The 61,681-nt window shown below is 36.2% G+C and overlaps 1 protein-coding gene across 1 annotated transcript; it reads left to right on the top strand.

The window, feature by feature from the left end:
* The first annotated feature begins 2,102 nt into the window (after positions 1 to 2,102).
* Positions 2,103 to 42,507, top strand: LOC149563775 (AP-1 complex subunit sigma-2). Its single transcript, XM_089826904.1, has 7 exons — positions 2,103 to 2,239; positions 38,473 to 38,559; positions 38,724 to 38,815; positions 41,545 to 41,653; positions 41,799 to 41,834; positions 41,996 to 42,082; positions 42,185 to 42,507. The coding sequence occupies exons 1-7, from the start codon at positions 2,237 to 2,239 to the stop codon at positions 42,254 to 42,256; spliced, it is 486 nt and encodes a 161-aa protein (XP_089683030.1). The 5' UTR covers positions 2,103 to 2,236; the 3' UTR covers positions 42,257 to 42,507.
* The last annotated feature ends 19,174 nt before the right edge of the window (positions 42,508 to 61,681 follow it).

Here is a 61,681-nt window from a genome sequence, read left to right as displayed (position 1 = left end):
TTGGGTATTTCCCATGAAGTCCCAAAAATATTCAGGAGGCACTTCAATAGAAGTTGGGAAATCAAAGTCCCCAAGAGTATTGACTAAATAAAAACACATCTCAATGGAGAGCTCAAGATAGATAAAAAATACAAAACTATGGACTGATGTAGAGGTTATTCTTGTATGACATTTAATTTCTCAAAAGTATTGTCAAAAATATAGGGCACTGGTGAACAATATTGCTAGAAGGTGAACAATGATTTATCAATGATGCAAGAATTATGACTAATTGCAAGAGGCATGACTAAACCTGCAACCCCCTCTTATTTTCTCCAAAAAGAAAAATAAACAAATTGTTTATACCAGATGTTAACTCATACCATCCATTGAGGTCTAGAACTAATGCCTTGAATGATAAAAAGGCTAACCGTACATGTAACATAATTTAGGCAATCAATTCTAATAAGATTTGAACACAATCCAAATGGCAGAATTAAGTACTGCAAGTTGTGCATTAAAGAGATGATGTTGAATAAAGAAAAAAAAGGGTCCCCATCAAACTTGGAATGAAGGTAAGGTATATGAATAAACATCCAGACAAGACTTCTGCTGTGTGTAAGAATTCCATAGAAGGAAATATATTAGGATTCGAGTTACCCACTTAGTTTTATAAGCTTTAAGATGTTCACGCACATGAGTTTCAACATTGTAGGGTAGGGCTAAGGAGATAGCTACCGATATAAGGTAAAATTGTTTGTGTTTAAAGAGAGGAAAGTGGGAACATAACTAATTTGTAAGGACAATTGCAAGTTTATGAGTATTCATTAGTGTCTAGGTGGCCTATGGGATTTGCAGAGTGGGAAGAATAATTGAATTTGAGAAGTACAATGATAGGTTATATGCAGACCATGATAGAAAACTTATTTCAGGCATGGGGCTTGCGGCGAGTTTACATTTTCAAGCCATGGATTGGGTACCCATTCACACAGGCACCTTTGATTGGACTTGTGTTTATTCATTTTCTCACAAATTCTTTGAAAATCAAATACACAAGGCTTGATAATGCATTTTTTGAATGAGTTTTCCAAAGTCAAACATAGATATGCCTACCTAATTAAATTTCAAAACATCATACTTTAATCTAATTTTCTCTCCCTTCGTACACTTGATATTAGACGAAACATTGGGTATTAATGGGCCTCCAAGCATCACAATATCTTGCTTGTGATTCTTATCTTTGTAAATCAAACAATTCCTCGCTTTGTGCTTGCAAAATTTAAGCCTAAAATCACTATTGAAATCAAACCCTTGTCCAAGAGCCTCCAATGCTCAGAATGCATTTTTATGTGATTAAGGAATTAAATGCCCCATGATGATTTTTTTTTGCCTACTCAATGCCCTCTATGAATCTTCTTGGCCCAAAAATAAAAAAACATCCAACCATTTACCCATTTAAAACATTTTATTAGAGTTGAAAATGAATTCGAGTTATAGCAAAAATAGATTCTCATAAAACCCTATGCTTTTCTTACATACCTTTGACAGATGAGTGGAAGAGATGCAATCACGAAATAGAAGAAGGCAATGAAGCATATGCTTGTGAAGACAATCACATACACAAACGTTCTCACACTAATGGAAGAGAAGGAAGGAAACACTACTCACCGATCACAACAAAAACAAGTACGAGTAGGAGTTTTTCATCAAGGGGGTAAAACACAACAAAAATAAGTATGAGCGAGAGTTTTTCCAAGCACGGACCCGACAAATTATAAATTTTGGATAAGTCAGATTGGGAATGGAAATGACCCATTTTGATAACAAGTATTTTTTGGAATGAACAAAAGCTCATTTTAGGGCTAAAATAGGAATACGTAATCCTATTCTCCATTCCTATTCCACGCACCAAAAAAAGAATAAAAGTCATATTATAATTATCGATTACTATTCTGATTACATTAGAATCAAATTCTTAAAATAATAATAGTAAAATTAATAAAATTCACTATTACATTTGAATAATTCTATGAAAAGAGGTCCAAAGATTTATAAGAAGACCCAAATGGAATTTTTTCATAGATATTAATTTGTTATATATGCAGTTTAATTATAAATGCTTTGAGTAAATAAAAAAGGTCGAGAGATTAAAAAGGAACTTTTGTTACGTTGTCATGCTGTTGCTTAGATCTCTCTGTTGATCTTTGAGTGGCGAAATATCTAATTGTATAGAGAAGTTGGCCGAGTACAAGAAACAATGGTGAGTTGTTTCGTGCCTGCCGTTTCATTTTTTTCCCACTGATTCGAATCCAGAAGTAATGTGGTCAGTATTTTTGTCATCTTTGCTATTCCCACTTCGTCTCTGTTTTGATCTGGAAAATCAATTATGCGTTGAAGTGACATTCGGCAACATATTCTAAAATAACAGATTTGATGAGTTTGTACTTATTGGTGTAGAATTTTGTGGGGTTTGCATACTTTCAGCTCGGTAATAGAGCATAATATTGCAATTTACCCTTATGCCCATAGTGTTGTAGTGCAGATTGCAAACATCTTGATGAATCGAATAAGTTACCAAATTCATAAAAAAATGGGCTATCGTGAAGATTAAGAGTCAAAACAAAATTGCTCTTTGACCTGAAACTGCCATAGATTTATGTATTTTTCTAGTTAAGGACAAATCGATATTGATTTACGGATTGATGTTTTTATTTGATCAAATTCTTTTTGTGTGGATTTTTAGTTTAGGTGTGTAGTTTTCAGTATCTCCTCTCTTGAAGTAAGTTTCATCGAGAGTCGGAAACAGTATCTTATCCTTTATGATACATAACTTGTTTTCTAAAGAATTGAGGTCAGGTCTCTGTATTGAAAACCCCTACGATTTACAACAAATTTTCCCAATCAAGAAATCTAGGGCATTTGTTGTGTGCAGTATGGGCGTTTAAGTTTGCAAAGTTTGCCATTTTAGGTAGTTTATGTAATATTATTTTGCCTTTAACGTTTTTTTTCAAACGCTCTGAAGAGTTAATGTTGTCACATACTTTCGAATAATAATTTCTTTCTCATGGGAAATCTTCTGAAGATCCCTTGTTACTAAAACTCTGAGGAGATTTTGTTGGGGCCAGTGGTCTGTTGAGTTTTTTTTCTTGTTAAGTAACCTTTTTTTATCATTAAAATTTGAAAGTAAAACCTATAAAGAAATGTTAAAAAGGTGGGAGTTCAAAATATATGTTTTATAATCATAATGATCAAATGAACTTTTTTCTCCTCTGTTACACTTTACATTCGTACACTGGTTTCTGGTCTATTTTAGCGTCTGACAAGGATTTTGCACTGTCATACACATCCTTTCACTATCCACGCACGGATTCTTTGGTTGGCCATATTGGCTCATGTGGGTAATTTGTGGGTTAAGTTAGTCGAATATTCAACATATAAATTGGAGTTTACGGTTACACAGCTTTTTAATTATCTAACCAAAGGTTATGTGTAGAAGTCTCATAGCATTGCGTAAGGCGAGGCATGAAAATATTAATATTGGAGATAAGAGTAAAATACCTGATTTGGCCCTCATATCAACAGACGTTCCTGATTTGGCAATATTGAGTTAACATATTACACTTCTTTCTGTGATTGGTGTTAAACAAATTAATGTCGTGCTTAAAATTAGAAGCGCTCTGAGGCTGAGACAAAATTCATAGGGCCAACTTTTGTATATTTGGGGTATTTCCACCCCACTATTTTCACTAAGAACCTGCAATTAAAATTCAAGAGTTTCGAATCAAGAATTTTTTTTAACTTAGTTTTTATTTGTGTAACTTGTAAGATATACTTTATGGTGTATCAAGGCTTAGGCTGTTTATGTATCAAAAAAGAAAAAGAAAAAACACTTGTAAGATATGGGACTTCAATATTTGGTACCTAGTAATTGAGTGGATCTTTCTTGGATCGCTAGTGGCAAGGATTAAAAAAGCTTTCCCCTAGATTGCTTATAATTGTACAACTCCAAAATAATGAGGTCTCTAACCTCAATCATGGGCATCATCCTCTCAATGTAGTTTAGAGGTCTTCCATAACCTTGCCATTAGGATTTGTGAAGCTAGCAGAGAAGAAAAACTTGGGATTGAGGTAGTGCCCATTGCATGAATGGGTTGGTGGAATCGAGATTGTTTCTTCTTTGATCAATAGTTTTCAAGATGGGATCGATTTTATCTCTATCCCTGTATAATGTATATTTGTATGATCTCTTCAGCCTTATCCATGACCGCATAAATGTATCCCATTGGGTTTTTATCTGTATCCAGTGAGCCAAAACTATCACCAAGGGCCTCAGTGCTTATAAGTACAAACAAATCAAATGTAGAAATTTATGATGAAATTAGACGCTTATAAATTTAAAAATAGATAATTCATTTTGAAGTTTAAATTGATGTTTTGAGGTTACATTGATGATCTTCACAACTCTCTTCATTGAGACTGCATAAAAAAATGTCTTTGCAGTCCCCTGCCCATCAACTTTCTTTGAATATGGCAAGTCTAACCATACATGATTCACAAACATCTATTTCAATTATGTCAACAAACTATTTTCCCTTTGGTATGATCTCTCATCAACCCAGGAACCCAAGGGTCATTATTATCATATTTTGTAATGTTCATTGCATCCTTTACAACTGATCTCCCCTAATCAATTTTGTTTCCGTCCTCCAAAGATGGTCAAGGCAGTGTGCTGCTTGAGTGGTTCAAACAAGCAACAAATGCCTTTCTTGAAGCAACGGCCTTGTTAGTGAAAATTTGCATCTATACCCACCTTTAAGACAACTTACTCCAATATCAGACTCTACAATTGATCTCACCCATTCAATTTTGCTTATGTTCTCCAAAAGATGGTCATGGTAATTTGCTACACAAGGGGTTCAAAAGAGTGATGGATGCCTCTCTTGGAGCAAGCCCCTTGTGTTTGCATTGTTACTGTAAATTTGCACCACATTCTCGATGTACACCTTTAAGATAACTTGCTTCAACATTAGGCTCAAAGTTCATACATTTTTTACTTTGTTAGAGGCATCAATTGACTTCGCTAAAACATCTTACGTTTTGAAGCTGCAAAAATTTTCATAAGGGTACAGTTCTTACAATCCATCAACTCGTCTTAAAGAATTGTGCATTTAAACTTTCATCCCTGCCTCTTTTGTTTTTCTAGAAATAACTTTGCATCTTTTATATCATTGTGGAGTATCTTTCTATTTGAATATTTTGGAGAGTCCAGCTTATACCCTTTCCTTGCAATTGTCAACGGTGTCACCAAATTCTCCTAGTACAGGTTCTTTGCCACATTCAAGAAAGTTGTAAAATTATAATCTTGCAAATCTCTAATTTGCTTCTTGGTGCACTTCCTTATTTCAATCTACTCCTCACTACGACGTTGTGCTGCAAGTATGTTTCTAGATACAAAAAGGCCTTGTGTTCACACTTTGTTTGAATTGTTTGAGGTGGATGTTAGTGTGGACCGAGCCCACAATGCCTGCCATATCTTTGGCTGTATGCTTGCATGTAGAAATAATGGCTACTTTTCTGCTTGTCCTCTCTTGTCTATTCTCATCCAACAATGCAAGGAATGCTTGGATCTCCTGTGTTTTTTCTTGTTTAGCATTTTTACATGGCTTGGTGTTATGATTAACAATGCTTGCAATATGGAGTTTGAGGCGATTGATGCCTGTATTAAGCTTTTTAATATATATGGTATTAATCACACTCCCTACTGTTGGGCTCATTATGACGTATTTCCAAGTGGGGTCTTTGCTTCACATGAGATGACTTCTGGTAACTGAAGTTGAGTGTAATGTGGAGCCAGGTTGTATCTAACATACAACATGTTTGGACATTAAAGAAAAAAACAAGAGTTTGAATAGAAAATAAATAAATATATATATATATATATAATTGAATAGCAATGCAGCATACCATTAATTAAGTTATCCAAAAAACCATTTTTGTAACTCAAAAGTGTGAAATCTTTTGTTTAAGACAAAGAACAGTGATTTCTTTTAAAAAACCAGTGTTAACGAGAAATTAAATCTTCCATAAATAATGTTTACAGTTTAATTATTTACATGCTAGAAGTCACTAATCTGGAAACCACGATTCCTGAATTCTGCCTGTGAAATCCACCCAAGATCTTCTCACGCTGCTCTCAAGGGTGTATAAGTGCTATTTCGAGGTTTAGCTATAAATTGTAGGGTTAACTAGTATTAAAAAGGTTTTTAGTTTTTTGACAGACTTGCCTAAACTTAATGTGTACGCATCAATATTCCCTGTCCACTAGTCACTGTAAACTCAGCCACCTCAGACCAGTGAGTTTACCTTGGCAGACTTAGTTGGAAACACTGAGTACTCTTTGCACTGAATAATTGTAAAGTTGCAAACTATAGTTTGTTGTATGGTGTAACAGTACATCAATATTGTTCGGGAGTCTATTAATGCTGAGGTATTTTGGTATCCATGGTAGAACTTTTTGTTGTACATTTGTGTTGTATTTCTGTTATGACTCAATACTATTACTGCTGGACATTTGGATTATTACATTGTTTATTTGATCCCCCATTTTTGACTTGAATCTCAGCCAGGTTGTGTACTCACTATTCCTGGTGTTAGTCATTAGTAAGTAGAATATGGATGTTACTCTGTTCCCATTGGCCTGCTTAGATGTGAGAAGATTTTCTGTCCTATGAAAGACACCCATTCATAGACTATTATGATATTAGATAGTTTCTATTTTTTCTCTCCTCCGTCTTTTCTAATGGCCACTCTTTTTGTAATGTTTCCATAAACTCCTATTCATTATGGAAACTTTCTTTTTCACTTTACAAGAATGTTTCTATTTCCTCTCTCTTGTTCGTTATAGAAACAATCTCTTGTATCTTGTATACATAGATCATTCATGATCTTTGTTTAATAACACATTCATTATTTTACCATAATATGATATCATAGCAAATTCCTGGCCTCTTCGAAAATTTTTAATTTCATTTTGAAATATTTGCTAGTGTTCAAAATTTGATCTTTTTTTTCCTCCAAACCCGACTAGAGATTCGGCATCCAATCTTTTTTTGCAATTTTCTTTGTGCTGCATGGTTTAAAATCTGCCTTTTTTTTTTCAAATCTACCCTCTGTTCAAGAACTCTGCAATTTTTTTCAAGTTTTTTAATCCAACTACGTTTTTTTGAAAACCCTTGATTTCTGTGTCAGATTAACATTTTTTTTTTTTGCATATTCTTGTTGGGTTTTTTGGAGATCTCAACTGGGTTAGTCTCACTTTTTTCTGGCTGCATTGTTTTTCGTGCCTCAATTTTTGAGCCAGCAGATTCAAAATCTAATTTCAGATTCTTTGTAGGTTTTTTGAGCTCTTATCCGGGTGTTTGTTCAAATTTTCTAGGTCTTCTGTTAATCCATCTTGAAATTCGTGCCATCTCTAAGATTTTTGTGTGTTTTCATTGGAAAACGTGCAATGACATCTCTCACCAGTCTTGTGCTAGAAGGTAGTCAACATTTCAATGGGAAGAACTACAACACCTGGAAGCAGAGAATGATGACGATCTTTGAGTCCCATCACCTTGAGGCGCTTGTTCTGGGTACTAAGATTCGTTCTACCACAGTTGATGCTACTCAAGAGAAGTTTGATGAGCATAATCGTGAAGCGGTTATGCTTATTAAGCTTTCAGTTACTGATGATCAACTGCCTCAATTGCCGTCTGGCAAGACAACTGCAAAGATCTGGACAACACTGAAGGATCTCCATGAGACATTAGATAAAAGTAGAGCCTTCTTTTTGAAGAATCAACTATTATTTATTATTATGGATGAGCACATGTCCTTACAGGAACATCTTCTAAAGATTAAGGACATTAGAGATCAACTTGAGGCCATTGGTTGTACTATGTAGGAAGAGTATATGGTGTTCATTACTTTGAAAAGCCTAACACCGTCCTATGAGCACTTTTTTGAGATGCTCAACATTACTGCAACTAACGTTGACTCTAAGTTCTCAAATCTGTGCACCAAACTTCTACAGCAAGATCGTTGGAGACAACAGTTTGGTAGTAGTGCTCCTTCTTCCTCCTCTAAACAAGTGTTTTCAGCCCAATCCTTTAACAAGGATAAAAGCCCACCTTAGTCATCTACTCAGTCTCAGAATAGCTTCAAGAAGAAGCAAATCCGGTGCAACTATTGCCACAAATTTGGTCTTGCGAATCAAGAGTGCAGGACTCTCATTGCTTCTGACCAGTGGAAGTAGGGAGGGTCTCAGCCATAGGCCAACATTGTAGAACATGCAGACCTCTTTGATCAACCCGAGGCTGCCTTTTACGCTTTTTGAGGACATGCAAATTTCTGTTTTTTGAAGATAGATTGACTATTAAGGGAGGGTATTACGATATTAGATAGTTTCTATTTTCTCTCTCTTCCTTCTTTTTCTAATGGTCACTCTTTTTGTAATGTTTCCCTAAACTCCTTTTGTTTGTTATGGAAACTTTCTTTGTCACTCTACAAGAATGTTTCAATTTCCTCTCTTTTGTTCGTTATAGAAACATTCTCTTGTATCTTGTATATATAGGTCATTCATGATCTTTGTTTAATAATACATTCATTATTTTACCATAATATAAACAAAACAAAGTTCACCAATATAAATAGAGATATGGTATCTAATATTAATAGAATGGAAAAATCACAGTGGAAAGCATACAGTAATTCTTAACATCTTAGAACATATTTAGAAACCAGAAAATACTGCTGTTGCTCTTTTATTAAATTTACTAGTGATTGGAGTAGTGAAATCCACTGTAGGGTCAAATACAAGCATACCGTTTATAACATTAATGCATTCATGTAGGTGTAGCTTGACCTTTCTTAGCAGCAACCATAAAAGCTAAGAATCTGAATGGAATTACTCCTCAACTTGCCCCAAATTATTGAAGCCATTGCTTTATCTTGACCTTTGATGGAGTCTTTGCTTTCAAACAGTGCTTTTGTTTTCACCCTTGGTTTATCCAATGCAACTCAAGTTCTCCAAGGATATCTCCCAGCAACCTTACGATCATGCTTGGTAATATTTTCCACTCTGGCTTTAACTTGCCAATTCAAAACCTTGGAAATATTAATTCCATATCAATATTGATTTTTTCACCCCATTACCATATATGCCAATTAATTAAATCGAAACAATTCTCCTTTTATGAAGTGTTGAATAACACCTGATAGGAATTATATCCAAACTAGCCACGAGGACTTAATATATCCAAAGTGTAGATGTACTTCAGAAATGTTTGTGCGAAGCCTTTATTTTATATCTTAATGTAATCAGCTCCTTTAATCTATTTGGCAAATATTAATGCTTAGCCTTAATATTCTCACACTGCTACTCATGAAAGAACCCAAATAGTGAAATGGGACCCACCAAATATCACACAGCTATAATACTTAAGAATATAAATATCTCTATTTTGAATTGGTTCTTTATAATATTAACATCGACCAGTTTCAGTTGGTGACCTCAAGGGTATAGTCAAATAACTTTGCTAAATTTATGTGGGTCTGGGTGCGTTAGGTGGTCTCTCAATAGAGAGATCTTTTTATTGCAATTTGTTACTTCCCACCAGCCTTCTCCCCATACACTATGCACAATGGGTCTGAGGGGGACCCATTCACAGACTTGTTCGACAGTATCACTAAACTCTTCGATTTAGGGGATGTTCTTGTTATTGGCGATTTCAACGCATGAACTAGGGACAAGCAGATTCCCCTAGATGACTGGGTGTGTGATCTAACTTGTACTTCTATGTCTTATTTGGCTCCCTCGAGGTCACAGAGGTCCTTTGATGATTCCTTGGGGCCCCTTACGAGATATGGCTACCACTTTCTTCAATTGCATGAGTCCTCAAACCTATTGATCTTGAACAGTATGTCGAGCCTCCCCGGCTCCAGTTTGTTCACTTGTTGGCCTCATGGTGGGGGTGTGAGTGTGGTGGATTACGCCCTTGCTGGCTCCTCTATCATTCCCATTTCTAGTCGCTTCACCATCACCTGCCTTCCCCTCGTTGACCATGCCCTCCTTTGCCTCATCTCTTGTGCTTCCCCTCCCTCACCCCCACCCTTACCCCCATGGTCTCCTCCCCTTTCCATTCCCCTTTCCCACCCCTCCTTCCTGCACCTCCATTAGCTTTGACAATGGGGACAAGGACCTTTTCCACACACACCTTAGGCGAATCCTTCCCTCTCCATTCGATCACCTCTTATTCATTCGATCACCTCACCTCTTCCATTTGGGAGGCTGCCCTCCTCTCTTTCCTTGATTGCACCAACCTTTGGACCCTCTCCCCTGTTTATAGGAGCACTTGCCCCATGAACTAATGGTACGATAATGACTATAAGACCTTTCCACTGCCAGTTGTGCCTGACCTCCATCCGATCTCCTCTGGACAATTTAAGAACTCTTATTGCCACTTCCTCCACTACAGGAAGCGTGCTTCCATCTCTCGCCACGACTGTTCCCTTCAAATCTCCCTCCTTTAGTCACCCGAGTCTTTTTGATGCATTGTCTTCCCTTGCAGATCCTCCCTCCCCCCTTCCCTTGACCACATCTCTTTGGTCTCCCACACCACCACCCTCTATAATATCCTTGACTAGATCCCCTTTTATGTTACCCTCCCACCCCATTGCCACCTTTTCACCTTTAACAACATTAGTAAGGTGGTTAGGTCCCTGAATAGCAACAAAGCTATAGATGAGAAGAGTTTGAAGTGGAACTCTTCAAGCTGGGCATCACGATTTAGACCCTTTTCTCATAGAGTTACTTAAATAGTGGTTCGGATAGGGTTCCCCCCTCTTGGTCACATCACATCATCCATTTGATCCACAAAGCCGAGCTTGAATCTGATCCCAACAATTACAAGATCATAATGGTGGAGCACACTTTCTCTAAATTATATACTACAATCCTTCATTATATTCTTTCTCGGGAGCTTGACCAAAGGCATATTCATGCTAGAGAGAAGGTGAATTTCCGCCCAGATTTCTAGACCATGGACCACATCTTGACTCTCAGTGTTATTATTGAGGCAACACATCCTCGCTCTTCAAAGTATTATAGTTGCTTTGTGGGCTTCTGCAAGGCATTATGAGACTTTACAAGATGGTGGTTGGCCATATTAGGACCCCTCATGGGATGTCACATTTCATTCACAACACCATTGGGGTGAAGCAGGGATGTCCCCTGTCTCCCATTTTATTTGGGCTCTACATCAATGAGTTGGAGGTGTTCCTCTAGACACACTCCCTTCCCAGGGATGGTTTTTACTTACACCAGGTTTTCGTGGGTGACATTTTGATCTCTATCCTGCTTTTCATGGGTGACATGGTTCTCATGGCCTCCTCTTCGAAGGAATTCAAAGACTTTTAGATGCCCTTGCTTGCTGACAATAAATTTGAGTAAGACCAAGGTGATCGTCTTTAATTGTCTCAAGACCTCCCATCTTCCCTTCTTATTTCAAGGTGAGAAGATTGAGATTGCCTCCACATACACTTATTTGGTGGTTAAGTTTTCAGGCCCACATTTTAGCTTGCAAACAATGGCCCAACGTCGCATCAACAAAGGCTACAACTCTTTGCCCCTTGTTGAGAGACAATATTTTATGCATCACTTTCAGGACACTAGGTCTGAGTTGACTCTCTTCGACACTTTGATTAGATTGGCTATACTCTACGACTCAGTTGCTTGGGGGCCGACTTTACCGGAGTCTGATTGGGATTCTATGGAGAGAATCCAACCCTTCTTCTCCACAAATTATCAGACATAGATAACATAACCCTCATAGTATTGTTCTTTTCAAGTTTGGGGTCCATCCCTTCAGACTTCGTACTTTTTTTGATCAAATCTGGTTGTTAAATTGCTTGCGGGGCTTTGTGGACTAATCGGAGGGGTGACTCAAATATTTTTACTTGGCTTATTGTTTTTCAAAGTCTATCACATGCTTGAACCCCACTGGTTGGGCTTGTTGCTAGTTTGCCCAGGCCCTGACCCTATTGGGCTCTATTGGGATTGACATTGACCGTCTCCCCCCCCTCCAATATTCATTTGATGCCCCTTCTCATCTTTTGCCCTCCCTGACAAGAGCTGAATATGCACATCAAGATAGACATCTACAAATAGTATATTCATACTACTTGGATTGGCTCCCTCGGGGGACTTCATCCTGAGATGGCATTCTATGTGGAACACTTCCTCAAGCTATAGGATGGGGTCATTGTGCGCCCCTCATACCTTTCCCATGGTTGGTCTCATGCTCTTTGCATCTCTCTTGGATCTTTTAGAGTGGGTTCTCATCGGCTTCACATCCAAACCAACCACCATTTGGATAGGAAGGATAGGATCTGCCAACTTTGTGATTTCAGGGAGGCTGAGATGGAGTCTCACTTCATCTTTCGTTCCCCCATCTACTACGTGATCAAAGGAGATTCTACTGCCTATTTAGGGAGTACCAGTGTCTTGCAGCCTTCTTCACGTACATTGACCAGGGGTGCCTTTATCTCTAGGAGACACGGTGCCTCCTGGACTACACCCTCAGAGATCACGTTCCGTTCAGCTCATCACATCTTTCTTTATGCTTGTTCCTCCCAGGTTTTTAATGAGGAAATTAATATTGGTGTCCCCTACAGATTAAAATAATTTAACAAGACTAGACTTGTAACAATGAAAAATATAACAAAGTGAGTGGCTCTAACAAAGAACAAATGGTTTGCAATAGAGTGAGATAAAATCCTAACGTGCAATATAGAAATGTTATAAATATGGTAGATAATTAGTAAGACTCAGACAAAATAGGGAGAGGGGAGAGATTTCTAGATTTAAAGCATGTAGATTCTAAAAAAGGAAACAACAAAAACCTTCTAGTGCTATTCCTCTAGTATCAATATTCAATAGTAAATTTGCAATGATGCTATTAAGGACTTGCCAGAGGCAGTCATCTAGAGGGGGACTTTCGCAAAAGAGCAGAAGGGACCTGCTGTTTGTTGATCTTTGGTGGAAGAAAATAATCTGCAATGCAATGTTCCTTGTACTTCTTTGAACTTTTCATTCTCCTGGCTAATGAAACCTTGAGAGATACTTGATCTCCGCCTTAATTCTTCAGTAGGAACTATAACACTTACTAAAGTGCCCTTTTCTCTGGTTTGTAATGATTCCTTTCTTGGACGTAGAACTGTCCTCCTTCCAGAGAAGTTTTGATCCTCTGCCTAAATTCCTTTTGAACTCAGAGGATTCTATTATGAATTACTCTGTCCTTTCTTACCCATGTTTGATGTTATAGTTTTTTACTTGGCAGTACTATATTAATTCTGGGCCCAAATATCTTGTAATTAAATCTGTGTTGTATTATGTTTTCTAGGAATGGAGGGTGTTATTTGACTAGATATCTGGAGTTTTGGTGGTTTGTGTGAGTTCAGATGTATGCTAACATACTGGCCCACTTTCGAGTAAACTCTTTGTGGTAATTTGTCACCTGCGCTGTATAATCTATGCTTAGTATATACTGTAATGCATCAAAGATGTAAATGTCCCAATTGTGTTTTTTTTTCCGGCCAAGCAATATGAGTATGTGTTCTTTGGATGTCTTCCTTTGGACTGGCCGCTGAGTTTTGTCTGTGTGTGGGACAGTGATCCTATATTTGTGTTCCTTTCTGGAGACTATTTTTCAAATCTTCCCTTCCTTGCTAGTCTCGTTGGATGTGTGGGAGGCTCAATCTCTACCAATTTGCAGAAGTACGATAGTAAAAATTGATAGTTTATTTTATATACTTAGTCTTGTCTGTGGCAAGCACTGATTGACTTTTCTTCAACTGCGGATGATACTTTCTGGCTCACTCTTTTTCCATTATCGCTCCTCTATTGCCTCTGTGCTAGATGTATGTGTTGGAAACAGTATGCCAACTTCCCAATAATTGCTGACGAAGATCGTTTTTGCTGCTTCTTGAGTTTGGACGACTATATCTAACCTGGGTGATTCCAAATTCTTTATCTCTACTTATGCTTGCGATTTCTGTTTGTAAATTGCTTACCGATATTCCAAGATTGAATTCCTTCCCATGTTCCTTTTTTGGAGTTTTTGATTAAAGAGCTTTCCTAAAGTCTGAATTACTATCGAATGATTGATCCCCCTCCTTTATCGATGGTCTATCTTATTTTTTATTCCTGAATGCATAAGTCATGTCTCTTCCGGTATATAAGTACTAACCCAGGTTGGTACTCGTAGCATACTTGCCAAAGATTCACTAAAGTTTGGCTCCCATTTGACAAATTTAACACTAAAGCCTTTGTAAAAGCAAAGAGAACCAGAAAGAAAATTATCTCTAATAGTTTTATTTTTATAATGTAGATAAAGCAAATGATTAGAGTAGGAGGAAATACTTAACTGTTCGCCGCAGAAATCTTGCAACCATTTTATCAGATTAGGGTTCTTTGTTTCTGGACCATTGTAGTAGGCAAAAAGCCCCAGGTCTTGACATTCCAGCCACCGGTTCTCACTCTACTTGTCACTAATTATTAAAATACTATCCGAACTATTATTGTTGTTGGCTTTGGGGCACCTTAAAGAATCTTTGACCCCGTTGATTGCTCTCTGATCAACTGTATTACCTTCTTGCAGCCCATTGTTTATAATCTCTTCCCTAGATCCTTTGTTAAATTTGCTGCTTCTTTGTCTTGGCATAGGGTTGGACCATTATTGAGAGGAATCTCCCCATTCTTGTTTGAGGAAGTGTTTGCTGCTTGCTTGTGAGGCGAGATGTATACGTTGGTGGTTGCATTCTTATACAAGGGTTTTGGCTTGATCACCTGATGAGATTGTAATGGATAGCTATTTGTATTTACCCTTGAGTTTCCTTTGATGGTACCTCCTAGTGGAACCCTGTTAGATCCCGAAATTATTCTTGGGCGCAAGCTACTGGTGATTGGTGACACTATTTTTAACCCAACCTAGAAACAAGGACATCTTGGAAACTCGAAATCTTCCAAAAACCTGACCCTTGGCTATCCATAAAATCGATGCTTGAATTTTGATAATTTGTTTGACTTCTAGTCTCATGTGAACTCTTAATTTAAATTATTCAACACAAATGTTATATGTTAAGGTTCTATAATGTATATAAGCATGCTTTATCCATGTTTTCATGAAATATTTCCCTATTTTAGTTTAATGTAGTTGTCCCCATTGTCGTCTCCTGCTGTCCCTTGTTCTGTGAAAAAAGTTCCATCCCAAAAGCTCATCCCCTCTTCCCCCCATCCCCCCGTTTGAAGACTAGGGGTAACATAGGAAAGGAGTTGTGAAAAGAGAACTAAACTTCACCAAGTCACAAGGCAAAGCAAACTTGTCCATGAGGAATGGACATGAAAGGGTTGCAATCTAACCCCCTTATGTCCAAGCTTGGCAAGGAGGGGTCGGATTCCAAGCCCCTTGTTGTCCACTTATGAACGAAGTCAAGATCTCTGACACCAAATTGACACGATTTTCAATTCTATGGACTTGTATGCATCAAAACATGTGGAATTAATGGCATATCCTCATAAGACTGTACAATTAAAGCTCTACATTGAGAAAAAATATTTAATAATGAATAATAAAAGATAAATAATATCTCAATTTGAATATTAATAATATAGTATTAAAAAATGATATCAAAGTATTCTTTGTGAAGATCAATCCTTTCTCAATCAATACTATAATAAAGGTAATTACATATGATGATAATTAAACATTGTATCCATATTAGTTAAACATCATTTAATAGTAATAGCCTATATTCAAAACTAAAAATAAAATAATATAATAAATAATGTTTAATATTAACATGGGCCACATTAAAAAAGTCTTAACATTATCCATTTAAACTGAACGAAATTCAATAAAAAACTTATATTAAAATAAAGGGCACGCAATAAAAGGGTCACCGCCAAAATGAGCGGGCATAAAGACATGCTGCTCGGTGTTCCATAAAGCTTAGTAAACATAACACATATATAAAGACCACCGATGACTAAAAACTAATGTCATGGGGAAAGAGATAAAAAACATCTCTTATTATTAGAGCAAAAAAATTCAAGGGAATAAAGACTATATACCCATCAACTAATAAAGGAAGAGACTAAGAAAGACACATATTTTAAAAAGGAGTGTATTATAATAAAGACAAATTCATAAAAGATATAAATAAGGTAAAGTATAAAGAGATGAGTTTATGATTATATATCATTTTTATATTTATGTTATTTATATAGATTTATTTATATTATTTTATATCTCTCTTTGTTTACTATAATGTGCTATTTAATATACAATTAATATATATAGAGAGAGTATATATATTTTGTAATAAATAGTTATTTATGACTTTTAGAAATGTATAATGGAATAAATGATTGAATGAATATAATCTTTACGATCCAAGTTATACATGGTGGACATTTCTAATGAATGTCATAATGTGATCCAAACTATGTTTGGTGGAGGACATTTTGTACGGAAGTCATAACATGATCCAAGCATGCTTGGTGAAGGGCATTCTATATGAATGTCATAGTACAATCCAAACTATGTTTGGTGGAGGACAATGTCGTAATACGATCCAAGTGCACTTGGTGGAGAATGATCCAAGTATAACTTGGTGTAGAGCATTCATTGTGAATGTCATAGTATGATCCAAAAACCTAGGTGGAGAACATTCATTATGAATGTTAATAATTTCAAATTAGACAACTCATTAAATATATGAAATATTCAATTAGATTTATTATGAACTTACCAATTTTTTGTAGTCATCATGGTCCCAAACTAACCATATAATAGTGGGGACATTAGAATTGTTGGTGTAATTAAATATTCACTAATTACACTTACTTAAGCTTACTTAGGATAATGCATTGCATAGTAGTTTGTGATTGAAACGCTTAGGAGTTTGCACCTCAATTAAACACACGGTGTAGGAGAATTCCACTCTAGGTGGTCATAGTTGTTATCACATTCCACCTTTAATGCACATATCACATTATCATCCTCAGCATCGCACATACTTCATTGCATAATGGAGGATGATCCATCTTTTGTGGACATGTGATTGCACCTTGTGTGGGTGATAGCTTATCTTCTCCTTATCATTGTCTCTTATCGCCTCTCCTATATAAGGAGGCCTATTATGTACATTTCAAATCAATCCATTGGATGTCAATCAAGCCCATTATCAATAATAGCATTCTTGCATCTTCATGCAATTATCTTGCCATTCTCTTGTGGAAGTTATCTTGGTCTTTCATTTGATCCTGGGGGTGTTGTAGAGTCACTTAAAATTCTAACATGGTATCAGAGCTCTCATGGTGTGAAGACTTCTTCTCGATAAGTGCAATCTTGGCTTGACTTATTGTTGGTGCAACATTTGGCAATTTGGACATCACAATTTGGAGTAGATTTCGGGAGTCCTATTTTATGACCTTCTATTGCAGGTGAAAATTGGAGCTTGCTAGTGCAAATCAGAGGCTGGCATCATATAGAGGAGGTCCAAAAACTCCTAAATCAAATTTTGTTTCATCCAAATCGGACATCTGAGGCCAAATCTAGAGCTTTTTGATTTTTGAAAGTGCGGCAGCAGCGATTCAAAAAAATAAATTTCATAGACGATTTTCAAACAGCGATATCTCGCTCATACGGACTCCTTTTTCCGAGCAATTTTTTTTGTTTTGGGGAAGATTTTCACAATCTACACAGTGGTGCAGGTGATTTTGGATCTCTATCTCTGAATTTTTTTGAAAATCGCAAATCCTGTTTTCTTTAACTTTCAAGGGTCTATTTGGGCACATTCGGTATTTTCAGGTGCAATTTTTTTTTGAAAGTGCATGATTTTTCCTCTACTTTCCAGATTTGTAATCAGATTTTAGTGATTTGGAGTGGGCATATCACTTTCAGAAATAGGTCTTTTTTGGCTATATTTTACACGTGGTGAATACTTGGATTTCAATTTTCTTAATTGAATCAGTAATTTGAAGGAGTTATCAATTGATTTCAGTCATCATTTGATTTCATTATGGATTTTTCAAAAGTTCCATTACTCACTCCATATAACTATCATGAATGGAAACAGGCAGTTTCTAATTAGTTGATGAGTATTGGATTGCTTAGAATGATTCTTGGATAGGATCTAGAACCAGCTATAGGTGTTGCAGAAAGAAGAAAATGGTTTGATGGAAGGGATAAAGCATTTGGGTCTCTTAGATCTACCATCTGCAATGATTTGCTATATCATATTCATCCTACACACATCCTCATGATGCCTGGACAACATTGGAAGGAATCTTTGGTAAACCTGATAGAATAAGAAAATTCAAATTGGAGAATGAGCTTATAGGTCTAGGTCCCTGTGATTTTGACAATATTCAAGACTTTTTCTCTAAGTTCAATTTCATTAGATTGGAGCTTTCTAATTGTGGTATTACTAAATGTTAACGTGCAGGATCTCTGATAGAAATAATGATAGAGATATAATTCTGACTTACCTTTCTTTTATGCAGAACTTCAGATCTCCATATTTGTCTTCAATGAATCAAGTGTTGATGATGCATTTGGAAATCTGCAGGTGGTATGATCTTGGGGACTGCAAGTATGTTCAGTGATTGATATTGTTTTGTCCACTGATGTGCATATTATATTTATATTCTACCAAAAGACATGGTCCCGTAGGGGCTTAACTCTACGTGGCACGTAGAGTCATGACCCTACGTGGTCATGACTAATCAAAACTGTCTTAAACACCAACAGTAACTAATGTGCCTCTTCATTAACATGCTTGATACAATAAGCAAACTCGACAACTATGCACAAGAAGTTGTATGTAAGATAAATATGCACAGCCTGATGATTAGTAATCATCCATATGAAAGTCCAATACTTAGAATATCGGCAGTGATACTAAACCCGATCCCTGATTGGTATGTTGAACTATAGCAGATGTCTTCAACCCGATATGAATCGGTAGAAATATATATATATATATATATATATCAAAGAGTTTAATTTTTAAGATTACATCTCATATTTTATCCGACAGAAGCTATAAACATTAACACTCCCTCTTAGCTAGGGAGGATAAACATACGATCATATATCACTTCATTATAAGAATATTGTTGATCAGAAGATATTCAACATTTTGATATCACAATTGATATCATGAGTATTGGCCTCCCAGAATATTGACATTTGATATTCACCACGTATTCAATTAAGGTGTGATATCACATTTGACATCACGATTAATGGTCTCCTAGAATATCATATGATATTCACCATTTACTCAAAAATAAGGTTTGATATCACATACGATATCAAGAGTATTGGCCTCCCATAATATCAAAGATATTCACCAAATACTCTGAGTAATGGCCTCCCAGAATGTTGAGATGCAAGACATTCACCATTTACTCAATTTGTTTGATCTCATAATACAAGTTATTGTAAGATCCTCACCTTACAATAACTTCTCCAAATACAAGTGACATCGTTTGGAAGTCATCACTTTCTCATGATGTACATAGGGGCAAGCCCATCATTTTTATATATAAGGATGTTTTCAACTCCCTCTGAATCATCAGAGCTCCTTATAAACTCCGTCTTCCTGTAATAACATTCTCAAAATAGAAAGGTCATGGCACATAGCAATAATGATTAAAAGTAAATACACATAGATAGCATAGTACAATAATTTGATATTCTAAGACTCCATCTTAGAAATTTTAACAAGCTTATTTTACACTTTAATGAATATATAAAGAGAACTCCCTCATAATCCATTACTTCATACATGTTAAGGGTATTCGAAGTTTCTTTAGAATGGAGTTTCTCTGGATCTGTATCAAAATCATTGACTTTGGCGAAAGTTGTTTGATGTTTCAGTCTATCAGGGCATTTGAATGCTGAGTGACCATAGTTGTCACATCTAAAGAATTGTATTTTCAAGTAATCAACATGTCTTCTTTTCCTTTTGAATTTAGGTTTCTTGTTTTTATCAACTTGGGCTATGAGAGCCTGAATATCACCTTCAATAGGAACATCACCTTGAGATATTAACATGCCCTCCTCTTGTATGCAATCATCCTTTAGTCGACCAAGTTTAGGAAGCTTTGATCGAGTACATACCCCTTGTCTGAAATATTTCCATGATGATGGCAGACCCTTGAGAGCTATCATTGTTAATTCTTTTTCATCATAAATCTAGCCAATTTTGGAGAGTTGGTTTCTTAGTTCTGTTATCCTCATGAAATATGAGGCAACAGATTCTCCTGTTTCATTTTAATGTTGGAGAGATTGTCTTTCAAGGTTATAATTCTCGTTGTATTGTTTATCTCAAACATTTCTTAAGAGTTTTAAGTAGTTCGTGTGTTGTGTCTAATTCGGAGATAGTAGGGAGTAGATGATCCCTAACACCATCCACAATAAATTTCATGGCTTTAGTGTTATCTTTTTCCCATTTAATCAATTCGTCATTTCCTTTTGGTTGGTCAGATTTTTCAATGAATTGCTTTAGGTAATTATCTTTTAAGGTTAACTTCATTCGTAATTTCCATGCTGCATAATTTGAATCACTGTTAAGTCTATCCTCCACTTTTATACCGCTCACCATTTTGAAGGAAACAAAACTTTGAATATTTTAGAGCACTTAGAGTAAAATAAATCTAATCAGGATTGTCTCTTAAACCTACTCTGATACCATGTTAATGTGCTGGATCTCTGATAGAAATAATGATAGAGATATAATTTTGATTACCTTTCTTTTATGCAGAAGTTTAGATCTCCATATTTGTCTTCAATGAATCAAGTGTTGATGATGTATTTGGAAATCTGCAGGTGGTATGATCTTGGGGACTGCAAGTATTTTCGGTGATTGATATTGCTTTGTCTACTGATGTGCATATTATATTTATATTCTACCAAAAGACATGGCCCCATAAGGCCACCTAGAGTCATGACCCTACGTGGTCATGATAGGGTCATGACTAATCAAAATTGTCTTAAACACCGACAATAACTAATGTGCCTCTTCATTAACATGCCTGATACAATAAGAAAACTCGGCAACTATGCACAACAAGTTATATGTAAGATAAATATGCACATCCTGATGATTAGTAATCATCCATATGAAAGCCCGATACTTAGAATATCGGCAGTGATACTAAACCCGATCCCTAATTGGTATGTTGAACTATAGTAGATGTCTTCAACCCGATATGAATTGGTAGAAATATTTATATCAAAGAGTTTATTTTTAAGATTACATCTCATATTTTATCCGACAGAAGCTATAAACATTAACACTAAAGATGATGAGCAATTGATATTATCTATTCTTTCCAAGCTAGGTCCAGAATATTCAATCTTTGTTTCCACATTCTATGCTACTATGGATGCTCTTGGTAGTGCATACAAAATGCCTTCTCTTGATGAATTTGCAGCTCAGCTCACAAGGCAACACTCAAGTTAGCACACATGGGTCAATTGAAGCCTTCCAAGTATCAAGCATTGGTTGCAAATGACCCCTCTCCAAAGGCTCCCAAAGGAAAGGGAAACAAACAACACAAGGATCCTAAGCAACATGAAAAAGGTGATGACTTTCTTTCATAACATAATATTGAATCCAAGTCCTCTTGAGGAGAGGAAACATCTAGAAGAAAGAGAGATAAATGTGCTTATTGCAAAAAGTTAGGACATGATGAGCATAAATGTTTCCACAAGAAGATTGATGAGCTTACTCAAAAGAACAATATCCAGTTGCCCTCATCAGTGTCTTCTCCTTCTTCTCAATATCAGGCAGCTACTACATCCACATCATCATCTAGAGGCAAAGGACAAGCACTCATTGCTTCCACACATCTTGAGCAAGGTAAATGGCTTCTTGATTCAGGTGCATCACATCAGATGACATCTTCTATGGATATGTTTTCTTCTATTGAGCCTTGTAATTCTCCACCTATATTGATGGGTAATTATATATACATATAGGTTTGTGGGAAAGGTTCTATTCCTATGGGACAGGGTACATTTAATGATGTTCTTTGTGTACCATCCTTGACCACTAATATCCTTTCCATTTACCAAATTACTCATGGGGCACAAGGTAAAATTGTTTTCACTCCTGATTACGTTTATATTAGGGACATGGAGACTAGAGATGCCATAGCTATGGGAGTTGTCAATCATACATCACTCTTGTATTCTTTTGCTCATTTTGTTGATAATGATGATGATATTCATGATGTACCTAACCCTTTATCAAGGGTGAATAATTCATGTGAGGAGAACATTGGACACTTGAATCATTTTGTTCTTGAGACAAGTGTTGAACTTCTTACTCCTCCACCTCCTGCTTCTTCAGACATGAGTTCTACTATTCAGCGGGATGATCTTTATGGTTCATTTCATGCAGTGTGGGATGAATTCCTAGATGCTCTTTTAGATGAGTCTCATAATGCAGGTTTGGTTAATACATCTGAGGAGGTTTCTCTTCGAGATATTTCTTCACCGTCTTTGGAGATTGGATTTCCCAACTCTTCATGTTCTCTTAATTTTTCACATCTCATAGGTCAGCTTGATGGTGTGACAAAATCTTTGAGCTTGGAGACACCTATTCAGTCTTCAGAGATACATACATGGAGACCTTCCTCCTTCCTCACTTTTTACATGGAGTGGCTTCTTCATCATTTGATGTATTTATCTCTTCCTAAGGAGAGACATGTTTCTTGTAGGCATTGGATAATATTTTGCTTGCAGGTATTCTTCATGTACATTGGAGCTTCTTCATTATGGGGGGGATATCATGTCTCCTTATTTCCTTCCTATCATTCTTTGTATATACATGATGTATGCAATTTTTGGGGGGTCTTGAGTACTCCATCCATCCATACATCTTGTTTTCATCTCTCTTTTTGGAGGAGGGTTTTTCCCATGAGGTTTTCTCTTTTTTTCCACTTTATGAGAGATTACATTTCATGTATTGCTTTGCATATTATACATGGGTACCTAAAATGGCCTAGTAGCCGGGACCCATCTTGCATTGTGAGTTTAAGTGCATTCCCCTAAGTTGCACTTAAGGGGGGGTGTTGGTGTAATTAAATATTCACTAATTACACTTACTTAAGGTTACTTAGGATAATGCATTGCATAGTAGTTTGTGATTGAGACACTTAGGAGTTTGCACCCCAATTAAACAGATGGTGTAGGAGAGTTCCACTCTAGGTGGTCATAGTTGTTATCTCATTCCACCTTTAGTGCACATATCACATTATCATCCTTATCATTGCACATACTTCATTGCATGATGGAGGATGATCCACCTTTCGTGGACATGTGGTTGCACCTTGTGTGGGTGATAGCTTATCTTCTCCTTATCATTGTCTCTTATTGCCTCTCGTATATAAGGAGGTTTATTGTGTACATTTCAAATCAATCCATTGGATGTCAATCAAGTCCATTATCAATAATAGCATTCTTGCATCTTCATGCAATTATCTTGCCATTCTCTTGTGGAAGTTATCTTGGTCTTTCATTTGATCCTGGGGGTGTTGTAGAGTCACCTAAAACACTAACAACAATTAAGGCTATAAATCTGTTTTTTCCCTTCCAAGTTTGATTAGATTTGAATGGGGCTAAGAAGATCAACTTCGATCTTTGGTAAGAAATCTGTAATCATGACTTTCAAATTGAAGTAAAATTGTTGAAACAGGACTGAATATGAAAGAAAATTGAAGTTTGAAGTGGAATCACAAGTTGAAAGCAATGAACAAAACTTTAAGTCCAAACCATGTCATTAGAAAATGGGAAGGGACAAGGAGGGGTTGGATTACAATACCCTTTTGTCCACTTGTGGGCAAGACATTATGAAATCTCGCCACCTTTCTTGTGGGCTAAAACTAAGCTTCACCCACAAAATTGCCTCCAAAGGGAATCAATATGGTAAAATCAATTATCTCGGGAGCATAAAAAATGATTTTTTATAAGTAATTATTTGAGATTGAGCATGTTTGGCTTGTATTAGGGGTTAAGGAGGAACACATTTTAAATTAAAAAACAGGCCTAGGGTGAAAGTGGCGACTCTTCCTTGGTTGCGTATATAAGAAGATAAAAGATCATTTCAAATTGTTGATGTTTATAGCTTTAATCAAATAAGATGAGACAAATTCATTGAAGACACATATTTATATGTAGTATATTGAAACAAATATGTGTATACAGACACACACAAATGTATTCACATGTAAATTGAAGAAATCCAAATATTATTTGTTGAGAAAAATAATATAAAGATTATGTGTGTACACACACACAGATATATACTTATTAACATCTTTATATATATTAATTTCATTTGATCAATTACATTGCAATAGGTATAATCCATAGTTACACCGCCTTGGGAGATGGGGGGCAAGTTTTTGGGACGAGGGGACAGAGGGACCTTAATTTGGGGATGGTGGGGGGGACGGTGGTGGGGGTTGAGGGGGGTTGTATATACTATACATATGGTACTTAAAATGCTAGTTATGAAAATATGTATTGCAATATAAGATATAAAAATGTAAAAGAATAAATACTTGAACATTTCATTGAATTGGAACATCGAACATAAATAGCCGAATCAACAAATAGTCAACACTGGGATGGCCCCCCATCCTTGGCGGAGGTGGCGAAAGCTGGTGGCGCTGTTGGGGACAGGGGAACGAAGTCCCCAAGTCCTAGTGCATCCCTGTGTTACTATGGTATAATCAAAAATAAACTGACCAAGCAAAGTGCTTTGACAGATGACTTTGTATGACTGAATGCAGAATTAGTTATCGGCTGTCATTATTGTTAAGGGAGATTAAGTTATTGTTTGGAGTCACGATCCACGATGTGATACATATACCTGCAGTTATCATGGTAACTTGACATAGCGAACGCATCAGTATAATCGGTCTTCGAGTTGTTCGAGTTACACAAAGACTCTCAGTACTTTTAACAGTATTGGTAATGAAAGCAAGTTGAACCAAGATTTATAAGGGTAGAACTAAGTTGGTAACTAATTAAATAAATTGAATTATCAAGTAACAATCAAGTTTATTCATCTCACATAATCTGATTATTAATTTTGATAGTAATTTTGGCATAGAAGAAAGTCTTATATTAATGAAAAATCTAGCATTTTAGACCTTCTAAGCAAGAAATTTACATGAAATCATTATTTTAGCAAAGACGAGCAATCAGATTCAAGGGCTGGACTGCTCAATTTTGTTATTTTGAAATTCATTAAGGTTGGCTTCAATTGCATTGATTTTTCTTCTTAACTTTGAAAGTTTGATTGTATAAAGAAGTATGAAATCCAAGCTTTTGACAAAGGTGGTTGTCTTATTTTTCAAGGAGAGGGAAAGGAGGATTTGAAGATTAGAAGATCAACCTTTTGGATTGGTTACACGAGTATTCTTTACATCAACATTTTGCATCACACTTCATGATCCATCATCAAGATTAAAGATAGAGAGCATAGGGAGAGATCGAGAGAGTAGCAGACACAACCACCTAAAAAGAGGGGAAGAACGGAGGCAAGAAAGTGAGGGGCAAGAGAAAAGGATAATGGCGAGTGATGTGGAAAGGACAAATAATAAACAAAAGGAGCAAGGAGAGAAAACAAATTAGTAATTACAAAGAAAAGAAGAAAGTAGAAAAACACCCAACTAAGAACAAGAATAGAATAAGTAACCACATAGAAGAAGAGCTCAAATTGAGACTTAAATTATATATATGATGAAAAAGACAAGAAAAATTAAGAAAATAAGAACATCAAGCTCGAGATAAAGAAAGTGGATGGTTTGGGGTCAACAATTTAGAACAAGGACACAAATCCAAGTCCAAAATTTAAGTGGCCAGATGGAATCCAAAGAACAAAATGGAGAATAGAGATCTAGGAATGGGCAAGTCTGCAAGCTAAGGGGAATTATCATCAATTTGAATTCCCTTCAGGAGTCCAAGCTCAATTGGACCAAGTAGAATACCCCAGTTACACGACTTTTAGAACATCAAGGTCGGGAAGCCAAAATGATAAAGGATGGAGGAAAGCTAATGAGATGAAGCAAAATGGTTATATGAGCCAGCATAATTGAAGACTTGATTATGTTGAGTATTAAGAGATATTTTCTCACACCTAGGGATTAATGAAGTTTATGAGATAAGCATGCTGAGGTGGCACCCATTCATCTTCTATCAATCATAAGGCTCCAATTGCACATGTCCAAGCTCATTCAATCAAACAATATAATTTTCTCATTGGTCCACAATGACAATATAAATTTTCTTATTGGTCCACAAGGTAGTGCCTTCATGTAATTGGTCCAACATCTAATACTTGTACCTGTTAGTTAGATTAAGGCTGTGTTGGTATGATCTTGAATCAATCTTGGTCACTCATTGTAATTGATTAACTATAAAAGGCCAAGGCCTTCTCATTTGTAACTCATTAAAGATATAGGGGAGAAACTTGTTGAGATTGTTGCAATAATATTGCCAAATTGTTCTTAATTCATTGTTGGTCTTCCTGAATTGCTTGTACCATTTTGGAGTATTTTGCATGGTTTAACATTTCTTCACTAAGAGTATGGGATTTACTTGTATTGATTATAAATATTGTTTAGTGGAATGGAAGAAATTTTGGATCCATATTTGTGAAACTCGCTTAATTCATACCATTAGCTACTTGGTGATTGTAAGTTTGCCTTGTGGGGTAAATTGAAAGTTTTATGAGCTTTACTTCAATTATTGCTTGCACATTGATATGCATTCATTGGTGGTGTTAATGGAATGGGAATAGTTTAAACATCTTACATTTGCCTTAGGAGATCATACTTGCTTGGTTGATGTCGTTGGGTAAACTAAGTTTAGTGGAGTCACAAAGGCATTAATTATCTCTTGCATTCTAGGAGCAGAATAGCTTTCTCAACCCTTAGCCCTTTGCATTTTGTTTGGTTAGAAGTTGAAGTAGTTGATGTCCATCAAATGAATAGTGCAAGTTCCTTTGTTGATATCAACATATCACATCAAAGGAACTGAGTAAAAGTTCACTCTTAGAAGGAACCTTGGGGTTTTCTCATTTGATCACACAATCATATCATTGTTTAGCATATGAGTTTTTTTGTTCAAGAGAGAATTGGAGATTTGGTGTTTCATTTGGAGTACTAAGTATTCAACTCTACATGTTGAAGTGATCATAAAACTCACATCAAACATATAGAGTTTAATTCACTCCTAATCTAAAATACCAGGCTTGATCTGGTAGCTCTCTGTACTTAAACTGAATGGATGGTAGTTGGGTACCTGGGGGTTTTGTCCAAAGCATGTCCCAGGGTAATCCATAGGGCAGGCTGCCCAGCATAACTTAAAATAATAAATTTTGACAATTTACAACAAAGTGACATCACAAACACAAAATCTCATTTTTAACTTACTTATCTCTCCAAACTTGCATATGTTCCATTGCTGAAGGCTGCTACTGGTTTTGAATCTTGATAGTTGAAGGATTGGAAGGATGTCTTTGAGAAGTGGATCTTGTTGGCTGCAAAAAGGATACAAAGTTGGACTATGTATATCCCAATTTGCACCCTATGTCACACGAGCAAGTTGAGTACATGGACAGGGTGATTAGGAATTGGGATGTAGCTCTTGAGTGTTCTGAATTGGAATCTTCTATTGCTTGGTTCAACACAGTTACCAGAAGACTGGGATACCTGGAGATGCCATTTTTCAATATAATATAATAATTTCCAGAAAATATCATGACAACAACTTTGAAAACAAAAAAATTACATCAGTCACACAAGAACATTAAATAGTAAAAGCAATTTCTCTTTAGACCATTACAATGATAATAAATCAGTCATACAGCTGTTTATGCCCCTCTCAAAAAGTCTACACTGTCAGTAGATCTAATTACTAGGGGAGAGGATCTAGTAGTTGAGCACCCAAACTTTGTTCTTTTAAAATCCTACTTGGAAATTTCAAATCACTCTCAATTTTTTCGCAGCAGCTTACATGGCAAGTCCCCTTCTTATAACTAAGGTTTCAGGAGCACATATTTAAATATGATGCCACATCAGGATGCTTTTTGCCAAGGTGTTCAAAAAGGCTCGCAAAAAGGTTAGACCCATACTAGTGTGCTAAGTCATGTTTTGTTGGTGTACTGATGTAATATCACATGATTGGTTGCTTTTTAGATCTAGGGTATACATTTCATTCAATCATGGGTAGTTATCACCAACACTACCATTTTAAAGCCACAACTATTGGTGCAATAATGTAAAAAATATCGGGCATTACACCAACAAGTACTATCACATTTATTAAGATGTGCTTAACTACTGGGTCCTTTCCCTTATAACTTTGCATGGACTTTTGTTACATCCAAAATATCTGCATGAAGCATCATGTAGACTTATTTTATTTGTTTACCTTCCTTTTTTTTTGTCTTTCAATACATTTTGCCAATAGTTTTCTGGTGGGAGACACCAGTTTATGGTGGGGCAAGTTCAAAGATGGCGTGGGACAACAGCCAAAGGAGCGTTGTGTTGGGAAGTTTCTGGAGACGTTTTTGGTTCTGTAGACATGTCTCAAAGGGTGGAAGAGAGGTCTCTGGATAAGACAGGGAGACGCACAATGTTGTTAATATTTGTTCAATTTAGAGAGAGATACCTTTCTTAACTTGGAGAACATAGATGCAACTGATCACTAACTAGGATAATTTCTAAGGTACAGCTGTACATGTTAGGTAATTTGGGTCTCATTTCGTTCCTTAATAAATCAGTTTTGGAAAATAGTTTTCAGATCATTGCTTGTGGTGCAGGTTTGGTGTGACACTATTCTATTATCTCTGTGTATTCCAGTTTTATGGCATCAATTGTTGGTTATACAATTTTTGTTGAGCTTATCAGAGGTTTTAGAGAAATATCTTGCTAGCTTGTGGGGTTGTTGGAATCACTGCTGCCGTTACACCAAAAGATTGAGCTGTCAATGAACATCATAACAGCCAGAGACAAGGATCGATGAGAGGCGGTAAAGCACATGTCACAAATCCATCGGTCTATGCTGGATGGTACTTTCACCTAGAGGAGACGGAGGCAACAACCTCCCAAAAATCACCCCCCCACCCCTCAGCATTACCCGAGGGATTTGAACTCGTAATCCAGCGCCTTGATACCACTTGTTGGAATCACCGCTGCCGTTACACCAAACGCTCGAGCTGTCAGTGAATGTCGCAACAGCCAGAGACAGGGATCCATGGGAGGCAGTTAAGCACATGTCGCACATCCATCGGCCTATGCTAAACTGTACCTTCACCTAGAGGGGACAGAAGCACCAACCTCCCAGCATGGGTATGGCGAGAAATGAAAGACCCGTGATAGAGGAGTTACAAGCAGACTTGTTTCAAAGCACCAAGATGGGAGTTCAGATGGGACCAGCATGATGACTGATTTTCTGACATGATAGCTGCAGAGATCTTATTTGTGCCATCAAATGTGGGTGTAGCTGATTTGTTTAGTTTGTGCTTCACTTTCTGTCTATCATCACATTGATTATTCTTTGAAATCTTGCTACCTCCAAATATCTGTCATATTGTATAGCTGACTTGAGATCCTTGGTCTTTCCTTGATATTCTCCAAATAGTCTGATACCTGTTGTAATGATAAATGTTTCTAAACATTATTCCTGATTGGCACTAGGATTATGTCATAGGAGCCAAGTTATAACTGGAAGATTGGGAAGCAGGATTGAAAACTCAGTCAACAGGCCAAATCCAGACGCAAATCCAAATGGATGAGATCCCAAATTGGATGGTGCATCAATGTGGATATGGTTGTGCATTGCTTGTGGTGAAGGAAAAGAATCAAAGACAAGCAGTAGCATTTTAGATTGCAGAATTGTTCTGTAATACTATTCGTTCGCAAATTCCTTGTAATATCTATTACATGAGACTAAAAGACCTTTTGATCTGAGATTGTTGTGAGGCTTTAAGCCCTGATCATAATGCTTAGCAACTTGATGAAATATGTCAATTTTCTGGAATTGTTCTCTTATTTGTTTACATGTAAGCATCAGAATGCGAGATCTAAGGTTTAGGATTGCATTCTTGGACATGGATAACTCCAAAGGAAAGAGCTCGTGTGTGTATTTCAGTGCAGGTGGCTTACCATATGTTTTCCAATATTGCGTGGTATTCGATTGACATTTTTGACAAAAGTCCAACTATGACGCAATCTGCAAGAGAGCATGAAGTAGAGAGAAGCGTTGATCATGAGGAAATCTGCAAGGATGGTGCCCAGCAGATAGAATCAATCAACTGTGAGGCAATATAGAGCCACCAATTGATAGGTAATCCATATGGTAGTTCACCTGCCTTTATTATTCACTCGGGTGCAAAGTGTGAAAATGAATTGCTAGATTAAGAAGTAACTCAGTGTGCCTTGCTAGCAAGATACCAAACCAAGTTCTGATGGTTATGGGCATAGTTTTAGTCCTTTGTTTTGAAAGACATTTGTAAAAGAAAATCTATATGTTCTGGGATGTGGTGTTCAGAATTGAAAGGTTAAAGAACCACAGAGAAGCATCCATGAATAAAAGAAGTTGGACACAAGCGACCACAGAGAAGCATCCAGGAATAAAAAAAGTTGGACACATATTTAAGGTGTGACAGGGAAAAGTAGCAAAAGAGAACTTCTGGTGCACACCCAACCTCAAGAAGAGTTGCTTCAGGGCTTTACGAATTGCATGTTAGCAGTGTGACTGACCTGCTTATGGCGAGGATGCAGAGTTGTCCTAGACAGATGAATTGGAAGAATACTCCTTTATCAACCTCTGTAGAACAAATATATATATATATCTGCAGCAAATAAGTTGAAACAGGAGTTTCTGGTGCTAGAAACACTCGCACTTGCAGCCATTATGCGACTTCAAATCTACTAACGAGTTACAAGTGATATTGTATATTAAATAACTATAAACAAAAACACGTGAAAAATAGGAAGTGCATGGTTCATGCAGTATACTATTTACAGTTATACAGATACTTATTGCAAAAACAAGAATAGTCTCTTAACTATATTCTAATTTCTACAAAAATGGTTTACTATTTTGTGCAGACATTTAGCAGAATTATAGGAATATGAACAAAAGACATGTAAAGATGATGTATCTTATGAGGGACTAATGAGAAAATTCATGAGGTATTTCCAAGTCCAGATTTATGAAAAATAAATTATACGCTGACAGGATATATATATATATATGGGAAAGAGAGCATCAAAGATGATTGGAAATGAAATTGTCAGATCTTGCAAAGGACTGGGCAAGTACCATATGATTTCAATGATTGCATTCACATTGGAGTATAGGTGTAAACAGAAAACTATTAAGTTTGCACATGTCGAACATCTGAATTAAAGATATATATATATTAGAGATATTTTTAGATTGTATAAACTTTATAACCTGCCGTAAAAATGAGATTGTCATGTCTTGCAAAGGACTGGGCAAGTACTGTATGATTTCAATGATTGCAAGGGAGTATAGGTGCAAACAGAAAAATATTAAGTTTGCATATGTTGGACATATGAATTAAAGAAATTATATATTAGAGATATTTTTAGATTGTATAAACTCTATAACCTGCCGTCTTCAGAAAGACATCAAGTTTGCTTTGACAATATGCACCAATAAATATTCTAGACAGTATCTATGGGATATCAACATCCATACTTGCCTGGATAATATTAAAGGAATAAAGATGTTTATCATGGAAATTTTTTTGCAATATTCTATGGACAAGGCACATGGGGCAGAAAAAATCTTATTACATCAAAGAATTTAACCCCACTTCTAGTAATGAGGAAAAGGCCTATATAAGAGCACCTATTAATTGGAGAGAAAAAATGCTGACAACGCAACTCAAAACTAGTTCACACTGGCTGTAATGTGAAATTGGTAGATGGCAAGTTCCAATGGAAGAGTGGGCTGATAGAACATGTTTATTCTGTAATATGGGAGCGGTAGAGATCGAGCAGCACTTTGTGAAAGATTGCCTGGCATACAGTGACATCAGATCTGGTTATTCAGAGATATTACAGAACAGGGACTTGAACTACTTATTCGAGGAGGATCAAGTGGAGAGAACAGCGGCTCTGATTATCAAACTTCAGCAAAGGAGAGACAAGTTAACCAAAACTCTGCAGCTAGATTAGTTCCACTACTTCCCTGGGGGGAGATCGTGTGGGTCCCATAGGCTACTTTAGCCTCGTGGACATCATTAAAATCTCTCATATCATATGGATAGCGACTCGCATAAAGAAATAGCAATAATCTTTATTTAAAATAAAAGTGCAGGGATCATGTCAACAGCATGGAGAATGATTTGTAAGTTTGACTTTAGTGGAAGAAAAATGTTCATTGACCATCGCTTCAAAGGCTCGTGTTAGCATAAGAAGTTAGAAACGATGAATCAGTGGTTAGTAAGAGCAGAGTTTTATATTAAATGATATGTTTTAAACTTACCATGTGCATAACAAACCCAGAAGAATGGTAATCACGTGTAATGAAAGCAAAAATGACAAAAAAAATATAGTAGTAAAAACAATTAAAAAACCACTTACAAAGGTCCACATTCTCAGGTCATTTGTACAACATTCGTTTTGGGCACTTCATTGCCAGTGAATGGCTGGCAAAATTTGCTGCAAATTCGACTAGGGTCCATTTTCATTTTGGCGAATTTGCAGTGATTTCCTCAGACACAAAACAAATTTTTGATGATTTCGATTCGAAATGATTTCAATGATTGTATTGGAGAATAGGTGCAAACAGAAAAATATTAAGTTTGCTCATGTTGAACATCTGAATTAAAGAAATAAATAAATTAGAGATATATTTAGACTTAATAAACTTTATAACTTGCCATGGAAATGAAATTGTCAGGTCTTGCAAAGGACTGGGCAAGTATCGTATGATTTCAATGATTGCATGGGAGTATAGGTGCAAACAGAAAAATATTAAGTTTGCACATGTCGACAGCATCTATGGACAGTCTCGCATAAATAAATAGCGATAATCTTTATTTAAAATAAAAGTGCAGGGATCATGTGGACAGCATGAAGAACGATTTTTAAGTTTGACTTCAGTGGAAGAAAAATGTTCATTGACCATCGCTTCAAAGGCTTCTATTAGCATAAGAATTTAGAAACAATGAATCAGCGGCTAGTAAGAGCAGAGTTTTGTATTGAACGATATGTTTTAAACTTATCCTTGTATAAAAAACCCAGAAGAATGGTAATCACACCTGTAATCAAAAGAAAAAATGACAAAACAATATAGTATTAAAAACGATTAAAAAGGTCCACATTTTCAGGTCATTTGCACGACATTCATTTTGGGCACATCATCGCCAATGAATGCCTGGCAAAATTTGCTGCAAATTTGACCAGTGTCCATTTTGGCGAATTTGCAGCAATTTCCTCAGACTCAAATCAAATTTGCAACGATTTCGATTCAAATCAGACTTTGACAGGAATGGACTTTTAAATTCCAGTGAGCTTGAGTAAATATGGCAGTTTAGTTAGAGCATTTTACATATGACAAGAAAAAGCAAAGAAGTGCATGCTGTTCATGCAAGACATGAATAAGTCTTACAACAAAGTTTGTGCTTGCAGTTGATACACACACCACACTCATCTCTGTACCAGAAACGTCATGATAGGCTCAGATATATTAATTTATAGAATTCTGTGCAGCACCATGAGATATCAACCTCAAGGTGCCTATTAACTTTCTCGATAAGATCAGGATTCATGGCAGTATTCTAATATCTTGTAGAGTTTAAACTGATTTTACATTTTGAGATTGGACACAGTATTTGCAAGATTGGGTCCTGGGATGTTTGAATATGATCTGCTTTTTCTGAAAGTTTTGACTGGGTCTTTTACGGATCTCCCTTGTTTGAACCTATCAAGCTCTAATCCAATATTCTGCAACTATTGGACTCTAGATTCCCACAAGATTGCAGGTTGGGTTCAATTTAATAATTTATGAGATCAGGCACTGGGAGGACTCATATTTGATTTGCCTTTTGCAGATTCTGCACCATTTTCAGGAAGATCTGACTATACACATGCCTCTATTACATGGGCACACTTATCATGTCTCCAGGGAACTCGCCCCCATCCGTGGAATGTTTTGGGGACAGTGGAACAAAAAGGACATACCGTCGGCTGTCCCCAAATACGAAAAACTGCAGAAATAGAAGGAAATGTCCTGACATTTGGGGACGGCTAGCCATCCTCCAAATGCCTAGGGGACAACCAAAACGTACCCTATCCACCCCCGAAATGAAAAAGTGTCCCCTACACATTCGAATGATTTTTGGTATTAAAAAAAAAAATACCATTTTATTTTAAAATTCTTTTTGCCAGAGTGGCAGTGTTAAAAAAATTGGCAAAATATTTGTCATTAAATATGTTTAAAATCTTAATTTAAATAAAAATAAAAATATCAAATTTTATATATTAAATAATAATTATTAAAATATATTAAAATTATAAATCTAATATTTAATTAATTGTTTTAACATTCACCATAATATAAATAAACATATTAAGTTTTACGTATTATATAAAAATATGTTAAGATTTTTATATATTAAATAGAAATGCCTTAGTTTCATAGGCTGTGCTTGTAGCTTGTTATTTTTGGATATTTGAAACTTCTGGATACGTGTTTGAGAAATTTTGATTTGGATAGTTATATTGATAGATCGTGGTTTTGATGCTTGAGACCTAAGTTGCTGGTTCGGGTTCGGTTCCAAGTTTGAAGTTTGAGACCTGGTTCGCAAGTTTGTCAAATTTTTGGAAAGGGGTTCTGGGTTTGTTAGTACAAAAACATGTGTATATAATATAGCATAGTAGCATAAACACATTTAAACAACAAAAACTTTAAAACACCATAAACAGTAAAACTTGTAATCATAGTGATCATACCATCATATAGTAACATAGTTCAATCAACTTCAACATCAAAGATTCAAAACATTAAAAATATCAAGTTCATGTATCATTGTTTCACGTTCATTGTTTAACGAATGGAATGAAAATCTATTAATATTCTAAGTTCTTCAATCTTCAATCTTCGTAATAAAATGACAATGAGAGGCCACCAAAAGCAATTCATAACAACTTTAAGGGTTGTGGACACCAAAAAATTTTTTTTTTTTTGCCTAAAAAACACTTACCAGCCGTCCGTGGGTCCCAGTTTGCTGCAGGTTCAAACTTTTTGGTGTTGGTTCACCTGGGTTCGATCTCAGTTTGAACCCGATTGAACCCACAGGGCAAAAACAATACCCTAGTCGAACCAAGTCTTAACCGGACCAGAAGTGCAAACCAGTTTGAACTTTTCATGGTGCGGGGGGGAGTTACCCGTGCAACTTAGCTTGAGACTATTGTTATAATGCTGTTATAGTGATTTACATTGCTGCTATTATCATTTATGTTGTTATACTACTGTTGTAACTTGTGAATCTGTGATTTATTCACATATTGTCTTGTTGTTATCAATTATTGACATATTTCTCTCTTTCCCCTGCCATCGCTGATCCCTGAAAAGCTATGGAATGAAGACAAAAACACCTAGAGTAGTCAACTTGGGGAGTTTCGCTTCATGTATAATCCAGACAGCAATTCATACTACCTTTAAGAGATTGGATGTATGATTTTTTTTTATTTTAAATTTTTTTTTTTAACAAATCCCCATCTGGCCCTATGTCTAGGATTTCAGGATTTTGATATCAGCCATATTTTTGCTTTTGGATTTATCATTTTTCTCATGCTCTAGGCACCCATCTGATCATTCTTTATTTAGAATTCTGGCCATATTCTTCAGTTTTCAGTCAGGTCTCCTTAATCCAAATTTGCTAGATTCAAAAGCCTATAATTTGGGCATGTAACGTCCAATTTAGGTGAAATATATTTTAGTTTTGTTTCTTCAGCACATTCTAAATTTTAATGCATTTGAGAAGGAAATTACAGGAAACTTTCCCCGCAGACTGGCAGCAATAATGTTTTGATACCAATTGTAATGTTGCCTTTTGGAATATTCCTAAATTTTGCCCGAAAACCACAATTCCAATGAAAATTAGAAGTTTTATGCATTTAAGAGTATAATTTACCTATTGAAGTGCCTTTTTATAAGAGAAATCCTGGTCTAGGTCCTGCACACAGTATTAGTTACTGGAGATTGACGTTAAATCATAAGCCATGATAACATTGGTTTTTAGTATTTACTAAGCATCAGTAGGCATCATGTTATCACATAAACATCATTTGTATCGAAATCAAATTAAAGAAATAGCCATTCCAAATTATATTCTTATACAAATCTCATTACAAATTCGTTTGAAGCATTTGCAAATTGTAATCTCAAGGTTGGTTGCCCTTGTATTGGGAGAGCATGGAAGGTGGTATATTCTTATACTAATCTAATTAGAAATTGTTTGAAGCATTTGCAAATTGTAATCACAAGGTTGGTTGCCCTTGTATTGGGAGAGCATGGAAGGTGGTTTGCCCTTCCATCCCTCACTTCACCTTGGAGGCTGGACGTCCTTCTTGTTTGAGCCTAAAGCATGGAAGGCTGGTTGTCCATTCCATCTATGGATGGCATACCTGATAAGAAGCAGGAAGGCTGGTAGTCCTTTATCTCTTGTGAACCTGAAAGGTTGGCCGTCCTCCCTATTTGCAATCTGTATCTCCTAAATTCAAAATGGATTATTTTACAAATCTACTATTACTTTTTTTTCAACAAAGAGAATCATTTAGATTACTCACAATGATCAATAATTTCCAGAAGGTATATCTATGCATCTATTTATTTATAAGTTCATAATCTAATAATATACTTATTTCAAATTGGTATTGTGGCTGAAGATAATATTTACTGCTGTTTCTATTTCAATTTCATTCGTGTTTTTCAATTCTCACTTCATGCTTCCATTCCAATTAAATGTCCCTCCTTTTATACCTCTATATCCAAGTGAAAAGATGCACCCCTTCAAACAGAGGTCTCTTTTCTAAGAGACATGGCTTTTTATCAAACTTAAAACACTGCTTTATTCTGTCTATTACTAAGGGTATGTCTATTATGTTCTAATGGCTGCCCTTACTAATTGTGCCATTTGAAGGATTCCCACCCATAACTTGGTTAAGATAATAAATATTAATGTTGTTGCTGCCTTTATCACCCAAGGAATTTCTGCCTAGCGTTGATGAATATTAATTATTATAATATTATTGCTTCATAAAGGCAATCACTGTTCTTGTTCTGTGATTGCCGAAATCTTTTACTGCAATTTGCATACTGTGAGGTTGGTCAGTGGCGAGTGTATGGCATTCATGATGATGGAGCATCCATCCCTTGTCAAAGTTTGTCTCAAATCTTCCTTTAACAGACTCACCTTGGAATATTCTTTATCAAGAACTGTGGTGCAAAAGTTATGTTTTCCAGTTGGAACAAATGAATGACTAAAGCTATTGCATCTTTGAACACTTGTTGTAAATATGGTGAATGTGCCACACAAAATGGTATAACATGAACTTAAAAGAACTTGGAATAGCGCAGTCAACTACATTTTGTAATTGTGTTAAACATATACGCTTCTGTCGCAGTTTTCTTCTTACCTCTAGTAGAAGCAGGACTCTACCCCCCATGAAATCCAACATCCATGGACCCTGCAGGCATTGACACACTAGGCTGCAAACTCTTCAATGGAATTCCTTGCTTATTTTGCCTGCACATCCTTTTCCAATATAAAGTTCATTTCTTTTTAAAGCAAGTGAACTACTGCTGGTATGTAAGGGAGTGCCTAGCCATCCTGGAAATGATCAGAAATTGCTGGACATGTTAGGTATGGTAAGGGTGGCATGTTTCCCTTTTTTGACACTGGTAGAGGGGACAAGCTACTGAGGCGGGGGAATCATCCCTGGGGAGCATGACTTTTATGTTTTAGTCATCGAATGGTCTGGGTTAAAGGACAATGAGTAACTTGTTGAAGGCTATCATGCTGAATTATGTCTGCCCCTGCATATAATGTTTATGCTGAACACATACACAACCTTGGGGTATGGTTCTATGAAGAAAATGTCATCAATTCATTAAAAACAAATTTCTTAATGAATTTTTGTAATATATTAACATTTTGTATCTCAAAAGAATTCTTTATAGAAACTTAAAGCATATCAATCCCATGCGCCATGAATTGATTGTTTTTGTATGGAGTGTATCTCGGACAACTAGCTATAACTGTTTTACATTTTTAAGCAATCTGGAAAATTAACAGGGCAGTCCATTCTCTGTTTTTCAGATTCAGTTTGTGCTTCTAATTAGCCGGCAGGGTAAAGTGAGATTGACAAAGTGGTATTCTCCTTATTCACAGAAGGAGAGAACAAAGGTAGAGTGCATGATAATACTTCAATTTTTGTATCTAAATTCTATTTTATTGAAACATTTTATATCTGATTCAAAGGTTTGAGTTCTTGCAGGCACATGCATTTTTATTTAGTTTATTGTGTTCGTGTAAATATCACAAACATCAGTTGGATTTTCTTTGTTAAGGTAATTCGCGAACTTAGTGGAGTGATTCTTAGCAGAGGACCCAAGCTCTGTAATTTTGTTGAATGGAGAGGTTTCAAGGTTGTATACAAAAGGTATGAGGCAAATTTTAAACAAGAATCTGATTGATATAATGCAAAAGTCATTATTATGCTCCAGCTATTATATGAGCTTGAAATTTATGATTACTCCAGTACAGCTTTTGAAGCCTATTTGGTTTAAGCAGGGAGAACATAACAAACTTAAGCATATGTTTTTATGATATAAAATCTTGAAGTAAGATCACCAGATTACATGTTTCTTTAAGTACATAATAAAGAAGTGGCCGAAACCTGTAATGCATGCACTATCTTAAGGGTTCTTAAGATTCCTTCTAGCTTATTGTGTATTCCTCAATTTGGTCTGTGCAAGTTGGATATGTTCTATAGCTACTGTTGCTCTCTGTTAGGTAATTAATGTCGCATAGCATATGGTAAATCGATGTATTAAACAAACAAAGATGATGTTTCTAAAGAAACAATCATGTATTAAAAAAGAAAATAGAAGCTGCCTAATAAACTAAAGACTAACTAAGAGATAAACTAAAGACTAACTAAGAGAACCATTAAAGAAATGTTAAAATATTCTAATACCATCCCCTGGTCATTGTCTACCTACCTTGCAAAATACTGTACATGTCTTGTGGTCATAATTTTTATAGAACATTCTGCTGATGCTGAGACCCTTTCTGGGTCTGTAGACTGTTCATAACCGAGAGTAGTAGTGAAAATCCTTCTAGAATAAAATAGGGGAGGCTACCCCCTTCTTCAGAATGCACTTCAACAAGAGCCTGCCACCTACTTGCCATTGAGATGAGTTTGCTACTAACCCTCCCAAAGTTTGCAAAACTTTTGACCAAAAATCATTACAAAATCCCCAACTTGATGTTGGATAATAGAGCTGCCCTCCCTGTAGCCAGAGACACACCAAGAACTACCGCCACGATTCTGAGGAAAAATTGGCAAACCCTCCAAAATGTTGTAGAAGAGCATGATGCCTGAAAACAGATTGCAAAAAATCACCAAGCTTTTTGAGGAAAGCATCACCAAACCCAAAGATTACAAATCATTTTTTACCAGGAAAAGGTAAAAACCCACAAAAGAATCCCACACAGCTTTGCCAATTACAGAATCCAGTAAGAATTTTTTAGGATAAAATTGAAAAACCAAAGATATAGCTGGCACAAAATTTGAGACATGGATCAACATACAAAACATCATTTTAAAGGGAAAAATGGTAAAACCTTTCTAGAAACCAGAGTGTCTGCCTTGACAGGAGCAAACCCTTAATATTTGAAGAAAAAATTTGTAATCCCAAATAAAAAATTGAGGGACAAAATTATTTAAACTTACTGGAAATTTTTTTGAAGGGTAAAAATAATGAAAACCCATCAGCAATTTTTTAAGGGAAAAAATAATGAAAACCCATCAGAAATTTTTTCAAGGGAAAAACAATTTGAAAACCCATAAGAGAAATCTTTTTGTGGCAAAACATGAGATTTCACATGGAAAATAACAAATCCAAGCTACATGCAACTCACAAAAAGCACATGCAACTCCCAAAATGCACATGCAAGCAACATCCAAGAACATGCAACTCACATTCAACAAACATGCAAGTACGTGCAACCTTAAAAAATGAGACTTTTGCTCAGTCTAAGAAATCATGATCAAAACCCTCGACTAGGCTTGTAATTTTTAGAAAAAAATCTTCTAAGATAAACCACAAATTTTTTATAAAACACCTCCAATGATTTTTATTTGAAAAATCAAAAAACAAATTTTTGGTAAAAATTCCAGATCAAAAGAGGCTTGAATTTTTCTTAAAATATTTACCAAATTTTATGAAATTCCATCGACTTGCTCTGATACCATGTTATTATAAACATATGGTTGTATTAAACAGTGGAGATGAAAGTTCTTTATATAGATTTATGAAGAGGATGCTTCTAAAAGAAACAATTGTGACTAAGTAAGATGACCATTAAAGAAATATTACAAAATTCTAATAACGGTGTGCATTTTGACATCCATAAGTAGGTAGCATTGATTTGAGACTTTATAGTGTCTTGACATCTACCTCTGTAGATTTATGAACAGGATGGTGATGTAATTGGCAGGTCCTATATTTTTTTTAAACTTCAGAACATTTTCCAAAAAGTTTTATCATTTGTTTGCATGCATGTGCATTTGTGTTTTAGTGATGTCTTTTTGTCGCCTTAAACATCTTCATATTATCTATATATATCTAAGTGATATTTGAAAAGATTGTGAACTGAAAAATAAACATTTCATAGATACATGAATCATCCAATCAAATGATGCCTGTGAAATGCATGTCAATAACATAACTTACTGCTTCACAGAAACCTGATAGACAGAAATTCTAATCATCAATCACTATAAACATGAGACACTAGCAATATGAAAAATTCCTATGTGGATTGTATTTTTTTAGCTTCTATAATCTGTATAAATCATGTGTTATTCGGAAGCAGTTTCATGGTGGATTGAATACAGTTACCTGTGGCTCAGTAATGATGCACAGCAGAATATATAATTCTAATTTATTACGGCAAGTATGCAATAACAGTACTTGGATTTTTACATAAAATTTCTGCTAAATATCCTAAAGGGACTTCACATCCTTGTGGGATCCACCCAATCAAATTGAAAACATCTTAATGTTGAATGTATGTATACAAATGGCATGATTATCCTGATTGGCATTTTCTATTGTTTTAATGATTTGGAGGAAATGAATCTGATTGTTTATTTTATTTCAGGTATGCCAGCTTGTATTTCTGCATGTGCATTGATGGGGAGGATAACGAGCTAGAGATTCTTGAGATAATTCATCACTATGTTGAGATTCTTGACCGCTACTTTGGCAGTGTGAGTCAGTCTGGATATTTGCCTTTATTTTTTGATCTGCAATGCTCTAGCATGGACTAAATTCTGTGCATGACCAGATCAATTTGCAATTGGCATCGATAATGTGGACATTTAAGTTGTAATGATTTCTTATGTATGCTTGCAGGTTTGTGAGTTGGATCTCATCTTCAACTTTCATAAAGTGCGTACTCATCTAAAGCAGTCTTTAACTTGCTCCTACTTCAGTATTTGAAGTGTTAGGCAGGCTAGGACAGACATTTGCTTATTCATTCAATTATTGTTCGTCTAAGGTTAATGCATATATTAGGACATGTAGCTTATATTTTTTGAAATTCCTGTTAGGCCTATTACATTCTAGACGAACTTTTGATTGCTGGAGAGCTTGTAGAGCCAAGTAAGAAGACCATTGCACGAGTTATAGCTGCTCAGGTATGATAATTCTCTTTGCAAATTTATCTATCCTTTTACATTGCTTTAAGCTAAATAGATGTCTAGTTTCTGATGTTTTAAGACAATTCATTTTTGCTACAGGATTCTTTGGTGGAGAGTGCCAAAGAACAGGCTAGTTCTTTGAGCAATATAATTGCACAGGCGACCAAATAGATTTCTTGTTAATACATTTTTTCATCCAGTTTGACGGAAAATTTTAGGACATCCTTGCATTTCTAGGGTGATTTTTTCTATGAACGTCGAATCTACAACTTGTTTACAAGTATAAATTGCTGTTCTTTGAGAGTTCTTTGGAGGTACAGAGCCTTGAATTGGAGGGACATTCAATTTATTTTTGCATGTTTTACTAAATTATGTAAGAGTATTTTCAGCATTTCATATCATTCCTTCGACACTTTGTCCTATGTTGCACTCTCACATTTTTTAACATTTTCACTGTTTCTGTTAACACTTGGTCCATATCTGTAGCCTCCTGCTAAGATATGATATCTTTCGAACAAATTAGTGACTTCAGTGCAAAGGTCTGGTGGGGGGTGTTCATGCTTTACTTTTTTGTGGTACTAGACCTGATTTGCAAAGCAGTTACAACCATTACGCCAGAAGCAAGTACAGATGTTTAGTTTGGAAAAAAAGAACCGCAGCTAAGCTTTCAGTGTGTGAATTTTACAGAGAAAATTGATCTGTATGCATAGTGGAATTTTGCTGAGTAAGTAGAAACTTAAGGGCATTTGTGATGTACCATAAGATAGGCCTTTTAGCATCTGTGCTGTTAATTTAGCATGCTTAAAATGTGTGTTTATCATTTTCAACTTATGTTCTAGTCAGTAGTCACCTTTATAATTTTGAGTTCCAAATTTTTAGTAATTAGTTAACCTAATATATCTTTTACTAATTTTGAAGTTGATCCAGGAATTTGGAGTGCTCAGTGTTGCACAATGGCCTTTTATTTTTGTCAATAGGACTCTCATTATAGTGAACATTTGCATTCTAGATTGCAATTATAATTCCACAACAGTGTTACTGCACAACTTCTTATTGGTGGCTTGTTAGCCCTGTTACGAGTAGTCGCCATTATGTTTTCTTTGTGGCCTTAGACAAATTCATGGCTCGTAACCACTAGTCCAATCCCTAATCTTACAGTGCTTTTCTGGTCGGTCTTTACTTTGGGTCTTCACTATGTTTCCTTCTTCAAGTTAGTTGTTTCTTTGTTAGCAAGTCCTTGGATTTTAAGTTATATTTGTTGAAGGCTTTGAACCTTCAAAGGCTTTGAACTCTTTGAACAACATCGAGCCAGAGTTCAAATGGTACAAACTGGTTCAAAAAGTACAAATGAGTTCAAAACATACAATAGCGCTCCAACTACTAATGGTAGTGGAACCCATACTTTAAGCCAAATGGTCAGGGACAACATCATCATATGGTGAAGTGGTTGAAAAACCAGGACAATGTGTGATGAAATGTTGTGATGTGGCAAAACCTCATGAAAGGTAGGACATTTTGACGACATTAATCCTAAAAGGTAATCATTAATTTGAGTGGGAGTGGATAATTAATGCATGTCAGGCGATTTTAAGGGACTAATTGTTTTCTCATGTGTGATCGAATTATAATGAAGTGAGGATGCATAAGGTTAAAATATATTTATTTATTTCATTGGCTATAGGTTGTCAAATCTATTAAATCTCATGGCATGTAAATCTTTCCTCTAACCTCGGGATTTGTCATTAGTTTCCTCTTTTTGGTTTAAAAAAGTTTCATTTTTATGACAATTTGCTAAGTGTAAAATTGGCGATGGAGAAGGTGAGATATATAGGTTCAAGGAAGTGTTATATGTGCTTTTCAGTGATTTTAAGGTAATTTCTTTTCATACCCACTCAGTGTTATTGTTTTGTAGTTATCTTTGTATGGAAACTGAGTGTTGTTTTGAATTTCTTGTCAAGAGGACATGAGGTCATTTCTGCATGCATTTGGTAGTGGTCATGGTATGAAATGCAAAGGACCTTTAGTCATTGATATCAAATTAAAAGGGGTATATGTAGAAGCCATTTGGACTAAGTTGTTTGACAAGGTGGAAGAACCTTATTCTGGTGAAATTCTTGATAGTGTTTGTTAGCAGCCGTGACTTTCCCACCAGATGTTGAGCCCTGAATTAATTCTGGAATGTGTAAAGCATTATGATATCAGGTCCAAATGTATTAGGGGAAATGATGGCAAAGTCTTACTCCGGGTTAATCGAGAAACCATCATATCCATTTTTCAAAATTCCCAATTAAACCTTCTTAGACTACACCCCTACCTAGTCCCTAGTCTTGTTTAATGAAGCTCTTGAAAGGAACTGTAGCGTCATAGTGAGATCTTGGACAGATAAATTCTACAAAGGAGGTTTGCAGATGCCTAGAAGTTTGAATAAAGATCATATGAAACACTATATTCATGACTTGGTAGTGCTTCTATATAGGGTTAAGGGGTTAGCCGAAGCCTATCTTTTTAAGATTGGATGTATGGTTACATCGAAATCATCTTAGATGGGAAACAATATATGGATTGGGGAGATGTAATTGTTGGTTCATTGGACAATTGAAACTCACTCAAATGATCAAGAAAGACTTTTACATGTCTTCATATTTGATCTATCGCTTGGTGTACATGCATGATATGACATCAATTCTGCATGAACCTTGGACCAGTGATATTTTGATCTATGATTATTGCTCCTTGCTACAAAAAGATCATGTTGTGGTTGACTACAAGAGAGTGAAGGATGTGTTTATGAGTAGATTGTGCTTTGAGTTTGTTGGTATGCCAAATTATAGGATTTCCCTTGAAGCTTATAAATTGGTCCAAACTTATGGAAGCTATGTACATCCAATTCCCTATGTTCACCTACGTTAGAATAAGAGGTTTTGATGATGAACCCACAAAACTACCTTGATATGTTGTAGACTGTTTTATGTTTGCAGAAGTGTGCATACAATTAGCATTTGTAGTAAATAAGTACCTCCCTGAGGAGAAGTGGGAAATTGTTTTTCCTATTAACTTGGCGAGCTCTCTTGTGAATCCATGAAAGATGCAATTAGTATTGGATGTGATTTGTGTAGTTTTGATTTTTAAGTTCTATTTAAGAAGAGGAAGTTTTCATAACAAAGGATTTGCAAGAACAACACTGGAGCTAGAAGGGCAGATAGCCCCTTATCCTCGCATTGAAGATTTTTGGGAAGGTTGTTCTAGTGAAAGGGAAGTTAACAAAAGAGATCATTCAAGGTTATCATTATCTCAAATTGCCTTCTTTTAGTTAAAAATGAATATACATGGGTTGCAAGAGGACGGTTTCGAAGTGGTTGAACTTGAATAATTGAACTAGAAAGAAGTAAGTTTGCCTGTTGTTGATTGGACAAAAGAAGAAAAGGCTGATATTACTCAAAGAATCAAGCTCATTATTGAGCATACAAGATCCAAAGAAGAATTCACTATCTTCCCCCATAGCTAATAAAGTTCTTTCGATTGACCATGCAGGTGTGAAAGAAGGTTCAAATAAGACAAGTGGTGAACGAATCATCAATCAATCTATTGCATATAGAACTAGATCCCATACCAAGGATTGAAAGAGAGTGGGAATGACAACCCAAGACTCCATTGTAATGGATCTAGATCAAGATAAGGAACATGCCGCCACTCCTATGGACATTGAACTTTAGGTTCAAGGAGCTATGGATACAGTTTCATAGGTAATTGATATTCTGGTTACACTAGTTAAGAACACATCAAAGAAATAAACTTAAAAGAGGTAGTACCAAACTGGTTATCTAATTCCATAACTAAAAAATGTAGTTTGGTTCTAGCAGTTGTTTGTATCAAAGATGTAGTGAGTAAATACATTGCCAAAAATCCTAGGCCTAAGAAAAACAAGAATGCCGCTAGGATGGTCATTGATTCTAAAATAGGGGAGGTAACCACTGAAGTTGCTCAATACAAACCGAAGGGAGACTGTTGATTTAAGTGCCAAAGACTTTGAGATAACCAAAGTGAGGTTAGGAGTACTTAACATAGAGACTAAGGAGAATTGGTTGGAGCAATCTGTCTAGAATATGGTGGTTCAATCATAGAAATATGGTACAGAGAAAAGATAACTTAAGAAGATTATCAATGACCTTGCTAAGTACATAGATTTATTTGGTGGATTTGGGGTGCTGCTTATAGCGTAGGCACCTCATACCTTTGACACGATTCTCCTGATAGTAAGAAGTTGATGAGTCAATTGCAAAGAGGAAAAGCTATTGTTACTATGATGGAAAATTGGATTGATAAAATAACTGAAGATTGGATAAAATTTATTCAGGAATCCAACATGGTTTTTAATGATGCAGATGCTTTGCTTGGGGAAATCCAAACCCAAATTCCACTTTAGGAAGCAAACTAAAATAAGCGGAAGGCATTCATCACTCAAATTTCTGAAATAAAAGAATATGGAATTGATAAGTTCTTAGAAAAGAACCCCTTGAAGTTACTAGATGTAAGGATGCTTTATGTCTTGAAGAAAAAGATGGGATAGAAATGTTCCATATACAGGTCTGCGATTGGCCAATATGAAAATATTCAAAGAGAAATCAGGGGTACGTATGATAATCTGATCAAGGATATTAAAGTTGTTAACCCAGCATCTGCCATGTTATGAGGAAGGAACTTTAGATTAGGAAACAATTTTTAAAACCTTCGAAGACACCAAGAAGGCAATCAAAGAAGAGGCCAACCTCACGGTGGCAGATTTTACTAGGGTTGCACAAGTGGAGTCTATGCTCAGTTTGTGTACAACTCAACTTCTCAACTATGCGAACTAGGTCCAGAAGATGAGATGGGATAGGGACAAGTGAAAGATGAGGATATTGAGCCTAAAGAACCCCAACATAGGTGCTATTTAAGAGTTGGTGAATACATTTCGAAGTTGGAAGTTGACACATGGCACTATTGGCAAAGATGAGCAAAATGAAGAAGTGAAGAATGATTCTCCCAATAAATTAGGCTATGTTCTATGTTTCTTGATATGTTAAAACTTTGGGGACATGTGTCTCCCATATATTGTTAGTTTTTATAACTGCCCTAACAACCATCAGGAGGTCGGGTTTCTAGGGAGACCTCCTGATGATCTGAAACCATATATATGTTGAACCAAACTTAGTTAAGGTTAGAAGTAGATACTGGGGAATAACTATATTGATAAAAAAAACTAGTAGTTTTTGCTCTGCTTTTCTTAGACAAGTTGAACGATATGATATACATGCTATGAATGAATTTTATCTTAGTCTTTTGAACTTTGATAACATGAGATGGTACAATGATTTGAATCTTTTGAATTCATGTCAATGAAAGGAATATTTCTTTTGTGAATATTTACTCTCATATGCTGGATTGTCTTATCATTATGAAATTGTTAATTGTTAAGGTTCAATTGTCTTGCTTAGTGAAGTACTTATTCATGTCAATGAAAGGAATATTTCTTTTGTGAATATTTACTCTCATATGCTGGATTGTCTTCTCATTATGAAATTGTTAAATGTTAAGGTTCAATTGTCTTGCTTAGTGAAGTACTTTAATGGTTTTCACGAGAATTTGAAAAAGATATGTTCTCTCTCTTCATTCTTGTGATTATTTTGAGATCATATTTATTAAGGCCACTTATCTAAGAATAAGCGAGGATGCTTTTATACTTTCTGGTTAAAAGTATGTGTATTTATTTAGAACAGAGATTTATTGTAAATCTAACAAGGGAGCTTTACCTTATGAAATTTAGAGGGGAGCAATCAATGTTAGAGTAAGTTATTTATTACTCTAGTTGCTTTAGCTCTCTTAGGTGCATATAATCAATATTTTATATTAATTATAATGTGCAAACCTAGTTTTTCTTTCCTTTAGGGTTTTGTTCACCTTTAAAGGTTGAACCTTTGTACTTTTTGTTTTCATAACTTATAATACATTTTTTGCTCTCATATTCTTGAGAACTTCTAAGCTTTGCTTTTTTTATTTTTTGGTTTCTCTTCATTGCAAGATATGTGCATGCAGGTGTTCTTGAGGATCTGTGAAGTTGGTTTTCTCAACTTCTACATGGTATCAGAGTGGACCTACTGCTTCCTCATCTGAAGATTCTTGAAGCCATGATTAGGAGTCAGAAACCCCAACTTTTTTGGAGTTTTTTTCTTCAAAAGGGTGAAGGGAAAATTTTTGGGGCACTTTGGGCTCAAACGGACACTGCCATTGGATCCAGAAGATCATTTGCAGTCAAAATACATAAAAAACTTGTTATTTTTGGCCTCTAGGCGTTTGGGGAAAATTTTTAGCCCCTCAAGAAGTCGTACGAACATGTTTTTTGAGAAAAAAATAAAACTAAAATAAAAAAAGGGTTAAAAAAGGTTGCAGTCGAGTGACCACCCAAGCGCAACCGCGCGGCCGCTGCCGTGCAGCCTGCACGCTGCTCACCGGCTGCACTGTCGTTGCTCAGCCCGGGCCCAACTGCCGCCCCCACCAGCGGTGCAACCGGAACCGGCCACCTTTGCCGGCTGAGCGCCTGTTTCCTCCGCTCCGGTGCCACCAATAGCTTTTCCACCGCTAACATCATTTACCGACTGCTGTACAACTTTGCGGGCAGATGACATCACTTTTTTGACAGATCACATCATCCCTCAGCATCCCTTGTTGACGTCACTTTTCGGCCAGATGATGTCACTTTTCAGTTGTTGACGTCATTTTTCTGACCACCGATTTTTTTTTTGGTGATGGCCTGGTGACGACCGTACGGGCGTCAAATTTAGGGCAGTGTTTGTAATTTTTCAGTGAGCTCCTCTTTTGGACCTGCAGTTAGTTTTTTGCTCATAACTTGAGCATACAGACATATTTTTGCAATCTAAAAGAAGTGTCGGCAAGTTGACTCAGAGACGGAGACATTGGTGTTAGTTTCGTTTGATTCCAAGTTCGTTTGAGCTTCCCAATTTGGCATTGAAGTAGAGGCTTCTGTTTTCCTCTTCTTTGCATCCGAATTCCAGGTTCTTTTCTCAGCTTTTTGTGTTTTTCCATAGTTGTTGCTTTGGTTTTGGGTGATATATTTATTCATTTTGGAGGGAAGCATTTTCTATTCTGTAATTTTCTTCAGAATCAGACCCTTCTACTTTTGTCTTCTTCTTTCTCTCAATGTCGGATCCTTTTGTGATCCGACTCACACCACACAACTATCACACCCGAAAGACATAGAGGACTAGGCTTCTCATGTCAAGAGGCTTATGGTCATGTTTAGATGCGAACCAACCTATTCTGTAGCGCCCCTTTGAGGTTCTTCAGCACATAAAAAAATGGATCAAGCCATGGGATTGATTGCACTGAACATTTCAGGCTGTCTACTATTTCACTTGGATGGTTTGACTACTCCATGAGCTTATTGGCTCAAATTTCAGATTTTGTTTGGCTAAGTGAATGAGTTTCGGGCACTTCAGCTAGATGTAGAGTTGACTTTTTTGACACCTAACAACTTTCCCACCATTGAGGACTTCTTGATGAAGTTCAAATCTCTACGCACAATCTTGCAGGGATGTGGTAGAAACAAAACAGATGCTGAGTGTATTTTTTTGATACTCTCAAAGTTGTGAGGACAGTATCAGATCTTCTCTTCCACTTTCTACTCCACTATGGATGCCTTGGGTAATAGACATTAGATGCCTTCTTTTGAGATATTCTGTGATAGGTTAACTCATGAGCAGTCCAAGCTCACTCAGATGGATTCACTTACAGGTTCACCATCACAGGCATTACTTGCGAAGGATACACAGGAGTAGAAGCCGAAGAAGATATCTGATTCCTCTTCTCAACACTCTACTGGTCCATCCTCTTCTTCTAAGAAGGAGGAGAAAAAGAAGACTGAGACTCCTTCCTATTCCTATTGTCGAAAAGGACCTCATGATGAGGCACATTGTTTTTATAAGAGATTTGATGGCTATGAGAAACATATTGCAGATTTGCAAGCTCTTCTTCAAAAGAGCTCTATTTCATCCCCATCCTCTTCTACCTACAGGGGTCTGCCTTTCAGTCTTCATCCACCTCTTCAACATCTTCACCGAATTTTGGACAAGGTCATGCATTACGGACTTCCATTGCATCCCCTTCCCAGGTCCCTTGGATACTGGATTCAGGTGCTTCTCACCATATGGCATCTTCTCAAGGGGTCTTCTCCTCTATTGAGGCTTCTCCGATTCCTCATATTCTCATGGGGAATAACACTGCTCTAACAGTCTGCGGGAAAGGTTCAGTTCGCATTGAGGATGGCACATTCAATGATGTATTTTATGTTCCATCTCTCTCTACAAACCTTCTCTCGATGTATTAGATTAAACACAATGGATCAGGGAAGATAGTTGAGTTCACTGCAGATTCAGTCTACATTCGGGATAGTGCAACAGGAGGCCTTACTGCTACAGGGACAGTTGATCATACCACCCATCTCTACACCTTCTCGCACTTTGGTCCACCATCTTCATCATCGGATCATACTTCTCTTTCACGAGAGCATCATGTGGTGCAGTCTAGACACGTGAACCTTTGTATTGTTCCTGAGATCACCACACCACATCCTGTTGAAGTCTTTCCTTCTTCAGCTCTACTGGACTTCAGCTCTACTGGACCCTGACGTTCATCTCCTCTTTCATGACATTGTTAGCACACCTGCATTGGGGATTCCTTTTCAGGATCCTCATGTCTACTCCTTTGAGCATCAATTAGGCCTTCCTATCATTCAGTGGTTTCCTTGTTCTGTGCCCTTGTTTCTTCCGCATTGGAGTTCCATTGGTTCGTTCATTTCTACAGGGGCTTCCTCATTTTGGGGGGGCTTGATGTCTCATCTCTCTCTCATAGGGGGGTTGTTTATGGTTTTGAGAGAGTCTCTTGAGCCATTTTCTTTCTGTTGTTTTTTCATCTCTTTTTGGAAGGGTTTTTCCCACTGGGTTTTCTTGTATTGGGTACCTGATCAGGCCTTGTTGCTGGGACCCATTTTCTTGCTTTCATAGCTTTGCTAGGTTAGCTTCCTCCTAAGCTTCATTTAAGGCGGGGGGGGGGTGTTAGAGTAAGTTATTTATTACTCTGGTTGCTTTAGCTCTCTTAGGTGCATATAATTAATATTTTATATTAATTATAATGCACAAACCTAGTTTTTCTTTCCTTTAGGGTTTTGTTCACCTTTAAAGGTTGAACCTTTGTACTTTTCATTTTCATAACTTAGAATACATTTTTCGCTGTCATATTTTTGAGAACTTCTAAGCTTTGCTTTTTCTGTTTTCTCTTCATTGTAGGATATTTGCATGCAGGTGTTCTTGAGGATCTATGAAGTTGGTTTTCTCAACTTCTACAATCAACGTATGCTTACCCAACTAAAAAGAATATTAGAGAGGAGATAAATTTGTTCGCCAACATGGCTTTAACACTTGCAATTAGAATATGATTTGTCATGTCTCAAGTAATGCTTTGTATTACTCTTTTGAAAAAAGAGAGTACTTATTTATGGTTAAAATTGGTGAGATCAGTATATGTCAAATAGATAATGTTCTCATGAACATTAGATCTTAAAATATTCAAGATTATGTATTTAAAATCAATGATCCAAGAACACACTTTGAAGACTACAAGTTTGTTAATAATTCATTCTTAATGTGCTAGACAAATTTCGTTCAAGAATATGCTACACTAATTTATGTTTAGGCTTGTCAACTAAGCATGGTACAAGCATACACCATGCCTTTTTCTAATTTTTTATTTAGAAATACTAATGCTTGAATAGGGAGAGTAAATCATAACGGATTTTCTCAAGCCATCCAAGTCATAAGCTTTGGCAATTGTTCAACTATAAAGTGAGAAAGGGTCTAGTAATCCTAGGAAGAAACATAAGCAATCAAAGCACGAGCCAAAAAAAGACAAATCATAATAATCTACATGTAGAATCTCAATACTCTTCCAATAAAAATATTTACCCAAAAAGTTTTTCATAATGAACATTATTGTCATGTTGAGTGACATTCAGATAGTCACACTAATTTTCCATCTTCTTACACATCCTTCATTTCTTTCAAGTTGAGAAAAGGAAAAGGGTAGGCACTTGTTTTGATAAAGTAAAAACAAGTTTTGAAAGGTCCTGAAACCTTGCACAAAGGGACAAGAAAGATATAACAATGAGAATATTAAAACAATTGCGGAAAACCACCCAACAAACTATAGGGACACACCAAAGTTCCCAACAAGAGGGCAAACAATCCAAGAGTCCATAGACCATCAAGATTTACATTTTGGTCCAGTCTTTTGAGAACATAAAGACATCAAAAGAAGGTTTAGAGGATTTGCCTTTTTTTCTTTTAACTGAAGTCCAACCGTCCTCCACCTTCCCAGTAGCTTTCTGCCAATCCCCACTAACCCCCAAAACCCCCGCAATAGTAGAAGCACCAACAAGTGTGTTCTGGATAGAGTTAGCAACAGAAGGGATATCAACAACATTCTGACTCAAAGTTGCCAAAGGGACTGGAACAATAGAGTCAACAACAGGAGACATATCAACAAAAACATTTTGAGTCAAAACCGTCATAGGGAATCATCAAAGACATCAACCGAATCCTCATCCAAAGTGAGATCAATATGAGAAGAGCTATCCAACCCATCCACATCCAAAGCTACTTTTTGAACCGTATAGTGATCATTTGAAACACCCAACCACCAAGAAGGTGATTTCTTCGATCTAACCTTTGTCAGAGGAGCATCGAGTAGCGATATGGCCGGTTTTATGACATTTCCTACATCTGAAGGGAATACCTTCATAATCAAGGAGTTGAATCCAATAACTACTTGAAGAAGCCAACTTCAACATAGCAAGGAACCCCTAGAGACATCCATCTCCACAAAGATGTGAGCATATCTTGTCCTATAAACATTGGAGGAGACCAAATCAACCAATAAGAAATCGCCAAGGGATTCCCCCATAGCCTCTAAGACTGAGTCCTGCCAAGGCAACCTAACCCAAAGAGGAATCTTATTAAAGGATTTAGTAGTTGGATTCAATGCCGGATACCAAGGTTTGGCCATTAGGGGGAACCTTTCCTCCCAAGAGAAACCACGACATAGGATGGAAGTCCTATCATCAACATTAGCAAATTTTACAATAAAAAAACCCCTTGCTATAGGGTAAATTTAAACTAAATCCATAATGATTGGTTCTCAAACTTTGGAGATCCAAACATGGAAATCCGAGAGAGAGGGCCAAAAACCCCTAAAATGAAAAATAGCAGCAATAGTGTTGATCTCATCAACAATGTCTAAATCAAGATTGAGCACAATCAGATTACTTATAGGAACGAGCACAACCACATGACTAACCACAGTCGGATGAAACCCCTTCCTTTGAACTAGAGCATTAATACCTTCTTCAAAAGAAACCACATCTGTATAAAAGATAATAGATCTCCCCACATCAACCCAAGACACATCAGGAGAGACTCCTTAGCATGAACAATTGGAGCAACAGTTTCAAGTCCTATGGCAATGAACCTAGCCACAATAGGAGGGGGCACATGATTGACCAAGGAAAAAGAAGCTGCATGAGTAGATGCGACAGGGAACTAAGTCGTAGTAGACGGATGGGCAACCTCCACACCAGCACTAGCCAGAGAGCAATGGGTGGGAGCAGGAGTTTGAATCGCCCCATAGCCAGGAGAAGAAGCCATTTGATTTTTTTTGATAAGTGGAGAAGATAGTAGCCACTTGTTACATTGGTAAAATATTCATATTAATAGATACATGCTTTAAGTAGACACATGGATTCTAATTGAGAATATTTTTTGTATTAGAGCCTTATTTTACACCATGTACTAGCATAGGTAATGATGCATGAATGAATGTTGTTGGCAAAGGTTTAGTCAACATGGATTAAGGATCATTTAAGAATGTTTCATGTATTCCTAACTTTCCCTACAACCTTCTTCCTATTGACCATACCATTCATCTAAAGAATTGCAATAAAATTGAGTATTTTCCTAACATTGGCAATGATCTTGGATCTTGAGGATAATGTTTGATTGTAGTGTGAAAGGATGAGCTTTGATATATGTATTCAACTTTTTTGCCCCATTCTCCTATTAATTTAACCACTTATTACGCCTTGGTGAATGAACTATGGTATGCGTGGTTTGACCATCTCAACTATCACTGTCTTCAACATTTTAGCTTATAGGATATGGCCACACAACTCTCTTGTATTAGTTATTTAGAAGATGTTCAAATTGTGTCATGGACAAGCATCCAAGGGATAAGTTCGATAATCAAAGTCTTGGAGGGCTTCAAAAGTTCCCGAGTTACTCTAATGATCTAAAAATTCCTTTCTGTGTTTTCCATTGAGTAAGGTTCACACTATACTCCCCTATATTATTGACTATTCTAGATTGCATATAATTCTTGCTTGAAGGGTGAGTGTTTGATAGGTTTCGAGACTTTTGAGGTGCTTGTTGAAAAGAAATGCAAGAGGTAGCCCAAGATTCTCCACATGACAATGGAAAAAATATGTGAACCATTGCATTGAGTAGTTGTGCTCTCTTGATGGGATTGATCTTAAACATATAGTTGCATGTGCACTACAATAGATTAGGTTTGATAATTGAGCGATTATGAACCTAGAGGATATAAGCACATTTGTTGGGTATCATTTAGAAAATTGGACACATGAATAACACATCTCTTTGACATGTATACATTTTCTCTACTTTGATTCACAATCTTTTTACAAATAATTACGTATTATTGATTGAGATTCATCAATGGATATATAATACAATTACTTGATAATGAAGAAAGCATGTGATCTCACCCTCCTCCTTAAAAGAGGGAAAATTGTTTGATGTATGTGGATTTATCAAAGCCAAATCTATAATGTACAAAATATTAATAAGTTCAAAGAATAACCCGTCTCAGGTTTCTTACAAGTATATAGTGATTACAATAAGATCTTCAGCCTTGAATAAAATGTGAATTCAACTCACTTGATTTTTGCTATAGTTGTAGATCGTGGTTGGGTTATATATATCAAATGGATGTAAATGGATTTTTTCACAAGGATATTCAATAGGAGATTTAAATGGAGCAATGTTGATAAATAAATTTGTCATTGCAATATTGTCTTCAAAGCTAATCCCATGTGCCCAAGAAGCATTGACAATTGTGCTAATTGTTGGAGAATTTGCAACTAGAGCATGATCAAATTGCAACCTGCCTCCGTGTTTGAGAGAGGCAACTCCCTTGTATGATGAGGATGTTTAGTATTTTTAGTAATTTTCAATTGAAAGTACAAAAAAGAGATCGAACAAAACCAAATAAAGTAAGAGAACAAACCCCAACAAGACATACAAATAGTAATTGAAAAAATAAGGATAACAATCCTTGACATACAAAAAAATAGGCTATTCAAATACATTCACATCAAGATATTGAGAATTCAATGTATTCAAATCAAATACATAAATTAGAAAGTTTATTGAATTCCATCAATACATAAAGAGATTACCGATCTAACATACATAAAATTAGTAATAATAGGTCACAAGTACATTTGAGGCACATGATCAAATGCATTCTTCATTATCACTTTGAAAATCTACAAATTCAAAGACACTTTTATATATTATGTAAATCCAAAAATCTCTTTGGATATTTCTCCATAGTATCCCTTTTGCCAATAAATAATTCTCCCTTATTTTAGCCTTTTATTTATAGGCTCTCTTTGATAACTAACTTCTAATCACTTCCAATAACCGCCTAACTGCTTCATATAACTATCTAACTACCTCATGTAACTACATAAGATATTTATCCAATAGTTATTTGATACAACCACTTAAAGTAACTAACTATTTGAAAATAAGTTATTATTTACCTAACTTTTACAATGACAAATCCCAAGCCAACTTGTAATCCTAATCATCTTGAGCTACACCTTTCTAATTAGGGTTTTGATGATGTGCTTATTCATCTTCGTCTTCTTCATTTTTTTCACATCTGACCATTTAAGAAAAGAAAACAATATACCTTTACATTTTAAAAACAAAGCTTTGAAGCTCTCCATAAGATTGATGAAGGTTGAATTTCACAATGCAATGATATATTGGCACATTTATCACTGTCAAACAAAAGCAGTCATTCACCCTTGGAGGCCACATAATAAAATAACACGATTTACACATCGTTCCCCCTCACTTTGCATAAATGTCAACATCTTTAGAAAATATTCCACACCCTTCAACTATATCCACTAAATTATCTCCTCCATGAAAACCAAAAAGACCTGTTAGTTTCCGAATTGCTTTCTACATCAACATGAAAGCTTATCAACTATCACCAACAATTTTTATCAATACAAAATAATAACCATGTTATACACGTGACCACATTTATGCAAGAAAGTGTCAACATGCTTTGGATTTGTTTCTATGTTTTACACTTGTATCTACTATGACAATAACAACTTCAACATCAATGAATTTTTTTTATCTTTCATAAATTAACATATACCCACAAACTATTGTCAAGAATGCATTTTGTAGATGGCAATCAATTTGTTAACAACGACCACCCTTAAACATCACACATTAAGAAAAATTTAAGTTTGAAAAAAGTAATTCAACTTTGACTATTTAACACTTTTAGCCTAGAGATCAAACCTAAGCGTGTGATGTTTAAGCCATAAAATGTTCCATAGCTTTTAGTTTTTAGATTCTCACAATCAAAGAGAACGTTGAATTGGTTGCACTTGAAAATAAGAAATCAAGAAGAATATTTTTCATTCATTATATTTACATTAAACTGTATAGGGACATATATAGTTGTGTGCCAAATACATAAAGCTACAGGAAAAGGAAAGAATTAATTTAGGAAAGAATAGTTTTAGGAAATAATCAGTTCAATATTAGAAACAATCCAATATTGCAACACTCCCCCTCAAGTTGGTGCATAGATATCCCACATGCCCAACTTTCCATAAAACTTTGAGAACACTCGACTTGAAACTGCTTTGGTAAGAATATCGGCCAATTGATCTTCTGATCGAATCTTAGGTAGCTCCACAATCTTCTCATCCAACTTCTACTTAATAAATAATCTATCTACCTCCACATGCTTTGTATGATCATGTTGAACCAGATTATGAGCAATATCACATGCTGCTTAATTGTCACAATATAGTTGAATTGGCCGCTTAGGTAGACAACCCAAATCTCTCAGGAGAAGTCTTAGCCACAACGCTTCACATACTCCAAGTGCCATACCTCTAAATTCTACCTCCACACTTGACCGTGCAACAACTTTCTATTTTTTGCTTCTCCATGTAACAAGATTACCTTCTACAAAGGTGAAATAACCTGAAGTAGAACGCTTGTCATCTACTACTCTTGCCCAGTCAGCATCAGTATATGCATCCACACTTTGATAATCCTCATTTTTAGTGAATAAAATTCCTTTTCCAAGAGTAGACCTCAGATACCTCAAAATGTGCATAATTGCATTCATATGTTGCTCTTTAGGATTATGCATAAATTGGCTAACAATACTTAATGCATAGGCAAGGTCTGGCCTTGTGTGTGCTAAGTACATCAATCTTCCCACGAGTTTGTGGAATCTTCCTTTATCAACTGGTACTTGATTAGACTCAATACATAACTTCAATCCTTCTTCCATGGGTGTATCAATGGGTTGACATGCCGAAATACCACTTTCCTATAACAAGTCTAAGGCATACTTTATTTGAGATAGAAAGATCCCTTTATCAAATCGAGACACTTTGATCCCAAGGAAATATTTCAAGGGACCGAGGTCTTTCATTTCAAATTTTCTGAACAAGTAATCCTGTAGAGCCCTCCTTTCTTCAGGATCATTTCCTGTAACTATCATGTCATCCACATACACAATAAGTGTAGTGATCTTACCCTATTGATTCTTTATGAATAAAGTATAGTCTGAATTGCTCTAATGGTAACCAAAGGCTTTCATTGACTTTGTGAATCTTTCGAACCATGCCCTTGGAGATTGTTTCAACCCATATAGAAACTTCTTTAATCTACACACCTTCAAACTATGTATTCTGGTATCATGTAGCTGAGTGGGAGTTCCATGTAGACCTCTTCGGACAACTCTCCATGTAGAAAGGCATTCTTCACATCAAACTGTTGTAATGGCCAACTGAAGTTTGTAGCTAGAGGCAACAAGACTCGTACTATATTAATTTTAGCTATAGGTGCAAATGTTTATATAATCGATCCCAAAGGTTTGGGTGTACCCTTTTGCTACTAGTCTCACCTTAAAGTGTTCAATTGTACCATTTTCTTTGTACTTGACAATATAAACCCACCGACATCAAACTGGTTTCTTTCTTGGTGGACGATTAACAAGTTCCCAGGTATTTTTTTCTTGTAATGATTTCATCTCCTCATTCATAGCGGTTTTCCACCTTGGATCAGCTAAGGCTTCCTGCACATTGTTAGGAATAGATATAGTATATAATTGATTTACAAATGACTGATTTGATTTTGACAAACAATGGTTAGACACATAATGAGTCATAGGATATTTAACTTTACTAGAAAGTTTAGGTTTATATGTGGATTTAGAGATACCTTTGGTGAGACGCTGAGGTAGCTGTTTTCTAGATGGTTCAAGAACATCCTTGGTAAGTAATTGGTGTGGTGTGAGGGACTCGAACATAGGTGGATCCACAACTTCAGTTTCTGGGTGTTCATCACTACTTTGATCCAATGTTTCACATACTTCTTGATTAACAATTTCAGAGAGTTCCCCTTCTTCAGAGATGTCCAAGCTACCCACATCTTCAGGGATGTGAACATCCACATCTTCAAAGGTGTTATCCACATCTTTAGAGATGTCCAAGCTACCTACATGTTCAGAGATGTAAACATCCACATCTTTAGATATGTGATCATCATAGTCTAGAGTCTGAATTTCCTTTTGGTACTCCCCTTGAAGTTTAGGCTCAGAGGAAAAATACATCGAGTCTTCATGAAAAACTACATCCAATGTAATAAAAATTCATTGGGTTGGAGGATGATAGCATTGGTACCCCTTTTGATAAGCAACATATCCTAGAAAGACACATCGCAACGCTCGAGGAGATAACTTGTTGCGCTAATGCTTATGGAGGTGTACGAAAGTTGCACAACCAAAGATGTGAGGAGGTAAATTTGGGAGAGTTGGAGCAACAACTGCCTCAACGAGAGCCTGGGATGGTGTCTGGAAATCAATAGTGCTAGAGGGTACCCGGTTGATCAAATATGCTGCAGAGGTAAGTGCTTCACCCCAATAGAATAATGGTATATGGGCTTCTATCAAAGAAGCACAGACAACCTCCAAAAAGTGACGATTTTTTCTCTTAGCTACCCTATTCTGCTAAGATGTATTGGAAAAAGTAGTTTGATGAATAGTTCCGTGTGCTTCCAGATATTTGCTGAAGTTCAGAACTCAAATATTCGCCTCCATTGTCACTGCGAAGAACTTGAACTTGTGCATTGTACTGAGTATGAATCATGTTATAATTTTTTTTGAAATAACAAGTTCACATCACTTTTAGACTTCATTAAGCATACCCAAGTTATCCTAGTACAATCATCAATAAAAGTAACAAACCAACGTGATCCACCCAAGTTAGTGACTTTGGATGGACCCCAAACATCAGAATGTATGATCATAAATGGAACTAGACTTTTATTCAAAATTAATGGAAAAGAAGCACGATGGATTTTTGCAAGTTCACAAACTTCACACCGGAAGCTAGAAACATCAAAATTTTCAAATAAACTAGGAAATAATTTCTTTAGGTAATCAAAGGAAGCATGTCCTAGATGTTGATGCCATAACCAGATTTCAAATTTTTGCTTGTCCCCCTTAGAGCCATCCATCGCTAGAGCTTGATGCAGCTTGTTCGAACTCTTTGACACCAAGTCCAAGTAATACAACTTCCCTCACCTAAAAATAGAACCAATCGTTTGCCTCGTTTGGATGTCCTTAAACACATAGAAATTAAGCTAAAATATTACAACACAAAGTAAAGTAGTGGTGATTTGGGAAATTGACAAAAAATTGTAATCCAAAGATGGAACCACTAAAACATAATCTAGATTCAAAGTATCAGTGAGAGGTAAGGATATCTCTCCAATAATTGGGGCTAGAGAGCCATTGGCAGTGGAAACAAATTTTTGTGAGGATAGTAATTAAGGGATGAGACCTGTCTAGAATCAAATGTCATATGATCCCTAACACCAGAATCAATTATCCATCCACTATTAGAAACAAGTGTAGACATATTTAAAGACTTACCACCATTACCTGCTACTGCTGCTAATGCCTAGATTTGTCTAGCAACATTATCCTCTATCTTTGTTTCAACAAACATTGCACTGGAGGTCTTCTTGGATTTCTTCTTTCGTGAATCACGGCTATGATCCCACCATTTTGGATACCCAACAAGTTCAAAGTAGTGACTTTTTGTAGGACTAGTTTGATTGCAATGGGTGCATTTGTAGGTGGATTTATCAGCACCATTAGTGATCTTAGGTAGGTTTTGAGGAGGCCCATTTTGATTAGATCAGTTTTGAGTCATCGTGGCTAAAGCTTTAGTCTTTTTTGGTTCTCCAATCATTGTTGTGCGTCAAAAAGATTCATGGTGGACCAATGCATAACATGCTTCTAATTCACGAATAGGATCCTTTCTCAAAATTTCACCACGAACTTGTTCAAAGTCACCATCTAATCCAGCAAGAAAAATATGCACCCTTTGTCGCTGAACTGATTTTCGGTAAGATTCAACATCGTTCTCACTTTCCACGATCACTTTATCACGATGATCCAACTCACCAAAAATCTCGGTTAATTCTCCATAATACATAGCGAGTGTTCAGCTATTTTGTTTGGCAAAGAAAGCCCTCTGATTCAAGACAAACACCTACAATTCATCTGCTTCATCATAAAAAGCCTTAGAAAGAGCTTTCCAAATATCTCGAGTAGTGGGTAAGCAAATGTATCGCTTCATAATTTTTGGGGACACAATTTCTTTTGACCTTTTGATTGTCTGCATACCACTTCTCATATCCATCATCCTTCTCGGTAGGTAGCTGTGCATTATCATGAATGAAAGAGAGTTTCTCCTTCTCAACAATATGCATCTCCATGATTTGAGACCACAAATCATAGTTTATTTCATCGAGTGTAATCCTTGCCTTGAATGATGAACCTTTAGATTGAATAATAATGGGAGCAGATTTGCTCTCAAATAATTTTGAATCTAAATCGATCATGGTTCAATGAAGGGATACAAATGATTCAAAATTCAAAGCCATGATACCAACTTGAAAATTAGAAATCAAGAAGAATATTTTTCATTCATTGTATTTACATAAAACTGTACAGGTACATATATAGTTGTGTGCCAAATGCATAAAGCTACAGGAAAAGAAATAGCTACAGGAAAATGAAAGAATAAATTTAGGAAAGAATAGTTTTAGGAAAGAATCAGTTCAATAT

This window comes from Cupressus sempervirens, chromosome 4, assembly GCF_028749045.1.
Source record: "Cupressus sempervirens isolate cs-2001-9-10 chromosome 4, ASM2874904v1, whole genome shotgun sequence".
Lineage (NCBI taxonomy): Eukaryota > Viridiplantae > Streptophyta > Pinopsida > Cupressales > Cupressaceae > Cupressus > Cupressus sempervirens.
This window is presented reverse-complemented; position numbering and strand designations above follow the sequence as displayed.

Excerpts from the sequence above, each read along its gene's own strand:
- LOC149563775 (XM_089826904.1), top strand. Across the intron at positions 38,816-41,544 it reads TTCAAGGTTGTATACAAAAG|GTATGCCAGCTTGTATTTCT; the intron begins GTATGAGGCAAA and ends ATTTTATTTCAG. Across the intron at positions 41,835-41,995 it reads TCATCTTCAACTTTCATAAA|GCCTATTACATTCTAGACGA; the intron begins GTGCGTACTCAT and ends AATTCCTGTTAG.